Genomic DNA, 72089 nt, shown 5'->3' with positions numbered 1-72089 from the left:
TACATGCTCCAATGTTGTTAAACAGGGTGGTCCGAATTGTATTTAGGAAATGCCGGCCACAGTACATTTTGCAAATAAAAATAAGTAAAAAAGCTTCGTTTCGGAGATACATGGCAGTTAGAAGTTATATTTTTATTTTTAAATAGTGTCGATATTTCGATGAAAATTGATGTGTCTTGGTGTTTTTATATGTGAGAACTGATTTTTAATAACTGTTCCTCCATGTATGTATTTAACTACTACAGTAAAAAATGCATTTCTGCTATTTTTACGGGACTAATTACGACACCAATCTTAATAAAAATATCGACGTTAGTTCAGGAATTATTTGGAAAATATTGAAATGAAATGACACATCAACACCCTATCTCCAAAACGAAGCATTTTAGGACATACATTTATACGAATTTTTTAATTTCCCGAATACAATTCGGACCAACCTCTATATTAAACCGGGTGTCCCAATATTACATGCACATAGAACCACTACGTATTTTTGGAATCAATATAAGTTCATTAGATATAATTTACCTCTATACACAAGTGCTTTGTCTGAAGCGGACAAACGAAGCACATCAATTAAATTTTAAAAAAATAAACACATTTTGTCAGGTATTTTAAAAAGCGTTATTCCTATTGGAATGAGATTTTGGGTGTCAATGTTTTGCTAAGTGCCCTAATATTTGATTTTTTGAAAAATCAGGTCAAAGTACAGGTAGGGTAAAAACTAGCCCCACCCCTACATAAATTTTAGTGTAAATATTTTACGACTACACCGAGGCCACATTTTTTTTTATAAAATGGTACTTTTAGTGATTACTACATTTTTTGTCTCTTGTAAAAAAGGTAAATTTTTTCAAAGCTGACTTATAAAAAATATTTTTTTGTCACATCGATGTATGGAAGCGCATAAAATCTATTATGCTCTAATAATCTAATTGGTAAAAATATGGAATTTTATGTTTGATTGATCCACAAATTATATTTGACAATAAGCTTTATAAAAAGATGAACAAGAAAGAAATAGTGAGGAAATGTATAAAAAAAGAAGGAAAAGATTAAAGGGCTCAGCCGTCAACAACTCGCAACCAAAAATTTTTTAAATTAATTAACGTTCGAGTTTATTTTTGATTGATGCCCTCTAACGGATAAACGTAGCACGTTTGTATAAAGATAAATTATGTGCAATTAACTTATTTTGATTCAAAAAATACGTAGTTGTTCCACGGAATATTAGAAAAATACTTGTATATTTTGTAGCTCTGCTTTGGAAAAATAAATTCTCCCAAAAATTTTTTTCTCAAAAGCTATGCGATGTAGCGTTTTTCTGCAAGAGATAAAAAAGACGTAAAGACGTTTTATTATTAAAAAAAACTAAAAACAAAAAAACTAAAGACGTTTTATTATTATTATTATTATAAAAATATAGTAAATACTAGAATCATCATTTTACGAACAGAAAATCTGTCGTCGGTGGACTGGGAAAATATTTATACTTAAATTTATGCAGGGGTGGGGGTAGTTTTGAACCTTCCCCTACTTTTTCTTAATATTTGTGAAAGGTGAATAAAGCAATTAGCAAAACATAGACACCAAGATCTCATTAAAATCGGAATAACGATTCTTAAAACATCTGAAAAAATGTGTTTATTTTTTTAAAGTTTAATGCCCTCTAGCGGATAAACGAAATACTTTTGTATAGTACTCTTAAATTGTGTCCAATGAACTTATTTTGATTCCAAAAATACGCAGTAGTTCTATGTCCACGGACTAGTCGGACACACTGTATATTCGTTAGTGGACTTATAAATTAATGAACGTAATGAAATTATACGTAAATTTTATAACCTCTTTGAAAGTTAAAGAAGTTAATTTTAGGTATTTTTATATTATATTTTATTATAATGGGTATTTAAATGTAAAATTTAATACATTAAATATTACTAATATATTATAGGCTTCAGTTTAAACTTACCGTTTCAAAACTAGTAATTGTATTATTTGTTACAAAAGCCAAATGTTTCCCTAAATCTCGAAATCGTTCAATGCACTCTTTAGATCCTGGAAGCAAATTATTGGAAAGCCACAAGACACCTATAATAGCTATTTATGTAACTAGTACCTAAAATGATGTTTTTTAGGACGAATCATTACTGTTTGCGGACGAGGCGTTAGCCGAGTCCGAAATAGTAGATGAGTCCTAAAAAACATAATTTAGGTACGTGTTACATACACTATTTTTTGTCATACGCTTTTTACAGTTTTTTAGAACGCATATTTGCAAATTTTCCATATTTGAAATTATAATGTTTGAAAAAGTTGGCTTATAAATTCATATCTTAGTAACGAGTTTGTTTATTTCATCGCATTTTGACATGTCATTCGAAATTTGTCACAAAATCACACAAATTCATCAACAATTTTAAAATGTTCCAAAATCCCGAACATATTGCTAATAAGGCCAAAGAAATCGTGTTGGATTTACTTCCTGTGAAGTCTCGTGCCATTTACCAGAAAGAATATGATGTTTTTAATGAATGGAAAGACAAAAATGGCGTATTCGTTGTAAATGAAGATGTATTGCTAAATTATTTCCACGAAAAAGTAAGTACCTAGGTACCTATTTAAAAGAGGCTTTTAAATTAAAATATTCTTAAATTACAGTCACAAACATTCAAACCATCGTCAATTTGGTCGAAATATTCCATGCTGAGAGCAGTGTTAAGTGTTAAAGAAGATATTTATATTGACAAATTTCCAAAACTTATTGCTTTTTGAAGAGGAATTCGGTTGGTTACGAGCCTAAAAAGTCTAAGGTTTTGTCCATAAAAGAGATCGGTGATTTTTTGGCCACGGCTAGTGATGAAACTTATTTACTTACTAAGGTAAGTTTGCGATAATGATTTTTAAAATATATAGATGGTTTCTTATTCCATTGTATTTGATTTTAGGTAGCTCTTGTCATTGGCCTTTGTGGAGCATGTAGAAGAGAAGAATTGTACTCTCTACGAGTGCAAGACATCATAGAAAAAGACAACAGCTGCCTTTTAGTTACCCTTGCGGATACAAAACTAATATCAAAGAGTGTTTCCGGTGGTGAACGAAGGGAACGTTGTCAATCCAGTTGAGTTGTATAGAAAATATGCTTGTCTTAGGCCAAAAAATGTACCACATGATTATGTCTTGTTTGTGACTGTAATTTAAGAATATTTTAATTTAAAAGCCTCTTTTAAATAGGTACCTAGGTACTTACTTTAAACAAATAACTTAGTATTGTTAGTATTTAATAATTTAATTATAAATATATGTATAATTTTATGTGATTTTGTGACAAATTTCGAATGACAAAATAAAACAACCAAATAACGAATTTAGACATTTTAGTCCATAAAGGTTGCCATGACGACCTTTACGGCCTAGGCCGAAAAAGAAACATTTTACGGACTGAAATGAGTCCGTAAAATAGCTGTTTTTGGGAGCGTATGACAAAAAATAATATATGTATTATACAAAGGGACTCATTTCGATTGAATAAATAATTAAGTACTCGAATTAAAATATCATATAAGAGTAAATAAAATACATTGTGGTTAAATTTTAGTTAGTAATTATATCTTATTTACTTACCATCCATATCAGAGAACACATAATCGAAAGAATTTATAAATTTTCTACCTTCTTCAATATTAAGATCAGCTAAATTTTTTATTTGATCCATTCTTTACTTCTGCTAGCACCAGCTTATACTAACTCGTAGCTACACTAAATAATCTACAGAATTTGTATACATTTCCTTATCGTTTCGGGTCATTTCGGAATTTACTACAAAGGTCAATTTATTGAATGTTATCAATTGCTTATATCGTGACTAATAAATGTCAATTAATGCTACTATATTGGGTAATAATTAAAAAAATTGTAAGTGTTCTATTTATTTCCTCTTTTATTTAGTTTTTATTTAACAATAATTATCAATAAAATTATGTTTTCCATTAATTTAATAACATGGAATAGAACGGGTATAATTTTTTGTCCATCTTACTTTTAAAGATACATTAAGATCGATTTAGCACAAACAAATTTAAACAAATATGGCATTCTGGATTTGTTTGCAAATTAAATTTATATTTTTATATAGAGGGTGTCTCAATATTCCGTGGACAGAGAACTACTACGTATTTTTGGAATCAAAACAAGTTCATTCGACACAATAATTACCTTTTTAAAAAGTGCTTCGTTTGTCCGTTAGAGGGCAATAAAGTTTTAATAAAATAATCACATTTTTTCAAATATTTTAAGAACCGTTATTCCGATTTGAATGAGATTTTGGGTGTCTATATTTTGCTAAGTGTTATAACATTTCACATTCACAAAAATCAAGAAAAAATACGGGAAGGGTGAAAACTGCCACCACCCCTACATAAATTTTAGTAGAAATAAATTCCAACTCAACCGACGACCGATTTTCTTATCGTAAAATGTTAAAAAAATGCCACATCGCATAGTTTTTGAGAAAAAGTTTTTTTTGGGGATTTTTTTTTTCAAAGCTGACTTATAAAATATACAAAGAACTTCAATATTATAAAAATATTTCTTAGAAGTCAGTTTCGGAAAGATATTTTTTTCTAAAAAGAATAGAGGTGGCTTTTTTTACAACAGGCAAAAAGTCCAGTAAATACTAGAAGGACCATTTTACGAGCAAAAATAGGTCGTTGGTTGAGTTGGAAAATATTTATAGTAAAATTTACGTAAGGGTGGGGGTAATTCTCACCTTTTCCGTACTTTTTCTTGATTTTTGTGAAAGTCAAATGTTAAAGCATTTAACAAAACAGACATCCAAAATCTCATTCAAATAATAAAGCGTGCTATGTCAAGGGGATATTGGGACACCCTGTATAACGTGGAAACAAAGAAAGTTCCCTAAAAAATTAAAATTTGGTGAGTGTGGATTGCATAAATCAAACCAAGTTAGAATTTTATTTTGAGTAAGCCGTATACAGAATCTTGAAACAGCCCTTCTTTATACCATTATAATGGTTAAAAAAATACCATGGTAAAAATTTATACTACCCAAAACCTTTTTTATTTTTTCAGATAAAAAAACGACATTCGGTATGTTAGTACAGTTACTACCTGTTTCACCGGAAATGACTACAACTTTTGATTTTTAAATAGGAACCTCGGTATTTTTTTAATTTATTCGATAGAAAATGACACTCTGAATAGAATAACATATCATATAACATTCGAATATGGTTTATTTGAAATTGCAACATGACAACATTTATAACGACAATTTGACTGGAAATACCAAGTGTGTGGTACCAAATTATTCGTAAGAAAATGCTTTTTCCAAATATGCGCCAATCTCCTTCCATTTGGAAAAACTGAGATATGATTAAACATACTATTTGGACATCTTTTAACCGGTCAGGAAAAGACACTAAAAACATTACACTATCAAATTTATTTTTCCAACGTTCGGCGTTCCTTGATTAAAAATTAGTTAGTTAGTTTTTAAGAGAGCCTTGGCACTCTAGATTGAAATTTAAAATTCAATTTTGTTTGCAAAAATGTCAAAAGTTGACATAAGTTTGGATATGCATTAAGAGTAATATCATAATGTAAAAATCATTGTAAAAAAGTTATTTGCAGTAATTTGTTCTTACCGTGCATTTGTGACCTCTAGAATAAAGTACGGACTTATTTTGTGGGGAAATTCTGTTAACGCTCAAAGGATATTAATATTACAAAAAAGATATCTACGGAATATTTTTAATCTGAATCCACGTGATAGCTGCAAAGAAATTTCTAAAACTTATAAAATATTAACACTACCTAGTATGCATATCTTGGATGTTGTCATGTTTGTTCTTGATAACTGGAATATTTTTAATCAACTCATCCGTACACTTCAAGAAATAAAAATAATCTTGTTCAGATTTCCAGATAAGTATAATTTTAGTTATCTGCCTTTGCTGATTACATGGTAATTAAGATATTCAATTTCCTTCCTGAAACGGTTCGACAACTGCCTAGAAATAATGTAAAACATGTTTTAAAAGAGTTCTTGTACCAAAATGCCTTCTATACACTGGATGAGTTTTTTGAATCGGATGTAGATTTAATTTATAATTTTGACGTGATGTAACATTTATATATTTAGTTTTCTAAATTGTTTTTTTTTTGTATATTTTTTTTAGCTTTTAAATATTATTATAAATATTATAGTGTGATTTTATAATTAGAATTTAGTTTTAGATATTTGTATATATCATATCATTAATTTAAGTACTGTTAATACCTTTTGTTTTGCATTGTGTGACAATGTTTTCATGTCCATATGGGGCTTCTTTGTATTTTGGGAAATAAAGATTAATTACTTACTTACTAGGATATGTCATTCTATTCACAGTGTCATTTTCTATCTAATAAATTAAAAAAATACCGAGGGTACCATTAAAAATCAAAAGTTGTAGTTATTTCCGGTGAAACAGGAAGTGGCCGAAAAGAATGAAATACATCAATCAATCCTAATTTGTGCATATACAAACATATACCAAATCTCGTATTTTTATCTGAAAAAATAAAAAAGTTATAGGGGTGAGCCACTTTTGAGACGCACCCGGTATAAACATTTTGGTGGCTACAATTTTTTTTGGACAATAGCAGTAGAATGTCACATTAAATTACAATATTGAGGTTTAGAATAAAAAGTAGGAATGAAAATGAAATGAAAATAAAATGTTGATGTATAAATTCATTCCGATATTCTGATGTACCTCACCGATACCGATCATATCTTAAATGAATTTTAACAAAAAATTACTATCACATACTTTAAGTTTTGTTATTTTTTTCGACAAATTGGGTTATATCAAGGACTTGAAAGTCTCTCTCTCTCTCTCTCTCTCTCACACACACACACACACAGCGATGGCTATGAAATGAAGATCGTTGTCATTTGAGTAAAATTATATGAGAAATGTCATCGATTGTCATTTCATAGCCATCGCTGACGCCGTTTTTATTCGATCATACGGTATAATAGTACCGCAATTCATGTAGAACCATGTAGAAAAAAATACGTTAAACTGTTGAAATTTATTCTCAACGAATAAACAATTTTTTAAATACATTTGTAACTCTATTCTACAGATGTATTTAAAAATATAATATAAAATATTCTTTTATCAATTTATTAGTACCTAAAGAAATTATGTCGTATTTGAATTTAGAAAAATATGATGAAAATAAAGGAACTGAAACCTTTTAAATATCCAGTTGTAATTTAATTTCCAAATTAAAGTTAAAATCTGCAAGCGGCTCACTTCCATCGTATCGGACTAAAGAACACTCGAGAAATTCTTGCCGCTACGGTTACAAAGAATCGAGAGCATTCTCTTTCAAACTCTTGTAATATCTAGGAAATTTAAGTCCGCAGAGGGCAGAAGCGAGAAAACCGGCAATTCTGCGGGAGCGCCTTTTACGAGATATTTACCTTTGTTCTTCAAAATATTCTCCTCCGCTCTTACCGTAGAAGTGCAATATTTGCTAATATAGAAATTTAATTCAAGTTTTTTTCTTCTCTTAAGTAGTAAGTACTTCATCTGCAAGGTATTTTAGATAATAATTAATAATCTAAACCAAAAAATTAGTTACATTTCAGTGGGTATGTAGGTGTCTTCTCCTTGTAGGTATGAGGATCAAAATATAATGAAATATCTACATCTAGATAAATTAAGACGCAAAAATTATAGAATATTTATTAAGTAGTATAATTATTTATTTTGTCAAAGTGTTCTTAGATATCATTCGCTCCTGCATTCAGGATGATCCTTAGGTTTTTGGTTTGTTATTTTTATTACAATTTTTTGCATAAAATGCAAATTAAATTAAACACCCACGTGTATTTCGCACAAAATGCATTCATATATGCGATCTGAATTATTTAGGATTATTTTTTGAGAATTGGCTCCTCTGTTTCTGATAATCTCACAGTTTTGTTTTTGTGAATAAACACCAAAATAATTGATATTTCTATTTGAATGATAGTATTTTTACGGGCTTGGCTTTTTGTCACTTTATCGCCTATTTCGTTATTTTTTTTTCAGAGGTTTACTGTTTTGAGTAAAATCTCAAATTAATTGGATAACCAATAATTCATCAGCTGATCTTTTTAAATGTAGGTCAAACGTTGACTATTAACTTATCTAATAGAGGGCGTTGTGCGCTGATTGGAATAATTCGACAAAAAGCCAAAGAAATATTAAAAAATATTTGATTTATTCTGTTATTCAGTATAATTGGGCTCGTCGGTGGGAGATAATGCGGCTTGGTGGAGTGCCTATCTTGGAATATTTATATCATATGTTAATGTGATTCAAAGTTGTGTAAAGAAAGTTTTTAAAGTATTTATGTAGAATATTGTTTGATGTGTAAATATTAAAATAATATTCTGCTAAAACTTATAATATTATGTGATGTTTAGTTTAACAGATGTCGGTGTGCACGTGTTGTATATGCTGTGATATGCTGGACAAAATACTGTTATATTCTCACCCAAAGAGTAAAAACCATCAAAATATGTTATACCTTAAACATCCGCTACAATATCCCCGAAATATTTCCAGAAATATTTCGTGAAACATTTCGCAAAACATTTCTGGAAATAGTACGATAAATATAAGCCCTTGTTATAAAAATTAATTCCCACGTTTCCTGAAATTGATCGAGACGCGCCGTGATTGGTTGGGTTAAGTATTTTTTGTCGAAATTTAAAAATGTCAACTTATTATTTACAGAATGTGGACAACGTCGGAAGTGGCAACATTGCATTCTCTCGAAGCACTGTAAACAAATTTCCCGAAACTGAACAAGCGACACTCAAAGGTTTTTCAATATTTTCCGAAAGATGTCAAGAAAAATATAAAATTTTCAACATTTTTTTTCACAAAAAAAAATCATGGGCGTGTTTCTGGGGTCGAACTATACTACCAGTTAAAATATTTGCATTTATTTTTGGGACACCCAGTATAAAACTTTTTCGAATACACAAAAATTATACGAACATGCGTATCCTTTATTGTGAAAAAAACATCTCATATTGAGGGTTAGGACATACAATAAAATATCAGTTATCTACTGGTCAACAAGCAACTCTAATTATTATATACACTATAATAGTTCTTCACATGTTTGCAGTAGATATTATTAACCTCAATATCCATAAAATTTTCTTTCCCATTATATTCGTCCGAATAAATTTCAATAAAATTACATTTTCTCTATATACTTTCCTGGCGCTGTAGCATTTGGGCATACAAATTTATAGAGATTTAAAAAATATTTCTCGACATTGACGTGCTCTGAAAAATATTATATGAAGAAAGGAAAAGCTTGTAGCCAAATATTAGATCACAATAGGTAAATAAAAATGTACTATATATGTGAATAAAACTGTATACCTTCGATTTTTGCATGATTTAAACCAGTTTTTGTTGAACATATTTGAATAATAAAAAATAAAACGAAAATTTGAGCTCTTTTATAGAGCATGGCATGTTTAACAAAATATAATGGTGAATATTTTATGGCAAATGTAGTTTATCTTTCTTACTTTTTATTTTTTATACTATATTTTAGGCAAATAATCCTGTTGAATCTCTCTTAAGCGACTTGCTAAGATAGAATCAATGATGGTCAATGAATCCGACTGGTTTCTACAGTAAAGCCATTTAAAATATAATAATTGTATTATAGTTGTGTCGTTTATAGAAAATTGTTACCATGACAAATATTCTATAAGTGTGTAAGTAGTTTTTAATATGTGGTTTATGAAATATTATACTTTTTTTATGTGTATTTCATGTGTATCTTAATGCTGTCAACACAACTATGCAGCTGTGGGAGGTTAAGAATATTTTTTTTTGTTAAATTTTTGCTGCCACCCTTGTTGCATGATGTGTAATATATGTAATGTTATACATCTTTTTTCTTCAACAAAGACGATTATTATTATTATTATTATTAAGTATCAATTAGAATTTAACTTGCTAAACTTCTAAAATTGTCATGGTAACGAAAGTTTTGAAATGAGACTATAATCATAAAATTATTAATTTTTAAATAGGAAGATATAGTTATAGAAGGTATATCGTTGAAAAAGAATTTATTAGTCTGTGGATTAAAAAAATAATAAATTTAATATTATTTAATTTAGATTAAATTTAAATAATATACACAGGGTTGAATTTAAAATAACAAAGATTTGGGCATTTCTATAACAAACGGAAACATAATTTTTTGGCTCTTTCTGTGTAATATTCAATAGACTTTCGTTAACTTATAACCCACATTTTACTTTTTAAAATGTTCAGTTCATGATTTTACCAATGCTTATTCAAGATAATGTTTTTGTCAATTGTATGTAGATTTATTTTATTTATTATCTCAAGAAATACTAGAGATAGGTATAGGCAAAGAATATTATAGTTAACACAATAGAAAACCCATCCCGTGTAAAATTTTTGGAACCAAAAAGGAGCCCGGCTTTTTGAGCCGGGATCCATCGAGGCGCCGCAACGTTAAAAAGCGATTCCATCCTTGTCTATGTTGCCAAATCGTACTCCAAATGCTACCGGCACACGCGGCGGTCCGACGGCGATCATCAAAGCCTTCCGTATTCCCCCGCACCTCGTTGTGAAGGCTTCGTGGTGTGCTCATTTTTTATATTTTCAATTGTGGATTTTGCCTTATTATTTTGAATTATTATATTTTGATTTAAGTTTGCGTGTTTTAAAAATATGTCGGACAATGTATGTCAATATTACAATTGCAGATTATCAAGGAGGGACAATCCTAATTTAAAAATGTTTAGGTTCCCTTATAAAAATTGAAGTATATGCGAACGTTGGATTTTAAATCCGGGTAGCAGAGGGGTGACTGAATATTATGCTGGATATCTTCTAAAAAAATGCAAGATAAGTTTAATTGTTTAGAGTGCAGTTCAAAATTTCACAACCAAGACCTTATTGCTCATCAACTAAAACCAAAAATTATGAGGTGGATAGACTTTTCCTAATTGTGCCATGTACAGAAATTTCGGACATAGTCCAAAAGATGTTTATTTTGTCGAAAAAATATTTTAATGAATATAAAGAACAAGAATATTTAGTATTGTACATATACTTTTTGGCGTTTGGAATGAAATTTTCAGGGGAAAATTTACTATAAATGCGACATATTTTAAAGACAAAAAGTGTGGACATATTCACCAGGGACGTGCATATGGGTTATCACTGGAATATTTTATTAAAAAATCATGTACGCCACTGACTTTTTTCTCTTGTTAGCGAAATAGTGTATTATAGTGTATAAATATAGTGTATATAGTGTATAATATAGATATTTTGTCGATTTCGGCCTCCTTGATGAGATAAACGCAAAACGATATCCTCATCAAAAAATATGAAAAAAGTTCCTATAAATATGGGTATGGAAATGCATAGTTTTAGAGTTACAGGATGTTAAAATTTTTTAAAATTATGTTTTTGTTGTTATCTTAATAACCAATATTTTTTTTGTTTGAAATTGCTGTATGTTGGATTAGTTTGATGTATTATTACTAGTAGAATAATGACATAGTAATAATATTTAATAATAAATTAGGTAAAGATATAATTTATTAATTTTTTATTTTTATTTTAATTTTATTAATTACTGTGATTAATAAAATTGCGTTTATCTCATTAAGGAGGCCGAATTGGACAAAATATCAGGAGATGCCTTTTAATTGGCATTAAATGGCCTACACAGTTTTGATATCAAAAAAAAGTCAGAGGCGCACATGTTTTTTTGCACGTCCCTGATTGATGAATTTATTGACGCTTTTTTAGCATTAAAATATGTAACACTTATAGTAACTTTTACCCCAAAAATTTAATTCAAATCACTAAAAGTACTTGGAAGAAAATTATAATAAATCGAAAGATTATTAAGACATTGACACCCAGTAGCTACGAAACAAAGCAGAATCGGACCTATGTTGATACGAAAAATAAGTCCTATTTTTATGTGAGGAATCTCCCCACAAGAGATGGCACATGTTTTTTGAAACACCCTGTATAGTACATTTTTATTCTGTTATAAAACTTAAATGTATCACACATGTTCTTTCTTTTAACGACTTTTTTCGAACTTTTATCGAAATTCGAAAAAATTATAAACCAATGTTAATATGTAATTTGTTTCAAGTTCGGTAGTTTCTAAAGGGACACCCTGTATATTTTTTTATTTTATTTGCCTTGTTATGAGCTTTCTACAAATATAGTATACTTATTTTACACAAACAAGGTAAAAGATGCATTTTTTAACTTTTTAACATGAATAAACTTTCTTAAAAGAGTATTATTATTTTATTTTATTTTATTTAATGAGATCATTATGCTTTCCACGGTGTTATCTTAATAAACTGCACTGAAAATGAACTTGTGTAATTTTTACATAACACGGCTGTCAATCAAAGTTACAGAAATTGTTGATGCACTTGTGCAATAATTTTACACACAGAAGCGTGGAATAACCAACATCTAAAATTTGAAGTCGAATAAATTATTCGATTGTGTTGATTACGCAATTCAAACAAGCCGCGTAAAAGTTAAATATAATGCATTTTTTACCTTATTTATAAAAATAAATATAGATTACCTAAATTATATTTTTAGAAATCCCATATGAAGGCAAATCAAACGAAAAAATAATAAAATACTAAATAGTGAAAACCTCATCTTTGTATCTCTACTCATAAATGAGAAACCCTGTAAAGCACAAGAAAATGGGACACTCTGTATATACTATAAATATCAAAATGAAAAATACATAATTTTTTTTTCTCCTCTATAAGTCAGTATATTTCAAACTTCTTTTCATTTAACTAATTTTTAGATTTGACTCGACAAATTTTTATTTTGTTTCTTTGATTGTCAAATGTTGTTATGTAGCTTTTTGTAAAAATGTGTGTTATCTATTAAAATATGTTTAGTTTTAGTTTTTTTTATTTCAAGTTAACTTGTATCAAATTTCCAAAAAAATTCTAAAGATAAATGCTAAATTCAATATAATTTTCTAACTAAATAGATGTCTTCTAAAATACAGTTATTGGCAACGCCGCGTCTCGTTCACGAGGGTTTCCGTACGAAATATTAAAGTTTACGGGTGCATTGATGTCTTTTGGCCGGTTCCAGCCGTCCCATTTACGTGGGTTGTCTATTCGTAGTAGAATTATCTTTGGTATAGGTAAAAAAAATATGCGATATGAAGGTAGCTTTCAAAATTGTAATAATATACCGGGTTTTAATAACTAATAAAATGCTCAAAGTTTTCTCTTCTATTAAAAAAAGGGTAATCCAACTCTGATGTCATTTGTACGTATAAATCTTAGTACTGCTCAAAAAGGCAAAAGAGTACTTAACACTTTTTCAGCTGCCTTTAATTTTTTTTTAAAGTATGTCCATCTGTCCAGTGGGCCAGGGAAGAATATCACCAGACAACATCCCCAAACATTAACAGATAATATATTTTTCCTCGCAATTAAACTGACAGACAACAACTTTCACTGTCATGCATTATGCATTCTCCCTCATTTGACAAACTGTACTTAAATAAATTAATAATTTATTTCTCGACAAAATACGAATTTTCTTCGGATTTCAGTGCTCACTTGTATTAAAGGTTATATTAAGTGAGTGTTGAACTGAGTGTTGAAGGTATATTAAAAAATAGAACTTATTGTGTCATGTTAGTTTTATAAAATCTAATAAATATGATAATCAACCATAAAATACAGCGTGAAAATTCGCTCTGTACCTTAACCATCCCACGGGTAAATACGTGTAAACAATCGAATTAAAATTCCCTGACTAGAATCCAATATTGCGAATTAATTTGTAACACCCCCCGTGTTTAATCGCCGCTGCAGTTTCGCCCCGTCGTCTGTAAACAGTGAAATATTTTAACCCTTACTCTCCCGGTCAACAAAACAATTTTATGCACCCTTTGGCTCTCTAGCGGCAATAACGCCATAGCCCGGAGCAATTAGGGTAACCAACAAATTACTTATTCCAGATTGAGGTTGGCGTTTAAAGTCCGTACAGTTCTATTTGCTTAGATGGATCAGATCTTCAAAGAAGTGCGTGGGAGGGATATTGTTACGAATACGTAGTATGAATCGGTTAAAAGAATATCTCGGTATTAAGGAAGGACATGAATAATACCAATAGATGATAAAAATAGTTTATTAAGAATATTCTTTCGGTTAAAAAATTAGTAAATTTAATTTATCACCTTCGTCGCATAGTCCACTGCTACTGCTGGGCATAGACCTGCTCTAATATCATCGCTCCAGAGCTTTGGAGGTCTACCTACTTCTATTAAATTTATCTTCTCGTGGCCGCGATTCTAGTATACTTTTAGCCCACCTGTCCTTTGATGTTCTCGCCATATGACCTGCTCATTTCAATTTTATTCTGGGTTGTGACGTTGGTTCTTTGTCTGATGTTATTATTTGGTATCCTGTCTTTTTTTGTGATTCCAAGCATTTCTATTGCTCTTTGGCCTCCTCTTAGAATTTTTGCTGACCTTTTTGTTAATGTCAGCGTTCCCGCTCCCTATACCAACACATCGTGCATACACATTTCTCTTCAGACATATAGGTATATAACTTTTAATTGTGTGTCGTAAAGTGCCAAAAGCAGACCAACTCAAACCTATTCTACTCTGTATCTCGTTCTTTTGTCGTTTTTTTCAATTTGTATTTCTTAGCCGAGATATTTGTACTTATGTTTCTCTTAATCTCGGAACCACCTATTCTGATGTTTGTAGAATTTACTAAGGGATACTCGTCTTTAGTTTAGTTACTGGAATAAAAGCAGGGTATCTCGCCATTGAAAAAGAAATTAAAGATTATTTTTTTTGTAAAATAACACTACTGTGGAATCCTGACGGAAACCATCTCGTTAGTGGCATTTTACTTGTAAACAAATTTGTTTAACCAACAAAAAGCTTAACGTTTTAGAATGTAGGTATTTCTCCCACCGGCGACCATCGTCAGAAACAAAAATAAACTATTTAATATTTCTAAAATTAATAATTTTGGAATGCTGGTTTTGAGACTTCTAAATATACCGGGTGCGTTTTAAAAGTGGCTCACCCCTCTAACTTTTTTATTTTTTCAGAAAAAAGAACGAGATTTGGTTTGTTAGTATATAACATAAATTAGGATCGATTGAATCTTTTAACCGGCCAGGAACAGACAGTAAAAACATTAGACGATCAAATCTATTTTTCCAAGGCTCCTTGATTAAAGATTAGTGTTTTTAACATAGCCACTCTAGATTGAAATGTAAAAAACAATTTGTTTTTGAGCGAATATGTCAAAAGTTGACATAGGAAATGTCATTCGATTCAGAATGTCATTTTCTATCGAATAAAGTAAAAATATACCGAGGGTGTCATTTAAAAATTCAATTTCCGGTGAAACAAGAAGTGACCAAAGACAATTGAATACGTCAATCAATACTAGTTTATGTCATATACTAACATACCAAATCTCGTTTTTTATATGAAGAAATTAAAAAAAAGATTTCAGTTAACGTCTCCTTTTTGCTGCCAGGGCTAATCTGGACGGGGCCTACTTTGTTTACGCGGAATCCGAACCGCGGTCCTCGGCCATATCATGGTCAATTGCCTACCGACTTAGGAAGTGTTTAAATCAACTCTTACTCACGAGATATCCGATCTCATCCAGCCTCGAACCGGCGTGAATGAGCAGTGTGTATCAATAGATTTTACACTTTTCCCTTGGACAACTTTTACACTTTTATCTTTATTGGACAACAGCACGATACAGAGTTTCGAAACGGTCACCCGTCCATCCACCAGTATCGCCTTACGGCGCTTAACTTCGGTGTTCTAATGGGAACCAATGTTTCAAAGTAGCTAGGCAGTTGCATTAAGAAATAAAAAAATATAGGGGTGAGCCACTTTTGAGACGCCCCCGGTATAAATATTTTCTGTAAATTTTTTTTGGTGTCATTTTTTCACAAAAAATTTTTACAAAAAATTCAAACAATGAACAGATGTTAGAAAACTTACATTTAATGTTTTTATGCACACATACGCTGGTTTCTTGTTTAATATAATGCAGACATTCGATATTCGGATAATCGTAAAAACCCTAATGAAAGTTTTGCCGCCATATCGTTTTTCGAAGAAATGGCCCGAAATTCGGATGCATGAAAACTCCACTAAACATACCTTATAGAACATAATTTGTTCTATAAGATAGTTAGTTAATGATGTAAGAAATTCTTAAAAATGGCTGTATATAAGATATTCTAATTTGTTTTCGAAAGATTTATGTTATGTGGTATGTTATTTTTATAAAATCTAAAAAGTGATACTCAGATTATATTACAGATATATGAGCATTATTTTGGGCACATTTATTTATATTTCGTTTGATTAGAATATCCTTGTTTTTAATTTGGAGGCTATCCATTTAATCAATATATCTGCATTGTTAAATTATAATTTATGGTCGGATGTTCATGATGGTGTCCTATGAATGTTTGGTCTTCGTAATAAATTTTAATGACAAATGTGTACTTACTTTAATCCATGAGCAACAAAATTATATTTTCGGATGTTATCAGATCCAAATCATATTATAGGTTTAGTTTTAGACTAAGTCTATTCAGATATATCGGGTGCGTGGCAAAAGTGGCAACGCCGCAACTTTTTTTCCAGATAAAAAATCGAGATTTTGTACGTTAGTATAAGATATAAATTAGGATTGATTTGTATTCAATGATTGACGTATTCAATTGTTTTCGGTCACTTAATGTTTCACAAAAAATGACTCGCACCCTCGGTATCACTTTCTATCGTATAAAATAAAAAAATACCGAGTGTGCAATTTAAAAATCAAAAGTTGTCATTTCCGATGAATCAGGAAGTGGCCGAAAAAAATTGAATACGTCAATTAATAATATACCTAAATAACCTATCCGCCAATTAACCCTAAAACAGCTAATCTCGTTTTTTTACCTCAAAAAATAAAACAGTTATAGGGGCGAGCCACTTTTGAGACTCACCCGATAGATATAATTCCTGAGCAGATAACAACTTCCTCAAACGTACACCATCTTATATATTGATAGATTAAATTCCGCAATCTGTGAACTGTAACATAAAAGAAAGCATGCGGACCATAGGCATCAGAAAAATAAGGGCTAATTATAAAAATAGTCAAAAACATATATCTAGCCCCATTCTCATCGGGAGAATTTTGACAGATGTGTAGTTAAAAAATGTAGATCGCCATAATAACGGCATTATGTTGGCTAACAATTTTTAACATAAAGAATAATAACGGGTTCAGGAAAGAAAATTTGAAATTATAAACCTAATTTTAGAAGTCTAAAAATCTCATAATTTGATATCTAAATTGTCTTTTATTTAATAGTCGGGCATGAATCAAATTATCCTCCTAATGATGAAAATTTTTCTTTCTCCATGCAAAAAAATACTAAGTCTTAACTTTTATCCGCCTTTAAAAACTCTTACCTCGAGGCTGTTGTCGAAAACTCGTTTTAAATTTCAATGACATTACAAAAATATTTTACTTCTCTTGAGTTTAATGAAGGCAAAATGGAATGTACTGTTATATAGTACATCAAAGCAAAGTCAATTAATTATGATGTTCCTAAGAATTTTTTTTCTTATACAACGAAAAAGAACTGTCATTATCTCCAAGGTAATTTAGGTAGATTATCGAGTAAAGTTAAAATATTGTTTAGTATTAAGTCTTTAACAAAGACCGTTTTAATTTTAGACTAACAAAGTAAAAATATATATGTTTTTACATATGTTTATATTTTCATAAATATAAATATTGTCGTTTATTTAGTTATATGTTTAGAAAACTGTATGGAATATTCAATATGGGGCCCAAAAAATAAAAATAAAAACAGAGTACATTTGTAATATTACTACACTACAGAACACCTCTAACATATTACTACACTCAGAACACCAGACTAATATTTATTATCATTATTGTTTGTTTCCAGTAATTAATATGTAGAGGAAAAAATCGCGGGTTAATAGGCTGAATTTGAAAGAAGATATTACAGTACCTACCCATTAAAATTTTTAATTTATTGTAAGAATTTTAAATTTTTTGGGGACACCCTGTATAATTTTATATATTTTTACAAAATGCTTTTAGTTAATCTACATATGCTGCCAAAATTTTATTTTGATATAAACTACCGTTCTCCTTGGAGCTTCCGCGGCGTATGAGAGGCGCCACCCTGAATGTAGAAAAAAAGTGATATTTCATATTTATTTTATTATATAGAACTTGTAAGAGTAAAATGAGCGGTATTTTCTAAATATACACATCCCAAAAATTAATCATTAACAGTATTTTTGTCCAAAACTGTAACTTGAACAAAAAAAAATTGCGCAATTTTCACACTTTTCCCAATGAGGAACTTACATAAATTTTACTTTATTAGAAATTGTGGTGAACTGAAAAAATTGGACACGTGTTTTTTAATTTTTTCCTAGTTCAATTATTTCGAAAGTTACTAGAGTTTTTACTTTATATATATATAGATATACTGAGCGTGGTGTGACGTCATACAGCACGCTTGAACAATATTTTCAAAACGGTATATTTTCGTCAATATTCAACGTAAAAACAACATCAAATAAAGAACAAATCCTTAGTAGCCCAAACTGGTGTGTTTTAAAACATTTTGGTTTCTTAGTTCAGGCCTAATTACATTTCTCCTTGTTTTTTTTTCTCTTCAGACGTTTACAAACAAAATGCCATTTATCATCTCAGAGGAATTCGATAAAAGCAAGTATTTTCCTCTTGCAAATTACTCTAGGGTATTGTCTCAGAGATTTTTCCTTTATAAATTACATTTAAGATGACTTGCAACTTCTGAAAATTATATTCGCCAGTGATACCAATCTTTGGAAAAACGCTCGCCTCTCTAGCCTCTAGGCAATAACTCAACGACGAATGAAATTTTAAAGAAGTTATATTTGTTAGAGCTGTTGAACAAAGAAGCAATATCAATCGATTAGTTTCTTTTGTATTTGTGATATCGGCTATATTGTAAAATAATAACATTTTTTTTTAAAAATATATTTTCAATTGCTATTTATCTTAATTCTTCTTGCATCTCAATAATCCAAAAGGTACAAAACAATTTAACAATAAGTGAACATAACCAAGTGTAAATGTATATGTTACCCTCAAAGTTTGAAATCCGACATTCTATACAATTCCGGGGGATTATACAGGGTCAGTCTTAAATAAGACCAAATATTTTCAATGTATTATATCGATGAAAAAAACATAATAAAAAAACATAATTTCTCTTTACCGTTTTTTCAAGAAAATCGAGTAATTCAAATTTAAAATTAAAAAAATACCTTATTTTAAAATAGATTTGAATGCCACCGGATTTTTTCTCTATTTTTTAAGTGCGGTAACCATCGAGTAAAGCCGTAACCATGGTAATATCAGAGATTAAGAAATTATACCGTGGGAAAATTTGTGTGTAAGTTCAAAAAATATGCAGGAAAATTTAAAAGTAATTGTACGATTTTCAACATCTTCTTTTGAGAAAAAAAAAACATCATAGACGTGTCCCTGGAGTCGTATATTTCGCCCCTAAAAATATTTGACTTATTTAAGACTCACCCTATATAACATTCCTAAAACTATCTTGTATTATATGAAATAAAATTATATTATATACATCTTCTAAGCTGTTTATAGAATACTGATTTGATAATCGGCAATGCATTGAATATTATGCATAAAATTTGGGCACTACCGGATAAAGTCTGCCGTTTTACTCAGAGTTTTGGAAGTGAAGGAAAGCGCTGGTAATTAACGTACTCCGTCACAGTTCCTCTTCAATACTCATGCACCTTACGTAAAAGCAAAACCGTATCTTTAAAATATACAAAAAATCGGGAAAGAATGGATTGAAACCAAAGCAATCAAAACTCACTTCTGCAACTAAAATAGGGTCACAGTCTCATTGTGGAGCGCTGAAACTGAAAGGCAGAAGTCGAGAACAACAAAATAGTTAGTTGCACGAATGAGTTTTGATTGTCTTAGTTTCAACCTTTTTTATTCGTGTTTCTTTGTTTTTTTTGGAACAACTAGATTTGGTCCTAACGTCTGAGTAGAATGACAGGTTTTACCGTAGATTTGGCAAACAAACTTGTGACGCAACAAACAAAATGTTGATGCTCAAGTGGATGTCACTCAAGATTTTCTTGCAAAAATGTAAAGAAAATCGGTTTCAAGTACATAATTTTTTTTAAATTTCATACGTTACCTGAAATCGTCAGTCAGTATATAGAATACCTAGTTTTTATACAGAATGCCTTAATTTTACACTTTGTCAGTAACATACACAGTTCTTAGTTTTAAAATTTGCTATTCAAAATCCTACTTCTCTGCTTTTACAAACTGTTTGTACTTAATAACGAAGAGTGATGTAGAATGTAGAATGAGTGAGAGGGGGGGTTAATCACTGCGGCCTTAAAGATCTATTGTGCCTCACTTCCTTGAGTCATCACACAGTCTATAACCCATCATACCTCTGTTGTAGAGGGGACAGTCAATCAGCCTTCACTGAACCATCCTCCTCTGACAACAGATGTTCTTCCTCCGAGGGTACACACCCTTCCACGGTTGGAGTTTGGCCCTCCGTGCCCTTTACAGGCTAGGAGCTTGCCTCCGGCTGAGGTACCCGTGAGGTGTGGGCCGAGTGTAGGCTGGAGAATCTGTCTCCATTTTCTCCACCTCTTTAACTTGGTCTCTTCTTAGACCTGATACCGGTGTTGTCCAGTATCTATAATAGAGGATATGTCCCTCTTTCTCTATTGCCTCCTTATATTCGAGGTCAATTCCTATTGTGAGGACCTGACCATGACCCTCCTCCCTCGAGTTGATGAACTCGATGTCCTTATATTGAAGTTCTGACCGTGGATAAGGCTCAGCAGGTAGGTGTTGTCATTCCCTTTGCTCCTCAGCAAAAAACCGTGATGGCCGCCGCTTTAGAGATGCTTTCTTCCTTAACTGCAACCAGTTCCGGCCCTTGCCAATTTTTAAGCTTAGGTGCGATTTCCACTAACCAATTCGCCGATTCTTGAGAGGAGAATATTACACAATCTATGAGGATCATCCCTACCCGTGTATCCCCGCAAAACGCAGCTTTTGTAGATCGTTGTGTTGTGATCCGATCGCCACTACTTCGTCCAGTATAGCCTCTTCTAGAGAAGTTTGCTGGTCGGTGGTCAGAGCAACATCTGGGAAATCCTTCGGCAGCACCGCCATTTTCACTTGTTCAGCAATAGCGGTAAAGCTGGTGATATGTCCCTGCTTGCGTCCCGGTGTTCCATCCTGACTTTTTTCTCTCCCTGCCGGAGAAGAGGTGAGAGGTTCTCGCTCCCTCTCTTGCCCTTTGATGGAGATGAGTCAGGTTGTTTCTTGGTTTCTTTACTCTCCCCTTTTCGGAGGAGTGCTTTCGCTTTTGCTTCCTCTGGAGCAAGCCCTTCGTGGAGCAGTCGGAGGTAACTCCGTGCTTCTGCTCCGCTAAGACATACTCTCAGAGGATCGTCTAGCCCGCCTGGTTGACCCAGGCCGGGTAGACGAAACGGTAGTTTGTGTCGCTTAGATATGAGTGATGTAATTATCCGAATCGTAGTTAAAATTCTGTAAAAATAAATACAATAGAAGATCTAGAGGTTTATAGAAAATAAAACGTTGTCTACTGTTTTTAGACAAATGATATTGTATTATCTATATTTTGTCTGTGTTTTCTGTAAGTCTGTTTTCATGTATCAAAATACATATCATACTCATCAACCGTTATGAATATTTGGTTCGAACTATTTTTTTTTAAATCAGATTAAAACAACAGATTGTCATAAAGTAAGTGGTTTTGGTCAGAATGTAATAAATAAAGACGTAGAAAGATTTATTCGTATAGATATTTGGGAAACCGCAAATAATACCAACAATGTAAACACATTAACAAAATAAGTGTTTAAATCTTCAGGTGAATTAAAGACTGTGCCAGACGAAGAAGTCTTGTTAAGTCATTTACAATAGCCCAAGTCTCCTTAGCAACATTACCGGCTTTGGCTAGCCTCGCATTATAATAAATGTCCTTGGCAGCTTTTATAGTCTTACGATAAACCCTTCTATAAAGTTTCACGTAATTATGAAAGAAGATGCTGTCCGTTAATTTCTTAAGGTGAGATAATGAGCGGATGTTCTTTGCAGATATACGCAAGCCTGTAGTAGACCAGAGTATACCTTGTTTAATTTTGATAGGCCTAAGAGGAAACGCCTTGTACGCCAGATTAGACAAGGTATTTATAAATCTAGAAAATTCGGAATCGACGTCAGCCGAGAGGACAACCCACTCAGTTGTCAGACATAGGTGGTGAAAATTTAGAAAAATTTTATCCGAAAAAATACGGCCCAATTTGCGCGAGGTATTTTTGCATTTGGATTTTGGCAAAAACTTTGTCAATACTGCCTCATGATCAGAGAAACCTGAGTGAAGGACTGTACAGTCAACGAATTCCGGGTCAAAAGACGACACGACTTAGTCTATAGTACTAGAACCAGTTTTAGTTATTCTAGTTGGTGAGTCAATATGCATGAGTATACCAAAAGAATCAAAAATGGACTGGAGAGACTCCCTAGCTGCACACACAAAGTCAATATTTAGAATATTTAGGTCGCCACACAAAATTAATTTAATTTTTATAGGTAGGGATTCAAGCAAGCTTAGCAATTTTTGACTGAAAATATGTACGTCAGCGTCAGGTGTTCTGTAAATACAAATAATATACAGGTCAAAAGCATTATGATAAACGACGGAAAATTCCATTTTTTTCGGATATTAGAGTATCGAACTTAGTTACTGCCGAAAAGTCGTTGTTAGTAGACATTATCCCAGTACCTCCATGAGATGAGTTACTTCTATTGAATCTAGTTAATGTAGTGTAATTTTTGACAAATACAGGCTCATCCATATTTAACCAATGTTCAGTTAAGGCAACAATTTCTGGAAAATTGAGCTCTTCTAACAAAAGATATATTCATCCGTTTTACGTCTTAAGGACTGAATATTAATTAAAAAAACACTAAGCTTGCCATCGTCTAGTTTTTCAGAGGATGCTTGATCCTAAGTGACAGACTCACTGATTAATCACGATCCTGCTCAAACCACTTGTTTTGTTTGTATATGATTGTGCAGTAGACTGTTGATTTTTGTGTGTATGTTGTGGATTGAAAGAAGTTGTAACTTCTATGAAACTTTATTTGCTATGTGTGATTTACAAGAATGTGTGTACATTTCTTTTTTTTGAACATGGCTGCTATATCATTCTCTACGTCACCAATATGGCGCGCTTTAGGCGCTAAATTCAAATTCTCTATTAAGTAACAAACATGGCGCCGGCCTTGAAATACTTAACTATTTCAATATATAAAATAAAATATTAATTTGAATTAACAATATTAACTTATACAATATCAAAAATGGCATATATTACTAACATATCATAACTTATATTAGTATATCTAAGCTTAATAATACATATCTAGTCTCCCTGAGGCAGCGGACAAATTTTATGTATCGCTCTTCTAACAATACCACCACGGACACGCACCAGCACTACCCGAACCTTATCGTCTTTGCCGGGAATCACCTCCATGATTCTACCCAGTTGCCAACTCATGGGGGGAAGATTTTCGTCCTTGAGGAGAACCAGCGAGCCGATGATAATGTTGCTGTTGTCCTCCTTCCATTTGGAACGTTGTTGTAGGGTATGCAGATACTCATTTGACCAGCGGTTCCAAAAACTCTGCACCATTTGTTGTAGTTTCTTGTAGTGGGACAATCGGTTCAATGGTATATCAACTACTGGTTGTTGAGGAACTGAGACCAGAGCATCGCCAATTAAGAAATGTCCTGGGGTTAATGGGTAAAGGTCTAAAGGGTCATTTGAAAGAGGGGATAAAGGTCTGGAGTTTAAAATCGCCTCTATTTGAGTCAAGACCGTAAAATTCCTCAAACGTTAAACTAGCATCTGTACAACTCGTTTTAAATGATGTTTAAACGATTTTACTGCCGCTTCCCACATGCCTCCAAAATGAGGAGATCTTGCAGGTATGAAATGCCATTCGATAATATGATCTTTAAAATAGTTATAATACTTTTCATTATCGTTTAAGTTTTTTAATATCTTATAAACGTCTTGCATGTTGTTATGAGCACCAACAAAGTTAGTACCGTTGTCAGTATAAATATGTCGACATAGACCTCTCCGAGATACGAATCTCTTAAACGCGTTCATAAATGTTTCAGTAGTAAGATCGGAAACTAACTCAACATGTACGGCCTTAGTAGCTAGACAAACGAATATACATAAATAACATTTAACTAAAGTCCGTGTTCTTGATTTTCCGTCTTTTAAATTGTAAAATCCAGTGTAATCAATGCCACAATGATAAAACGCCCTAGAAGGTGTGATTCGCGATTCAGGTAGATCACCCATTTTTTGAACCGCTGTTTTTGGATTGGTTTTAAAGCACGTGAGGCAATTCTTTAATACACTGCGAACAGCATTACGACCATTAATTGGCCAAAATTTAGTACGCAATCGTGCAAGAATTAATTGACTACCGGCGTGTAAACATTTATGATGCTCGTGTTTTATTAAAAGCTTTGTTAATATGTGTTTTCCGGGCAACAAAATAGGATGTTTTTGTTCGAATGTTAGAGATGAATGTTTAAGTCGCCCTCCTACTCTAATAAGACCATCCTTATCTATAAAAGGATCTAATGATAAAATATTACTATTTTTATGAATCGACTTGCTCTGACATAAAAGAGCTAGTTCTACTGGAAACTCCAGTGCCTGAACCATTTTACACAATACCAGAGTAGCTCTTTCCAACTCGTTATGGGAAAGACCCTTATCTAGTTTATCCTTATTTCTAGAATTATGATTAAATCTTAAAATATAAGCTACTACGCGCTGTAGTTTAGAAAAACTAGAATATCAGAAAATATTGAACTGTCAGTAATTGTATGATACGTTAAAATAATCTTTTCCTTGCGCATTTCGGGAATTGTATCTATTTTAATTTCATCTTTTGATGGCCAATGATCTATAGATTGAGTAAGCCACTCAGGGCCATGCCACCACAATTTAGAATGCATTAATTTTGAAGGTCGTAAGCCACGAGATCCGCAGGATTATCTGTGGAAGGTACATGATACCAATCGGAATGTTCACTCATGCACTGAATCTCTGACACTCTGTTGGCTACAAATGTTTTCCATCTGTTAGGTTGATCATTTAACCACGCCAACACGATTTTAGAGTCTGTCCAAAAGTAAAAAGTAACATCAAGTTTCAAGCTTGTCGAACCGTGTTCATTAATTGAGCTAACAATAACGCTGCACATAGTTCTAATCTCGGTAAAGATATGGTTTTAATCGGTGAAACACGTGATTTAGAACATATTAAATTTGATAAACTATGACCACTGTCATCGGTCGACACAATGTAAATGCAAGCACCGTACGCTACTTCTGATCCATCAGAAAATCCATGTAAATATAACCTTGACGGTTTGGTCAGTATAACATGTCTCGGAATCTGTATTTTATTTATGTCTGTCAGGGTATCGATAAAATCTCTCCAAATGTCTTGAAAATCGCCAGGAATTTCTTCATTCCAGTCTATTTTTAATTGCCAGAGCCGTTGTAGGAATAATTTGCCTCTTATAATGCATGGGCATATGAGACCCAGTGGGTCGAAAATAGTGGCTATTGTAGATAGTATAACCTTTTTTGTAATTGGTTTCTTTAAGTCTTTATATGTTATAAGATACTGAAATATATCAGTTTTTGTATCCCAATATATACCTAATGTTTTTCTTTTCATATCTGATGATATCACGTACTGAGATTGGCTTTCATTTTCTGACTCTTTATTTAAACTTGTATTAAGAACTTCTTGTTTATTTGATCGCCATTTCCTCAGCGTTAAGCCTGAATTCGACAAAACTCTTTCCAGTCCTGATTTTAGCTCTATAGCGTCTTCAATGGTGGATGCTCCGCAAATTAAGTCGTCCATATAAAAATTATTTAAAATTGCATCACTAACTATAGGCTCAGTGTTCTTGCAATTAAGCCCAATTTGATGTAGAGTACGTGTGGCTAGAAAGGAAGCGCTAGCTGTTCCATAAGTAATTGTATTCAACTGATAATGTTTAATTTCTTCCGATGGTTCTTTGCGCCATACAATTCTTTGTAGATTGCGCTGCGATTCATGGAGAAATATTTGTCGGTACATTTTTGCAACGTCCGCTGTAATGACTACATTAAATATGCGTAAGTGTACTAAAATATCAAACAAGTTTCTCTGAACAGCAGGACCTATCATCATCACATCATTCAAAGACAACCCTGATGCCGTTTTAGATGATGCATCAAAAACTACTCTTACACGTGTAGTACTACTATCTTCTTTTACTACCGCGTGATGTGGTAAATAATTATGTATTTCATTGGATTTATCCAATTCGATATTAACTCTTGACATATGACCCAAGTCTTCGTATTCTTGCAGTAATTCATGATATTGTTTACGTAAGTCATCATTGCGTGCTAACTTACTTTCCAGGTGCTTTAAACGCTGGATTGCTGTGCTTACTGATTCACCTAATTCAGTATGATTGCTCTTCAACGGAAGTTGTACTGTGTAACGACCGGTAGTGTCCTGTTCAAAATGTTTTCGAAAATGTATTTCACTATCAAGTTCTTCATTTGACAACTTAGTATTATCAGATGACAGATCTTCAATTTGCCAAAAACGCTCTAATTGTTCGTTTAGAAGTTTATCATTTTGCGTAAAAAGACAATTGGAAGCTACATTAGAACAAGAGACTATTTCAGAAGAGTTTGACTCGGGAATTTGTAATGGACCGGCTAATATCCAACCTAATTTAGTTTGTTGTAAGATAAGACCAAATTTATTTAGTTCGATTTTGCCTGATGATAGTAAAGAAAAGAAAACTCCGCTGCCTAACAGCATGTCTATTTTACCTGGTTTATTATACTCTGGATCTGATATTTGAACATTGTCTGGAATGTTCAACTCGGAAGGACTAAAATAATACTGTGGCAACTCACTTGTTATTTTGTTTAAAATTAAAAATGACAGATCTGAACTATACGAGCTATCAGTTGACTTAACTTTGGCAAAAACTTTTTTATTAATTTTAACTTTGTTTGATTAATTCCTGTTACCGGTATTTGAATCGGTAAAGCGTCTAGTTTAAGCACTTTGAATAATTCATGAGTCATAAAATTCGATTGAGAACCTGAATCTAATAATGCTCTACATTTGACAGGCTTATTATTTATATCAAAAACATGTATTTGCACGGTGGATAACAATACTTGCTCTTTACTGATTTGGAATGTAACAAATTTTGTTCTAGAGAAGTCACGTTCACGATGGAATCTTCTGAATTTGACAGAACCTGACGTTCTTGTGATATGTGAACACTGGGATGTGTTGGTTGAACTGTAGATAATTCTGTGCAATTTGATGTAGGTGATTCTGTAACGTTTTTTTCTTTGACAATATAATTATTGAAATGCAGTACAGTGTTATGTCGTTTATGACATTGGTTACAAGCACTACTACTTCGACATGTATTTACTGAATGTCCGAATTTTAAACAATTACAACATATATTTAACTTGTTTAATTCCGTATATCTTGCCTTAGGAGAAAGAGCTAATAATTTATCACATTTGTAAATCATGTGATATCTCTGCAAAACCTACAATCAGTTCTAAATTGATCATTGGCTTTGGTGACTAAATGACTTGATGAACGCATGAATGATTTATCTGACTTAACTCCTACTACCCTATTTGTTTCACGAGTGTCTAATGTTTCGAGCAATTGTGCTTTATTTTTAAGAAAATCTAAAAATATAGTTATATCTGGTAGCTGATCTGACTTTAAAGATGCTTCCCATTCGCGTCTTGTATGATTATCTAATTTATTGCTTAAAATATAAATCAATAATGTATCCCAGGTACTGATTGGTTGTCCTAATGACTTTAAAGCTCTCTGATGTTTAGAAAAACCGTCTATAATTTTTCTTAAGATACCGTGATTTTCTTTGCTCATAACGGGGAGCTCAAATATGCCTTTTATATGATTTTGAACAATTACACGTTTGTTCTCATATCTGTCCTTCAGCAATTGCCATGCTATATCAAAATTGTGATCGCTGATTTCTAGTGACTGAACTACCTGAATCGAGTCATTCTTTAAAGCCGAAAGTAAATAATAAAAGCGTTGAATATTGTTGAGTGACGGATTATCAAGAACAAGTGCTTTAAATCCCTCATAAAAGGGTAACCAGTTCTCGTATGTTCCATTAAAATGCGGCAGGTCGATTTGAGGTAGTTTTATGTTCATTGACGGATTTAAATAATTATTAGGAACTACTTGATTGTTGTTAGAGTGTGTTTTATTAGTGTTAATTAAATATCTGAATCTCTTGAAACTAAATAAAAATATTTGTCTTCAAACTCATTCCTCTCAGCACAAATTTCGTCAGAATTGTCAATTAATTCTATAGAAAGTTGTACAGTTTGGAATTCGTTCCATGTTTCATCTAATCTTTGTAAACGAATATCAATTTCATCGATTTTCTTATGATTCGCTGCATCATTTAAAAATTGTTCAAACCGAAATAATCGATTTTTAAGCATATTGCATTGAACTTTTAATGTTTTGAGTTGTTCGTCCGACATTGTTACGATTTATTATAATTGTTTAAATAAGTATGTAACTGATTTATGTTTAAATAATTATGTTTCTAATTATTTTACCTATTAAATTTAAATTTTGACCCCCATGCAAACGTTAGCGTGAAAAATTGTTCGGAAGTCGTTTTGAAACCGACATGTAAACGAATAATATCCAGAAATAACCGGCTAAATTGAATGCTACGATTTTGCTATGATTTTGTTTAAATAATTCACACTTTGTATATCAAAACTACAGTAAATGCTTGAAATTATGTTAATTATACAACTATCCTACCTGATACTATGCTAGTTTAACGACTATAATGTGTTTTTATGAGATTTATGAGATTAAATTGACTTTTATTGTAAAATCAAATATTAGTTTTGGTTTAAATGATTGTATGAGCTAGGATATAAAGGAATGGACCTACTTGATGAATTGCTGTGTCTTGCTGAATGAATTCTGTTATGATTTGGCTTCTTTTGTTTGTTGTAAAATGTTAGGTTCAACTCCTTTTTCGTGTATTCTTGCTGATTTCTCAACCGCTTGATGCTATTCTGCGTCGAAGGACCAATGTTTTGTTTGAATATGATTGTGCAGTGGACTGTTGATTTTTGTGTGTATGTTGTGGATTGAAAGAAGTTGTAACTTCTATGAAACTTTATTTGCTATGTGTGATTTACAAGAATGTGTGTACATTTCTTTTTTTTGAACATGGCTGCTATATCATTCTCTACGTCACCAATATGGCGCGCTTTAGGCGCTAAATTCAAATTCTCTATTAAGTAACAAACACCACTCAACGTAAGAAGCTCAATTTGATTCTAGGGTGTAGAGGTTTGATAAGAAGGGATTTTTCGAAATTCCAGTTCCAAGGGAATGAAACCACCTCTCAAATATTACAATATTTTTATTTAAAAAACGGTCAAGTTTCCGAAAAAACGCTTAAACACGTATATTTTATTTTTTTATTTTTACATATTTTAAGATTTTATAAAAATGTGTACAGGGTGTTTCAAAAAATCTGGTCATTGATTAATCACGATCCTGCTTAAAGCGCTTGACCTAAAAGCTGATTTTTGGAAAACGGATTGACTTTAGAGTGTAGAGGTTCAATAAGAAGGGATTTCTCGAAACTCGAATTCTAAGGGGGTGAAACCATCCCTCAAATACTAGAATATTTTTTATTTAAAAACCGGTGAGTATTTCGGAAAAACTCTTAAGCACGTATATTTTATTTTGTTGTTTTACATATTTTAAGATTTTTTAAAAATTTATACAGGGTGTTTCATAAAATATGACCATTGAGTAATCACGATTCTGCTTAAACTGATTGACGTTTAAAGCTAATTTTTGGCAAACCGATTGACTGTGGGGTGTAGAAGTTCGATAAGGATAAGGAGGGGTTTCTCGAATCTCAAATTCCAAGAGCCCTCAAAAACGCCCCTCAAATATTACAATATTTGTTATTTAAAAAACGGTTAGTCTTTCGGGAAAAAGTTGGACACGCATAATTTATTTTGTTTTTTTTTACATATTTTGAAAATTTTTAATTAAAACTAATTTAAATTCTTTTTTAAATTTTTAACCACGATTGTGCTTAAACTGCTTGACGTAAAAAGCTTGTTTTTGGCACACGGATTTTTCAAAAGTCAAATTCCAACGAGATGAAACTACCACTCAAATATTACCAAGTTATATAATAATATCGCCATATTGTTTTTTCTCATAAATGTGAGAAAATTTTATCCAGTTTGTATGTTAAAGGAAATTCTTGCTTTGCTTTATCATCACCATTACAAATGATTAATTCGACGCGAACGACGTCGCGGATACACGCTAGTAATAATTATAATATACAAATAATTTATACAGGGTGTTCCAGAAATAAGTGCAAGTATTTTAACTGGTAGTATATTTCGGGCTCAGAAACACGCTTATGAGCTATTTTTTGTGAAAAAAAAAATTAAAATTTGGAATTTTTTGAAAAAAATTTCGGGATTTTTTTTTAGGTTTAATTTAAAAAACATAATTTCTTGATAATATGGCAACATAGGCAGTAGCTTAAATTTACATGAACGAAAATCCAGAAAAGATTCAGTGGTTCTCAAAATTTTAGCAAAAAATCATTTTTTTTTGGGAAATTTTCAAAGTGAAGTAACTCGGTTATTTTATACTTATTTGAAAAACTGTAAAGAGAAAAAAACGTTTATTTTGGCCAGATCTACCACCCCTTAAAATTCTTGCACTTATTTCTGGGATACCCTGTATATACCAACATAATAAACACACTTAATCATTTGAATGTTAAGATATTATTTTATACTAAAATTTGTATTACAATTCTTTCTTTCTTGATATCTTGCTTTTCTTTTCAATTCTAAAGTAAATTCTAGTCTGGTTCTATGTAAGGAAAAACTTTTTCTTTTTACTTAAATTAATTTATCAAGTTGTCTAATGCCTGTTTTCTCAGTGTAGCATTGATGTTATATTGCGCATGGTCGATCTCGCTGATGAAACGAACCAATGTGTCAAAATATTTCTATGTAGTTGTTTCTCTTTCACTCTTTTTATGATATGCATAAGTTTATCCTTTTTTACTTATCAAGAGTAACATATTTTACCTTTTTTGAAACTATGGTGTTCGTTAGTGAACGATCGGCGGTGCTAACAGAAACGCACTTTACTGTAAAGAAAATCTTGAAAATTAATTCGTTTCTTTTGTCTTTTAAGTATTTACAATAAAATAATTAGATCGTTCATGAAGCAGAATTAATTGCTATTGTATTTTAAGATTTTTGACATGCAATTTTCGTGCTTTGACTTTGTACTCACATATACGTTGTATTGTTTTTTATAAAGTTTTTGTAGTTAGTTTTCACGTGTATTTTAAAAGTTGATTTTTACTACTGCATTTGAGAAATGAGGATTCTTTTGATTGTTGAGCAATGTTGTAAACTTTACCATAATCCCACTTTGGTGAGTTGCATTTTAATAGTTTTTTTACAAGAATAGAAATTGTATTTAATTACTATAATTGTAGAAGAGTCCTGAAGAAGAGAACAACTGAATTCTCGAAAGCTTGATAAACAATAAAGGGTTTTCCTTGAACTAACGGCCTTCTTATTAGACTGCATCCCCAAGACACCTGTTTGAATATTTTTCTCAACTAGTCAGTCGCGTAGACTACCCATCTCTTTATATATATATATATATATATATATATATATATATATATATATATATATATATATATATATATATATATATATATATATATATATATATATATATATAATATATATAAATATATTTTTTTTTTTTTTTTTTAAAGCGGGGATTAGGAATCTGCTTATCAGACGAATGTGCTGCTTGCGCGCTCTTGTGTGCCCAGACAGTGTCTGATTGGTACTACCGACCGACTAAACCCTTCACCCTCTGTTCCACAGCAAATCGATTCGGATACCGCTTTCGCATTACTTCGAAAACGATGTGCTGGATGTTTCTCTCAGCTCTTGGCAGAGCGTTCTAGGTTCACATTCTACTTGTAGTTTCTATGTCTGTTCCTTTTTCCTCTCTCATACATGTGATCTATGATCACTTTCTTTTGTCGCCATAATTGTTCTAATTGCCATATATGCGTGGTTCCATCCTTCTTTGGACTCTATTAGGCTCCTCATCATGTTTTCTGCTGTAAATTACATGCCTGTTTTTTGAAGATAGGTTTCTCTTGCTATGGACCAGTTTGGGTATTCGAACATTGTATGCTTTACATCATCTTCTTTCTGGCAATAGTGGCAGTTGCTAGTAGTGGATTTTTTTCGTTCATAAAGATATTTGTTAAAACAACCATGCCCAGACAGCGCTTGAGTCAGCAAGTAGTCCGCGTCGCCGTAGGGTCTTTCTATCCATGCTGCTATGTTTGGGATGAGATGATATGTCCAGCGTCCATATTTACCGTTTTCCCATTCTTCTTGCCATTTCCTCATTAGTTTTGTATTAGCAATAGTTTTTGGGGTGCTCAAATACCGTTCGCGCCGCTCTTCTATTAACAGCTTGATTGGAGGTATTCCCGCAATAACACCAACTCCTTGGGTCGAGATTGTTCTATACCCGCTGCATATTCTTATCGACAGGACTCTTTGAAGATACTTAGTTTGGTCATGAGAATTTTATTTTGGTCGCTTCATGCCAGGCTGGTGCCCCATACAATATTTGTGAGTGTACTACGCTAGATAGAATTCTTCTTTTTGATGTCCGAGGACCTCCTACGTTAGGCATTAGTCTTGAAAGGGCTGTGACTGTTCTCCCTGCCTTTTCAATGGTTTTTGAGATATGCACAGCAAACAATATATATATATATATATATATATATATATATATATATATATATATATATATATATATATATATATATATATATATATATATATATATATATATATATATATATATATATATATATATATATATATATATATATATATATATATATATATATATATATATATATATATATAGTCAAAACAACCCGGAAAGTAATTTTGTAGTCGTATTACAAAATATGAATAAAATACTTTGAAAAAATACGCAGCAGAAATGCTGCAGTTAACCTAGATAATTATTATAAATCTCCATGTAAAAGAGAGGAATTCCAGGTTAACCAAAGAAGACGAAGTTAGGAAGGACGCGACGTAATAAGAAATTCTCAACACTCCCCCACAATTATTCCCGGAGGTTATGCGCTCATACCGGAAAGCAATAATTGTGACTTTTGTGATAAAGAAACCGGCAAATTTCCGGAACGACAATTCAGTACGAAGGCGACGAGATGAAAACCTATTTGACTTTGGCTTTATTCGGAAGTCGATAGGAAGCCGAGAGAAGTATAAAGACATATCAGCTGAACCAATTATGATTTAATGTTCAGTGAATAGTAGAATATTTCCGACAAAAAAGTAAATTATGGTGCATTTTAAACGAGCGGTGAAAAAAATATTCCCAGGTTAGTTCTCAGGGTATAATTAATAATTTTATCTAAAATTAGAAGTTTTATTTAAAAGAAAAAGGTTTTATTTAAAAGTTGTTAAATGCTTACGGTAACCGGCAGTGGTCCCGAACGACGCCGTCGCACAATGCTTTGAAGGATAGGATTTGCGGACAAAAATGAAATAAAGACGGGTTTTTAAAAACATGTTTAATTAAGAAAAAAATCTTGATTGTAAATTAAGGGGGCAACCGCGGTGGCAATATGGTGTACAAATCCGTGGCATTAGTGGCAATAATTGGCAATATTTGGCATTACTTTTACATACTTACGTGTATTTTTGGCATTAGTATTGGCAGTACTATGGCACTTTTGGCATTAGTTTTGGCACTAATTGGTAATATTTGTCATTAGTCCCATATATTCGTGTGTATTTTATGGCATTAATATTGGCATTAGTTTGGCATTAGTTTGGCATTAGTTTGGCATTAGTTTGGCATTAGTTTGGCATTAGTTTGGCATTAGTTTGGCATTAGTTTGGCATTAGTTTGGCATTAGTTGGGCATTAGTTTAGAATTAGTTAAATATATTTGCTGCATTAAAAATCAATTTTCCGATAAGTTCGTTTGTAAAAATAGATTTTAATACATAATTATAATTAATAGATTAAATATACTTGTGTAAGGTGAAAAGTTAGTGAAAAATAAAATTAACTGTGTGCACATGAAACATAATCAAAATAAAGGCAAGAGTAAAGGAAACTTTGGTAAAGGTAAGTCGTTGTAATAATAAGTAGGTGTGTATACAAAGTGTTCCGGCTGAGTGTACATGCATTATAGAAGTTTCTAGAGAACTAGAGACTAACAATATCTTTTTTTTATAGATGGGAAACGCCTTTAGGGCCAGAGTGTGGGGATCTCCCTCATGCGAGAGGGTCTACCCACTAAAAACCCATCTGTGCTCTAAACTCGCCAATCTCGGTACCGCCGAAGGCATTTCATCAAGATTAGAGACTTATCATACTTCTATGTTGGTCTTGTCTGTACCCAGATCTTGTCTTTTTCGTCCTTCGCCTTTTTCTTCATAATTTCCCTTAACATACCGCAAATCGTTTCGGTATTTTCATTCGATGATGTTAGAAGGTTTCCGACGTTTACTCTGTAAATCTTCGTACCATACACTGTTTCTGCGTTTTCCCGTAAATCTTCGTGCGCGTGACACTCAAATAGTGTGTGGTTAGCCGAATCTGACACCTCGCAATACCAGCATTTAGGAGAGTCAGCCTTGCTGATCCTGTGCAGATACTCGCCAAATACTCCATGGCCAGTCATGGCTTGCGTGATGTAGTAGTCCGTGTTTGCTTGGTCGCATTTTATCCAATCTTTAATATTGGGTATGAAAGTCTTTGTCCATCCGCTATATGCTTCCCATCGTGTCTGCCATTGCTCTAGTACCATGTTTCTGGCCTCTTTCCGGAAGGAAGATCCATTTTTATATATTTGATTTCTTTCCTGGATCAGTAGACTGACTGGAGGTATCTTAGCAAGAGACAGTACCGCTACTGTTAGACATGTGCAGTACGCCGATGCAACCCTGAGTTCTAACTTCCTATGTATCCTTTCTAGCATGTTTTCGTAATGCTTGAAGCGCATGGATCTGTCCCAAATCGGCGATGCGTAGAGTATGCTCGAATGAACTATCGAAGCGAGAAGTCTTCTTTTTTCCGCGCGAGGTCCTCCGATATTGGGAGTTATTCTCGTCAGATGCTGGATGATGCCAGTCGTTTTATCCCTGATTTCTGTGACGTGTGAAGTCATTCGCATGCCCGAGTCGAACCAAACTCCCATGTATTTAACCTTCTTTTGAGGTTTTATAACTAAATTATCCAGCTTTATGATTAGATCTTTTGCCTTGCGTTGTCCAACGAGAATGACCAGCTCAGTTTTTTCGGGGGCCAGTTTGACGCCCGTGCTTTCCAACTTATTTTTAATCGCTAGCGCAGCCGTCTGAATCTTTTCTTCGAGGATCGTGTAGGTGAATGCAGTTATTAAGAGGGCTCGTCCGCGTAAGCTAAGATCGTGTTGCCCAGGCTTGTATCGGTTCTAAGTATCTGATCGTAAAATATATTCCAGAGGGTGGGTCCGAGGATCGAACCTTGAGGGACTCCACACGTCATTGTGTGTTTCCCGCCGTACTCTGAGATGACATATCTATGTGACAGGAACGACTGTACCATGCGTACAAGGTATGAGCTAATTCTCTTATGCCCTAATTGAGTTGCAATGCTCAGCCATCGAGCCGAATTGAAAGCGTTCCTTATATCAAGGGTGAGTAATGCCAAAAATCCTCTATGTCGGTAACTCTTGGTTTTAATTCGATCTACTTCGTTAACCACCATGTTTAATGCGTCAATGGTGGACTTCCCTTTCCTAAAGCCGAATTGATTAGGGTGAAGTTTGTTGCCTTGTTCTAGTTCTGATTCCAGTATATCTCTTAATAGGCATTCTAGTAACTTTCCGCTGGAGTTGAGTAAACAGATTGGTCTATATTTTTTGGTATGGTCGTTCTCCCTTTTCGGTTTTTCGATAAGGACCAGCTTTGCAACTTTCCAAGGTTTTGGGAATTGGCCAAGCATAAGGCATTTATTCATGAGATTATAAGAGACTAACAATATCTAGATCGGAGATTTTTTGCACATCATTGTTTCACAACGACATCTATCGATTAAAAATATTTTCAATATGGCGGCACTTCCCGAAATGCCGGAAGTTGGCGGCAACTTTCTTATTTTAAATGGGTGCTCCCCCTTATGCTTATGAATTTTGGTATTAAACTCTATACCTAGCATCTAGCATTAACCGTTTTTGAGAAAAAAAATATTTAAAATTTTTAGACGAAAAAAACTGCCTGTCAAAAATATGTGTATAGCCTAAACGTCAAATTTACTGATTACCACAGCCACTGTCCCATAAAGAGAAGACATGTGGCTATCTATTTCAAAAATAAAATTGTTCGAATGTCATACAATAATGGCCCAGCTGTCATGGAATTGAGCGATTAAAAAATTATCATAAAAAATAAATCGTTTTTTAATTATTTAATATAAATCAATAGATTAGGCCATGTCATAATGAACACTTTGTTAAAAAATCAATATGTTATCGATTATCATTTCCAGGCTAACTTTGCAATGATTTTTTTTTCGATCATACGGTATATTATTAATAATATCAACTATTAGATATCACTAAAGAGCGAAAATACGAGATATATTTTTATAAATACACTTTTTTTCATAGCAACTGTTAAAATTGCCTTATATCTATCAAAAATAGTACTTTAACTGCAAGGGTAGATTAAATGATACTACTTTAACAGCGAGGATAGGTTAAAAACTCTATTTCTTCTAGCACGTTTTTTAATTGCTTCCATTTTTAAAAATTTTTGTATTCCTTTTCATAGGTTATTCGGGATTTAAATGGAAGTAGTTTGGATTTGTCGCCTCAGCTTGAATATCTGTTGGTAATTTACTTTTTTCGTTTTGAGCCATTTCCGGCTCCAATTCAATCAGCTATCGACACGAAAGAGCCTTAAAGAGAATTAAAAAAGAGAATTAAAAAATATTGACTCAAAACTGACAACTAAAGAGACAGCTTTATTTATTTGTCAAATTATATAGAAACCAACGCCAACCCAGCATAATATATTTTCTACTCGTAATAAATTCCTTGAAGTAATAATTTCTGAATATTTTTTAAAACGTAACTCGCCATGGAAAAAAAATATTGTTTTATACACGGCGATAAAATTGCATTATCGTCTCCCGAAATTAATTCACTAGCGATTTCATCATTTGTTTCATCATTTGTTTTTAAAATTTTATATCGGCTATACTTCGTTGAAGTAAAACAATTAAAAACATGATTTGTAGTAGAAAGATGATCTCATTGATTTGTTGCTAGTTTGATATAAGAATAAAGATATGTTTTTTATGGGTGTTCTAATTTCATTTGATATGCCAAATTTTTTGTCATACCACCGACGACCGGCTGACCACGAAGATAGGGTACATTTCGCCATTTCGTTTGTTTTCTATAAGACTGTAATTATGATTTGGATATATTTAGTAAGCTAATAAAAAAGTGCATATTTTCTTTAATTTAAAATGACGTTCTTCAATGACATTCCATATAAAATTTTACATATAAAATGACAGCGATTTTTATTTCACAGCCATCGCTAACATCGTTTTTTTCGATCATATAGTACTTTCTCAGTGGTGGAAGTTATTAGTTCATTTAAACATCAAAATATGCATAGCACCTTATTAAGCAAATATCAATTTTAACTACATACCTATAAAACTAACGAAATGGCGACCACTGTTACATCAGAAATTACACGGTACGGTTTGACATTGTCATAGGAATTAGTGGCATTGTTGGCATTAGTATGGAAATTACTGAAATTAATTGGCAGTAGTTGGCATTATTTGGCAATAGATGGCAATATTTGGCAATAGATGTCAATATTTGGCAATAGATGGCATTATTTGGCAATAGATGGCATTATTTGGCAATAGATGGCATTATTTGACATTAGTTGGCATTATTTGGCATTACTTGGCATTAATTTGGCAATGGTGTACAAAATTTTAGCCGCGGTTGCCCCCTAGTTGTAAATAATAAATCAAATGAACTCAATTGTGAACGAAAACTAAATAAACTGTAAGAAAAATTATCTGTCTCAAAAACCAATCCCAAATCACAAAATTCTTTGCTCTAAAAAAATATAAACAAAAATAATACATTCGGAAACTATAATAAACTTTAACCAAACTTTTCTGTCTCACACACTAACAAAAAAAATTAGAAAACTTTATTGTAAAAAATGTAAATTACAGAACACATTCGTAAACTATAACAAAGTTTAACAATGGCCCCATCAGAATATTGACCGACGTTCAGCAGTGATTGGATTTTCAATGAAATTTTATTTTTTCGGTCACCTTTACCACTTGCAATCCACTCTTCTAATAGGTCAATATTTTTTATGGTGTGGTCAGCATCTACAATAAATGGATCCATGACATCACACCTCCCTAGTATGCTAGCAGAGCGCAATATAATTTGAATCTGTCAAAAACAGGTTTTTGTGAGAACAAAAACTCCTAATTTTTTTTGTTATAACATACTTAAATGGTTGAAAAAAATACGTGTTATTATAATCTAAAAACCGCATATTGATACGATTTTTTGTTCAAAAGTTATATACTTTTTGAAACTTTAACTGTAAAAAAATCCTTAAAGTTTATGAATTTTAACTAAACTTCATTCGGCTTCTTAGAAGCCCCAACAGTATTCTCCTTGAAAATTTTATCACAATACCTCCAGCGGTTTCGGAGCTCTCGTGACACATACATACAGACAGAAAAAATCATACTAGCATAAGTTGCCAGTAGTTGCAAAAAACCTTTACAATTTCAATAGCCCAAGGTCCACATTATTTAATAAAACTAAAAGTACAAGATGTTTGGCATAGAACTCAATAAAAGTTTAATCAAAGTTAATTGCAACGAAAGACTAGATTATTTGCAGTCATTTTTTACTGCCGTATAACTTCGTACCCAAAAATAAAATTGTATATTTCATAAGGTACAAAAATAATACATACCTTGGTTAGCTTCCATAGCAGGTTTAGTTTTTTTTAATGAAAAGGCACTTGTTGGTACGATTTCGTTTTAATCACAGTAAACGATTGATAAGACAATTTTATTTCTTCTACATTTTTATCATTTTTCATAATGTTTTGTAACGATATCGAGTATCCTAACAATAAAAGTAATCTTGTTTGTGGAATTTCGATTATTTATCTCTAATATGGAAGCAAAAAAAAATTAATTTGCACGCAGAATTTTGATTATTGTCTATAGGCGAAGCATTGTGCGCCGGTGGCTGTGTGTCCGCTACTGGCGTCATGTGGTACACAACAGAGTCTTAACCAGTACGGTCGCATGTTAAGAGTTTCGTTAATTTTTTATAGAATAGAATAAAAAAGTACCCCTGTATATTTAAAAATCAAAAGTTCTAGTCATTTCCGGTGAAACAGAAAGTGACCGAAAACAATTGAATATGACAATCAATCCTGATTTATGTCACATACTAATGTACCAAATCTCTTTTTTTATCTGGGGAATTAAAAAAAAGGTACAAGGGTTAGCCACTTTTGAGAAACATTCAGTATATAATATAAAAGTATAAGTAAGCTTTTATATTTTAATAAAATATACAAGATTCTTGCCTTCAACTGCTGATATAGAAATTTAATTCCACACTGTGTTGTCATTTGAAAATAAAAAAATTACGGGCAAGCTGATTTTTTCAGAGTTTGTCAGCGACTGTCTTCTGAGTGTAAAATTAACAAAATCGGAAATTTTCCCCTTGCTGTTTTTGAACAATAGGGGTGTTTTTTTTTAAACTGTACTACAACAAAATAATTAGACGCAAATTGTACAGAAGAACATTCTCTATAAGTTCGCCTAATGAATTGTTTTATAAGTTTATTATTTCCGGACTTAGCGGCCGTTTCATGAGCCCTTTGGGGTGGTTTTCAAAAAGTTTGTTTTACAGCAAATTGACCCGTATGAAAGTTGTTCATAATAAATGGACAAGCAACTTTTCGTCATGATTTTTTTTGTAGCTTCATTATTTTTGGAGATAGCGTCCAGTTCATGAACAAATTGGGGTAGTTTCATAATTTTTGTTTAGTTCTACAAATTTACCAACTTAAAGGTGTTCATATTAAAATTACATGCAAACTTCGCTGTGATATGTATTTATTTTCCCAAAACGAAACATGGAATTCATCAAGTGAATGAATATTATGATTTTTTTTATTTGTATCGTCTTCTTTTGTGTGATGGACCTGGCGTTGGCTCCCCAGATTTATTGTTGATTTCTTTTGTTGCTTCGTATGAAAGCAAAGGTGTACATATACCTCTTATTTTGAATGAGTTTCCTAGGGTGAATTTGCTGAAAAAAGAGTAACATTGAAAACTACCCTAATTTGTTCATGAACTGGACGCTATCTCCAAAAATAATCAAGCTACAAAAAAAAATGCATGAGGAAAAGTTGCTTGTCCATTTATTATGAACAACTTTCATACGGGTCAATTTGCTGTAAAAGAAACTTTTTGAGAACCACCCCAAAGGGCTCATGAAACGGCCGCTAAGTCCGGAAATAATAAACTTATAAAAAAAATCATTAGGCAAACTTATAGAGAATGTTCTTATGTACAATTTGCGTCTAATTATTTTGTTGTAGTACAGTTTTAAAAAACCACCCCTATTGCTCAAAAACCGCAAGGGGAAAATTTCCGATTTTGTTAATTTTACTCTCAAAAGACAGTCGCTGACAAACTCTGAAAAAATCAGTTTGCCCGTAATTTTTTTATTTTCACTCTCTATACGGCGATACAATTTTACTGGATTATGGATCAACCTCCTCTCAGTAGCGGTTTTGGAGCCCTACTCCATCATCAGGTGAGCGTGGGTCGATTCCACAAAATGACAAACACAGCGCAGAATGTCCGTGAATTCCGACTTGTCGGAAAGTAATTAAAATAATAAATAAGTAACGTTTTATTGTACAAAAAGCCAAATTAGCTTCATCGACAAAGCATTTACAAAACAAACAAAAGCACAAAAAATATACAAATAATAAAAAATATCATATAATACAAATCAATTCAAAAAAATTTACGTCATTAAAATTACAAATAAAACATATGTACATGGACATCGCAGAACACAAAAAAAGGCGTATCAATAAAATTTTACGACAGGAAAATTGTACATGGTTATAATCCTGTAAGAGTTATAAAATATTAAATACTAGACCTTTAACCAGTATGTGAGATAATCAAAATTTTAAAATTCAGAACTGTTTATGATTAAACATCAACAAAAAAGTCATTTACCGCATATAAGGCTCTCTGCAGTAAGTATGATTTCAGAGCTTTGCGGAAGGCGGGAAAGAATGAAAGCGACTTGATATTCAAAGGCAGATGATTGTACATTTTTTTGGCATTGTAACTAGTTAAAGGCTCAACGCTGTTGAGCTTTTAACTAGTTCTGAGCTCGGGGTTGGCAAATAGAGATCATGCTCCGCATTCCTTAGTGGATAGTTGTGAGATGGCCTTTCGGGAATAGCAGATATGCGCTTGCGGATTAGGCAAACGGATTCAAAAATGAATAAAGAAGGAAGAGTCAGTATTTTCACATTTTTAAAGAAATTCTAGCACTGAGTTCTACTGTTCAGTCCCAATAAATATCGAACTGTTCTCTTTTGAAGTTTGAAAATTCGATCAAATTTTGTTGCGCAGCAAGGACCCCAGAATGCAAGGGCATAACGAAGATGTGACTCAAAAAGGGCATAATAGGCTATTCTAGAGGTTGATAAGTTAAGTTCCTTAGAAACTGATCTTAGCGCAAAACAGGCAGCTCTTAGTTTTTTTGATAAAGCTTCGATGTGTCTTGTTCATTACACAGAGTCCACGACGTTAATAGTGGTGTTATTAAGTACAAAAGGGTGTATTTATATACTTTTGTATTACAAAACTTTAGTTTTTGATAGGTTGAGGCATAGGAGGTTAGAATCGCACCAAGATTTAATGGCGCGTAAGTCACTGGATATATTATTATATAGTGCCGTAACATCTGGGCCCCTCCAAGTGAAACTAGTATCGTCCGCAAAGAGGCAGATTTTACCGCTAATATCTAGATTTTCAATGTCAAACAAAATAGGGCCAAGTACTGAGCCCTGAACTCATCTAACAGCGCTTTCAGATGGATTGGGCCGTAAATCGTGTTTTTTCAAGATAGCCGTCTGACGAACTCCGTCGGATGGAGCATACGCGCCTATGTGAAAATGTTCATATAAACTCATGGTACTTGCTCGAAGTAGCGGACGCTCCGCTCCATCTCAGAGCGCTGTTATGCTACGGGTGTGAAGAAGAAACTGTGTAAATTTGCTTTAGGGCGATATGAAAGTGAATCATGGGAAGGAGTTATGGTGTTCACTAAATCTTTAGCCACATTAACAAAGTAAGTGTTTAAATCTTCAGGTGAATTAAAGACTGTGCCAGACGAAGAAGTCTTATTCCTTAAGTCGTTTACAATAGCCCAAGTCTCCTTAGCAACATTACCGGATTTGGCTAGCATCCCATTATAAAAAATGGCCTTGCTTCAAGTGGTTTTATAGTCTTACGATAAAAACCCTTCCACGGACGCTGTCCCTTCCACGGACGCTGTCCGTGATTTTTTTAAGGTGAGATAATGAGCGCATGTTCTTTGGAGATATACACAAGCCTGTAGTAGACCAGGGTATACCTTGTTTAATTTTGATAGGCCTAAGAGGAAACGCCTTGTACGCCAGATTAGACAAGGTATTTATAAATCTAGAAAATTCAGAATCGACGTCAGCCGAGAGGACAACCCACTCAGTTGTTAGACATAGGTGGTGGAAATTTAGAAAAATTTTATCCGAAAAAATACGGCCCAATTTGCGCGAGGCATTCTTGCATTTCGATTTTGGCAAAAACTTGCCTCATGATTAGAGAAATCTGAGTGAAGGACTCTACAGCAAGTCAACGAATTCCGGGTCAAAAGACGACACGACATAGTCTATATAGTACTAGAACCAGTTTTAGTTATTCTAGTTGGTGAGTCAATATGCATGAGTTTACCAAAAGAATCAAAAATGGACTGGAGAGTCTCCCTAGCTGCACACACACTGGAAAAGTCAATATTTAGGTCGCGACACAAAATTAATTTACTTTTTATAGGTAGGGATTCAAGCAAGCTTAGCAATTTTTGACTGAAAATATGCAGGTCAGCGTCAGGTGTTCTGTAAATACAAATAATATAGAGGTCAAAAGAATTATGATAAACGACGGAAAATTCAAAAAAATATTCGGATATTAAAGTATCGAACTTAGTTACTGCCGAAAAGTCGTTGTTAGTAGACATTATCATAGTACCTCCATTAGGTGAGTTACTTCTATTGAACCTAAGTTACTGTAGTGTAATTTTTGACAAATACAGGCTCATCCATATTTAACCAATGTTCAGTTATGGCAACAATTTCTGGAAAATTAAGCTTACCAGAATTATATAAGTAGCGGTAAGATACTATAACTATCGATAGTCAAAAGGCTTTTTTCAGGCTAGCCAAAATATAAAATGGAAAACAAATTTCTTGCAGTATAGGTATATAATAAATTATATAAGATTCTTGCCTTGAACTGCTGATATAGAAATTTAATTCCACACTATGTTCGTCATCATGTGCATCAACCTCCTCTCATTCTCGATTTCGGGCGCTACTCCATCATCAGCTTGGGTCGATTCCACATTATGACGGACTATTATTATTATTTTATATTCTAATGTAATATATTTCTATGACTTTTGAGGATTTAATTATTTTTTCTTTTGATTATCATAATTCACTACAAAATGTGGTAGGTTTGAATCCTTATGTTATAGATGAAATGGTGTTCGCTGGTTGAGGGCTAGGAAATAAAGAGCCTTTTATTTAAAAAAATACTGCCGGCGTTTCGAAGTGTATCTTCGTCTTTATGAAGGCTATTTTCTGTTAAAAGGTTCTTTTGTCAGTAATGAAGTAGCTTATCCTGATAGTACCCGACTATCAGGATAAGGGAATCAGGAAATTTTAATATACGTATAAAGATAATTTATTCAACAGTCAAACATTTCGCCTAAACCATATATCTTTTGTTATAGATGATCTAAACAATGAGTAAATCAGGAGGTGGTTCCTGGAACCGCAAAGGAAAGCCTTCCAGCAAAGAACTTGCTGGAATGAGACGTCAGAGAAGTCTGGAATGGCGCAACGAAAGAAACTACAGCTCAAGTGATGAAGAAATTGCCAGACCCGTCGACAGTCAGATATTTGCGTCGTTATTGGCCCAAGCCCAAAAAGAATTCAAAGGTAAGTTACGTATTTTTTTAAGTCTTCTTATCTGCGAAATGGAATCATTCTATCTTTTCACAGAATATTAATCAAATATTAATAAATTAATAATTATAAAATTTTATGGAAACCCTACATACGAGTGAATGTGGATGATAAGGAATAATATAGGATCCGGAAATGGTGCGTCGGGCATCACATCATACAATAAAAACTTGAGAATTTTGTGTAAGTGTAAATCTAAAGTATGTACGAGAATGTATTTCAGGAAAATATTTTAATTCTCCGTCTATTGAAAAAATGATATAGAGGGTGTTAAAAAAAACGAAGAAAAATTATTTTGATTTGAAATCATTATTGACATGGTATTCAGTCCCATGTCAATGGGATATACATTCTAGGAAAAATATTCTAGGATAATATGTTTGAAATTCTAGGAAGATATTAATCCCATAAATCCATGCACAAAGTTCAAAATCGAGAGAAAATTTTTAAATTAGAAGTTAAAGAAGATCTAGATGCCATTTAAAGACAGCAGTTCAAAATTTTAACTCTTACTAAAACATATTATATTATATTTCTATTACCTAAAACATTTGACTAATAACAAATACTCGTATACGAGCCCGTATATTTGTGTATCCTGTAATAAAGGTTAAAGTTACAAATATTTTTTGCATAATAATTATTTCTATTCAATTTGGATATGAAATTAAACATAAACAAAATAAACAATGCAATTTAAACTCTACCTAATTAACTCTATATTAATTATAAACAAAGAACTTTTTTGTTAAAACTTAATTTTAGTTGTTTCGTTTCATCTCTATTCATTAAATTTATAATTAATATTAGTTATAGAAAATATTAAACAGATACATCCAAATAAATAATTTACACAGCCTTAGAACCTACAAGTTCAAACTTGTCAATCTGTACATTTTTATCAAGTTCACTTAAACATAGTATGCGGAAAGTTCATTTGTCATTAAGTATACTTTTAATATTATTATCTATTACAAAGTAAATTTTCCTAATATATATGTATGTTATTTGGATATGCGCATTGGCGTAACTAAAGGGGGGCCCGGGGTAGCCGGGGTGACCCCCAGGCACTGCTGGGCACCCACCAGAGAAATCCTGAATTATGGCTCTTGGCTACGTATTAATTTGTATTTGCTTGTGATGCAGTAAAAATGACATTTTCTAGTTTTGTTTAGTTAATATTATTTTGTTGTGCTCAAAAAATGAGTTAATTTTTATTTTTTTTAGTAAATTTGTAGGTATTTAAGTAATCTACGGGAACACGGTTTGATAACCAAGTCTATGAAATTTATTGATAGAGAAACTCATGTAAATATTTTATTCAAAAAATGTGTTTTTTTAAATTATTTTTCATTTTTAAAAAAATAAAATCCTAGGCCCCCCTGGGCTCAAGCCCAGCACCCCCCGGCCCACCCCGGGAGAAATTGCTAGTTACGCTAATGGTTATGCGAGAATTGTATGTTAGTTTGGGGCCATGTTGTGTTCTTATAACATACTAGCAATACGTATTCCCTTTAGAAGTTCAAATCAAAAGCGAACTAAGTTTTTATTCTCTTATTTTATTCGATATTATCATCTTATTTTAAATATGCATCAAAAGTAAACAGAATAAATAAATCTTAATATTATTATAATGTAAAGATGATGTTTAAAGTAAGTAAAGATAACAAGCAATAAGAAGTGCACGCGATTAAAGTGAAATGTAATTTGTTGTGCTGTCTACACTGCTATACGTACCTACATAGAACCGTTGATTGAAGAAATAAGAAGATGCGCAACCTTATGGGATATTTTGTTGTACAAAACCTGTTCGAGATGTAGCTGGCGTTACCGTCAGCTTGTCCGAGAATTCCGAGATTTAGTTTAGCTCTGCGCCGCTGCGCGTTGATAGTCGTTTACAGCGCAGCGGTTAAAGAATACTGTACCGTAGTTCTGCTTTCAGTCGACAGAGTAAGTGGTTGCCCGAAACAGTGCTGCTAGAAGTACTAATTAATCCGTAGATTTACGGATTTTGGGTACAGTACGTTAATAATACGGATTCTCTATCATTAAAAAATTTAATATAATATTATATGATTAAACAAAGAACGACGTCAAAGTTGGTTTGGAAATAAAGATCTGTGTTATTTCATATGTAAAATATTTTGGTGAATATCAATAATCGTCATTTCCAAGCCAACCAAACGAGTTTTTTTCGATCATACGACATATTCAGTACCTATAAAAGAATTTTTATTTTTGTTGTTCAATTCTATAAAAGAATTTTTATTTTTGTTTTCTATTTTATGTTTAACACGAATACATTTTCAATACATAAACGCGGATTTTTCATCTAAAGATATTTTCGTCAAACGTATTACAGATATTACACATTTTAATATGCCAACACTATCGCTTTCAGATCCACACCATTTTCGATATGCCTTCGCTGGCCGAATTAGAGAGTGTTTTATGCTTTGGCCGCAGAAGGAATGGTGTCTCCACTGTACAGCACTTGAGACGTAAGGGGAAATGAAATATCTGCCTAAATCTTTCAAACAACAATAATACCTACAGTTAGTGTGCCCGATATGCACCTTTCTAATTTAAAACTTATTTGAATTAGGCAGAAGTCTAACGTTTACACAATTTGACATGAGAAAATGCAATTTAACATTGATAAAACCATAGGTTGACAACTTAATGTATGTGGGCATTTTCCTGGGGTTGCATTGTTACTTGTTCAGTTTTTCATAAAACAAATAGATCCAGTTCTTAAATTAGAGAAAATTTGCTTATTCAAATTTGGTAGACCTTTAAAATAGACTTTCTATTTACGACTTCGCTGGGCAATAGAGGAGCTAATATTGTGATAATTCAAAATTTGCGTGTGATTTACTACGACAATGCACCACTCAGTATAAAAAGATAAGTAATTAAAAAAATAAAACAACAGTCGTAAGCGTTAATGTGTAACAAAACCGAGGCCAACACAATTGGGTAATTTTCTATGCACAACCGCATTTCAACGTTTCCTTGTAGTCGAAAGCCTGTTAGAATCTGACAGGTCCCTATACTCGACAAAGCAAACTGAACACACTAACGGACGCCGGAACCCATTATGAATTAATTGTGTTTACCTCCACTTATGCTAAATACCTTCTCTGTTAACTTTGTAGAAACATAGGTAAAATATTTAACTTTAATGGCTCCTGGAAAGTCGCTGTTGTATTTAAGCCAGCTTCGCCTTCCTGGAATATTAATTATGACAAATGCGTGTTTAAATATTTACTTCGGGGCTCTTTCGCTCTCTCCTATACACTATAATTTCATAATATCGAGAAGTGAACTTCGTAACTTTCCGGTAATTTATTACATCTGTTTGTGTTGGAAACTTCAATTCTATATCAATATCTTTTAGCAACACAAAGACATATGAAGTATATGAGTTTCAATTATTAATGTATTCCCGAGTCTTCACAGAAATAATACAAATATACTGTATTATTTCTGTGTATATTAAACTAATAATTATATCTTATATATTTTACGGTTTTCATGAAAAACATTACAAATATTAAAAATGTTTCTAGCCCTCTGCATTTTTAAGCTCTTAGGGAGTTTTTATGCTCTCTAAACCTATTCCGTTATAACTTGCCTATATGTTTTACAGAGCATGCAGATTGATAGTTAAATAAGCTAACTAAGATAAGATACTAAGTTTGTGTATTTTATAGGATCTATTGTAGTCATTTAATGAAAATAAATGTTAGGCAATGCAGTTTTATGAATAAATATACAGTTAGAATTAATCTGTAATTATTTTGTCGTCAGATTGATAACCTTTTTAGTAAAATATTATTAACAGTTTAATCCTCTCAAGCTCATCATAGTTTGATTCTCTCAATCTCAAGAAGTAAAACCGGCATTGAATACCAGCTGTCCATAAACTGGCTTCAACTTGAACTTGGATTAAAACAAAAAGCAGCACAAAAAAAAAGATATAACAATCACCAAACATTAAATAAGACTCAACCACTGACTAAGCATTTCATAATTCATGATAATAAATTATTTGACGCTTTGATTAGATCAAACGTCACTTGTCAAAACGAATAAGTGGTACATGATGTAGTCTAGCTTTAAATTCTTTTTTTTGGAAAGATGACAAGAAAAGCGCAATCCCTTTTTTGACAGGAGTACGTGTAAACAGTATAACGGATAGCGTAAGTAAAAAGTAAGTTACAAAACTTTTCAGAGGTAAAAAATGATTTAGATAACGAATCGAATGAAAGAAAAAAGTTTGTTACTATATAATTTTATGACACGACTAGGTGATTTTTAAAAATATAGGATTTTTTCAATTTAAAAAAAAAATTATGTATTACTTATAACTTTGTTATAACTGGGATATTTTTTTCCTATTGTACAGGGTCAGTCAACGATAGAGTAAAGTCCACTATCTCATTTGTTTCGAGGTTTACACAAAAAATATTAAATATAAAAGTTATAGGGACGGTTAAGATACACATTTTAAAATTGTTATAGAGCATACAGGGTGCTTCAAAAAAGTGTGGGAAATATATGTTTTTTTAAATGCAACACCCTATTTTTTATTTTATTTTTAGATTCTGCGTATAATTCCATAACTTTTTTATGTTATATACCCAAAATTAATAGTTTTTGTAATATTTAAATTTATTTAAACTAATGTAAGATTGCAGTGTAATAAAAAATTGTCAGTGATGATATTGTTTCTGAAATTGGACAACAAAAATTTGGTAGGAGAATTTTATAGAGATATAGAAAAAGACCTATGTAAAGATATTTTAGTTAGATGCTACAGGGTGTTCAAAATATATTTATGAATTTCAACTACGTAAAATTAAGAAATTTCAATTTTTTAAATGGTACACCCTATATATTATCATTTTTTCTTATAGATTTTACAAAACTCTTCAACTTGTATTGAGTATGTCATATACCTATTTTTAATAGTTTGCGATTTACTCCAATTTTTTCTATTTTTACCCATATTTTTAATACGCTATAACATGCTAACGCTATAACGCTATAACATCATAGTAGTTGCCACGACAAAAAGTAATAATTATCAAAATGTCTTGCCTGTTAAGCAAGTTAAGAACAAAATTTGAATTTTAGTTTAATTTGTTGTAATAAGTATAAATGGTAGAGATAATACAGTTACAGATTTTCCCGAAATGAATTAGTCAATGTGACTGATATACACGAACGAGCCAAGAAAAACATATTTTTTGGTTCAGTGCTATATATGGTACTTTGCTAAGGAGTATAAGAATAGACGTAGATTATCTAGAAAACATCTTCAGTGGGTAAATCTTCAGTGTGTTTCACAGCAGTAGTAATATTGGCTTTAGCAAATGACTTATAAACCAGAATTATTATGAGAAAAAAACTTTACTGCATGTCGAAGAAAATTCCTATATTAGTATTCTTCAACAATTAGGTAATCTAGTATTACCTTAATCTGTGGCTATTCGCCCCGACGGAAAATCCAAGTGTTCTCTTTCATAATATAGAAATACACCAAGAAATTCACGACTGCGATTTTAGTTTATTTGAGTAAAGTTAATTAACTTTAACTAATAACAGCAGTTGTAACTAATTATCAAGCTAGTTGTTAAAGATAAATAATAAATAGTTTGTTTTGTCATGGCAACTATGATTTTATAGAAAAATAGAAAAATAGAAAAAATTGAAATAAATCGCGAACTATTAAAAATAGGTATATGACAAACTTAATCAAAGTTGAAGAGTTTTGTAAAATCTATCAGAAAAAATGATAATATATAGGTTGTCCCATTTAAAAAATTGAGATTTTTTTAATTTTAAGTAGTTTAAATTCATAAATGTATTTTGAACACCCTGTACTAAAATATCTTTACATATATGTCTATAAAACTCTCCCACCAAATTCTGGTATTCCAACTTCAGAAACAATGGCACCACTGACAATTTTTTACCACACTGCAATTTAACATTTGTTTAAACAAATTAAAATATTACAAAAACTATTAATTTTAGGTATATAAAAAAAATAGGGTGTTGCCTTTAAAAAAACATATGTTATATCCGCCCCACTTTTTTGAAGCACCTTGTATATTCTCTAACAAATTTAAAATGTGTAGCTTAACCTTCCCTATAACTTTTATATTTAATTTTTTTTTTGTAAGCCTCGAAACAACTGAGATAATGGACTTTACTCTATCGTTGACTCACCCTATAAGTCATCTACCTATTGTACTATTTCTACTAGTCATACGGAAGTTAACTTACAATTATTTAATTCTTATTAATTTTTCATGCTTTTCAATAATTCTTTTATGTGTTTAAGCTGATGTAGAATAAAAATTATAATAACTTGTAACACGAGTTTAAGATAAGTGAATACTATAGTATTTTAAAATAAATTTGTTGCTAAATCTACCAGTCCCTTTTAATCCGCACTAAGACTTCTTGTTTCCTCGAAAATCGATAAATTTAATAAATCTAACCCTTCCGAAACACATCAGCAAATTCAATCACATCAAAGGTCTATACGGAAAATATCGTAAAGAAAACTATAACAAGAAATTTCTAATACGCGTGTGGCAGCGTACGGAATTGATTGATAGACGCACCCCCAAATAAAACCAATCAAGCGCTCTCACATCAGTCTTCAATCACTTGTTGGTCTTTCTGTTTCCTCAAATTTTGCAAGCATTTGTGCTGCCTGTTCTCCCTCTCTCTTTAATTTTCGATACGTCATACTTTGGTTTGATACGATTTACATAAGCCGAAAGGTATTGTAGTTAGACTCGAGAGAATAATGAAATTATTCTTTTTCCAGCTCATGTATCGTAATTTTCTTTTAATAGAATTTTAAAATTAGTAATAATGTCCTAAGAGACTACAAAAATTAACTAGGTACTCTTTTGACAGTTGCACAAGCATTTGGCTTCTGAAATAAGTAAAGTATTGTAATTTAAAAAAGCATTTTTAATACTCAAAAAACTTTCGATGCCTCTGTTTTTTGACTGGTTGTCTTTGCCTTAAAATTCAATATAGATCATTATATTCAATACTAAACAGTTGGTATAGTATATAGAGAAGGTCGATTCTGCATCGGAGGAGGAGAAGGTAGCTCTGGGGAAGGTGGGGCTGGTAAAAAAGATAAAAAAAATTAAATAAGTTTATAAACAAAAAAAACGGGAATAAAATGCTTTTTAGCCCCATCTATGGCAGATGAGGCAAGCTTGAAGATACAACTTGTTAAATAAGATCCGTCGAGGTGCTAAAACAGTGTGAGAGAATACCTATACTATCTTGTTTAGGGATGAGTCTCCTAGGTATCCAAATTAGTAAATCAATGTACTCAACTATCTGTTTTTTAAATAAGTTAAAATTGCCAAAGAATTTTTTTGAATGTTGTAGACCATGATACGAAGAAAACAAGGACGCAGCTGATTTAGCTGATATTGCGCAGGTTGGTCACTACGTCACAGGTGATAAACGGCACCATAGATCGGCAAGCTCCGCCAGCCAATTTCAAATTGTCAAACGGTGAAATGGGTATATGTTGCGTTTGAAGTTCGATGTCCGGTTAATGTCGACATTACCCAGTTAATCTCGAGAATAACAAAAAACAAAACAACCAAAAACATAACCAAACCCAAACATTAACTTAGACTTAACCGTAACATAAATCTTCTGAAGGAATTTGCATAAGTCGCTCAGTTTAGCTCATTGCCTGGAAACTTATATGGTGAAATTTTGATAAAATAATTTAGTACTCACTAAAAACACGGTATGTCGCTAGTGGTAGGAAAAATAATTTTTAGAGGTTACTAGTTTATTTGGTTGCCTGTGATATGCATATACAGGGTGTTTCCTAATTAATCTAAAAAATAAAAAATCGTTAGAAAACGCTTAAGGCGGGCTCTTAATAAGTATATTTATTTTTTTCTCGGCAACCGTTTGATGAACAAGAAAAACTCAAAAGATCAATTTTGTTGAAAAAGGATGGCCAGTCAAGAAAAAAATATATTTTCTTTAAAAAAGCAGTAGTGTACCATTTATGTTAAGCAAAATATCGATTTTTTTAAATTTTTAACACCCTGTAGATCAGAAAGGAAGTACTTTAGACCTAATGGTTATATAAAAATTGTTTTAAGAACACATGAGGAATCACACCACATTTTTTTAGACTAATTAGAAGACACCCTGTATATTGTCAACTTGACAATGATTGTTGATAAATCAAAAAATACCTTTTCTGTGAAAAAAGCCCGATTTTCGCAGGAAATATGTTGGTTTTTATTGAATTTGGGCTTGCGTCTGCAAATACCGGTATGTTTTTTAATATTCTATCTATCTAAATTTTAAATATCATAGCAGAAATAGTTTTATTATTTATTAACTGTAAAAATGGTATAGTTTTATCAAATATTGTGATTTACTTTCTACCTTGTAGTCAAAATTTATATTTAATAAACTGTAAAGTATATATATTCTTATGTTTTATTAAAGTTACTCTGATATACTAATATATCAGTGTAACTTTAAAACTAAATCCTTTGAAATCAAATATAAACATAAAAAATATTTACATCAGAAAAGGCGGAGGCGCTGGGTTAAACGTAGTCTCTACTAAGAACACGGAGGGGCGCTTTGACCCAAAATTTTACTATTAAGTTTCATATCTATCTTAATAGAAGATTATTTTCTTTTATCTATGGGTTAGTTCTGCTCAAGCGTAGCGCGCAAGCCTGGATTTTGAATTATCGATCGGATAACTAGACCAATCAGAGACTAGACGCTAGCACCACCTGTTCATTCGTACAGCTCCGTCCAACTTCGTACGTCTTTTGTTTGCACTCCCGTTCGACAATTGGCTAATCCTCAATGTAAGATCTATCGTTAGCTAATCGATATTCGGAATTTTGGACTTGCGCTGTTGCGCCAGTGTCTGCCTAACAGACAAACTTATATGAAATATACATGGACTGGTTATCTAGTTGTCTCTAACTCAGCTTCAACTCCAACACATTGCAGGGATAGGCGATAATCTCATATATTTGATATGTATATGCACATAATAAATGCGAAAATAAAAATAATTTTTCAAATATGTCAAGCTCAATGATTTGTCATAACTTTTGGGGTTATGTCCTAATTCTTCCCTATTTTAGGTCTTTTTTGTATTAGTGGCAATTGAACAATATGGATATTTTTTTGTATGGCATATGACGTCACCGGTGGTATGACCAAATTGAACGAAATTGGGGCCGCTATTGATCATACCTTCTTTTCTTTGTACCATGGTGGTAGACAATGATTTAATGATGATACTTAAAAATCTTCGGACACCCATTGCCTTTGTTTACTTAAACTTACACAAGGTTTCTGTCAAATATTTAGTATACACTTGAAAACATACATCTGACCGAAACGTGATGTAAGTTCATAATATGAATAGAGAAAATGGAAGTCCGAAATTCTGTTAATATTTTCCTTTAAATTGGGTGAGACACTTAAAATGATTCTGGAACAATTCATTTTTAAATCCACTGTATATCGAAAACGGTAAGAGCAAAGTATACTAAACTATATATTTTTGAAATTAGCTAAAATATGTCTACCGGACCATGCTAAAATATGTGGGGGTTTCCATTTAAAAAAAATCAAGATGGCGGCGTATCTGTCAAAATTGACGTTTTAAAAAATTTTGGTGTAGAGAATCGGCATCCTCGCGAAAAATTACATTAGAAAATCTTTCTACTATCTTTAAATACCAAACAGGAAAATTATAAATCGAGTGAGACACTTAAAATGATGTCCCTGTACGTTAAACCCAATGTAAAAATGTAAAATTATTATTGTATTATATTAGGTATATTCTAAAAATATAGGAAGTTTTTTTAATCAGAACATAAAGTTACTAAAATAAGAAATTCTAGGTTTTAGAAGGAAATACATTAAAGTTGTATTTGTAGTACGAACACTTAACAGAAACTTTCCCATCTGATATTATTAAGTGTCCTCATTATTTTATTGGCGTTTTTATATAACTTTTTCAATGTAAGGTGCCTCTTCCTAAATCCCTTAAACACTAATTTTAGTATAGATATGGTATAGATAAAGAAAAAATAAATATTGTTTCTACTCAATAAGATGTAATAATATTTGAAGTAGGTATGTTGAGAGAATTTAATATAGATAATTCAAAAAATGTATTTCTCGATTTTGTATTTTAGCCTCATCAGAACGCCAAACTTTATAATAAACGCGCCTGTACTACAACAACTAAAATGTTCGCATAATAGTTATATTTAGTTATTTTAAATTGTTCCTCCTAATTTTTTTATGTTTTTTACTTCTACTTTAGTTCTAAAGACGGAGGTGTGCCGACTGCGTGGGTGTTCGGATGCTCCAGCACCCACGAGAGGAAAACGGAAAGTTGGAGGAAAGTTGGTGCTCAGCAGTGGGTGAGCATTAAAACTAATCCATTTAGCAACACTTATCTCACCCACTGTAAGGCAAGACGTCACCCAAAGACTGTAGAAAGTCCTTTTTTACATGCATAACGCGCATCGTACTGTGGTATTTTTAGAAGAAATCAATTTCAATAGTTCTAACCAGTCCATTGTAGTTTCCTTATTCATATCTGATGAGCACCCACGAGGTTTTACAAAAGCCGATGCACCTGAAAGACGGGGATAGCTTTTTTTACGAGTCAAACTGCCAAACTGAAAAAGCCACTGAAAAATTTCCGTTTGGATTCTACACAGTGGAGTTTTACAAAAAATAACTTTTTAGAGGAATATTTTAAGACATAAATGCCCCATAAAGGATGTAGGATGTAGAATGAATGGGAAGAACTGAGACAGTTTTACAGAAGTTCGTTCTCCATCTTCGATATCAGTCGTACTGTCGTACCAAAGTTCATGACACGTATGGTTGTCGTCCCGGTACACTTAGTGGTCTGTTGTTTCCCCATTTTTCACACAGAATCTACATTCGCTGTTTAAAGTTAGATATTAATAAAAAAGGTATCACAAGATATACCTTTTTTATATTTCATCTTTTGGTTTATTAGAATGCTAGTATGACTATAATATCCTATTATCATACATATTCCTCTATTTGACCTTTACATTCATATAATTTTTATAAATAATTATACTCGAAAATCGTTAATTAGAATAAACTAGAACTTTATCAAATCTTCATCACCTTCGCTAAAAAAATATGAGACCACGTCCGACTAATCAACAAGTTTCCATTAGTTTCCACGTAGTAACGCCGTGGGGAGGCAACAAAAATCGATAGCCGGGCGAAAGGGCATAATTCCCAAGAAAGAAAACAACTGTAATAACATCAAACACCGTGTTCTCGAGGGTGTATTTCGATTGGACTCGGTGGTTTTCTCCAACACAAATCGTGAACGTGTCACGTTAAGCACATGGACTTTGTACCGCTGGCAGAGTGTCAGTCCAGTAAGCCCATCCATCACGACCACACTCGGCGCTTAATATTTCAACACACACACATACACACTACCTCGAGTCGTTTTCTCACAAATTATTATTGCGCTCAATCTCAGAGAAAGGACAATTTTGTTGATGATATCGTATTTACCTATTTATATATTATTTAAACAATCATTATAAAACTGAATTTAAAAATGAATATATTATAAAAATTAATATTATATTATTGGTGTGTTGAGGTGATTTAGTGTTTTTATATTGCTGCAAGCTAAAATGCGAATAAGGCAAGCTGAAAGCTGTCTGCTGAGATAACAGAATAATCTGAGGTCTTGTGTAGTATATAGTAACCGGGTTATATCGAAATTTGGCTTATCGTATCAATTGGAAATTCGTACTGATTTAATAAGAAATTTTTGTGTAAAAAATATAAATTATTTTTATTTAAATATTTTTGCCAATTTTATGAGTATTGTGTAAGTTAAAATAATATTAAAATATTAAAAAAAACTACTTAGTGTAGTATATGCAGTCGTTCCTATTTTTTATATAAATTTGTTTCTGTCGCTCAATAAAAAATTGTGAATATTTTTATGTATGCATATGGTATGGTGAATATTTTGCCGGACAGTGACAATTTTATTATAATACTGTATGTACCAGCTACAACACATTAATATCGCAAGAATTATACATAAATACAACAATCATACAACACTCAAAATTATTTATTTAAAGATAGAATTTACTAAAATTTAATAGATTATATAATATCTATTAAAATTTTCATAAATCACACATAAATACTAAGTTATACCATATGAATTCGTAAAAATCGCTTTAGGGGTCTGTCACATTTCCTTTCCTGGTAAATATATTTATATTTTAGATAAATGCAAAAAAAAAATTCAAGCCAAAAAGCATTTTTTATTTTTTTTGCATTTATCTAAAATATAAATATATTTACCAGGAAAGGAAATGTGACAGACCCCTAAAGCGATTTAAAAGGACAATTTTTCCAACAAAGCCTTATTGCTGGTGGATTCGGCTCACGTTTATCAAGATGACGCTCGTTGGTGGACAAGTGGACATCAACTTCATCAGGTTAAGGTAACGAAAGCACCCTTCCTAGATATTATTAGAGTAATCAGGTCTAAAGCTACCATGCGTAGCACTTCCCCACAAAATATTACAACTTAATTCATAAAATAATATTCACAACAATTAAATGGAAAGCAATGTATGGCTCGAGCAAATGTAGATATAGTAAACAATGGCTATCTTTTGTATTAGTTATATGGCTATACAGAGGAGTGTTTTTACACTTCTGATTATGCTAACTTGCCAATATGGTTAACGACGTGTAACTCAAGAATTTAAAATAAGGTATTTTGGTGTGTATTATTTTTGATTTCGGTATATTTCTAACTGAAAACTGTTTCTTTTAAAAGTGAATAGTATAAATTAAACAATTATAGGCTACTACGCATATTAACATTATAAAAAGATATATTTACAGTACCTCGATCCGTTTTGTAGCTACGAAGCATCCATAAGGGGGAAACATAATTCTCTGTTAGTCGGCAATTCATGGGCGTGCCATAAATATTTTAGATAGCACTTACTTATATAAAAGTTTTAAAAAATATCCATTCAGGTTTATTTTTCCAATGTTTTCCACGTAAATGAGACATAATTTTATAAAAATTAAAAAGTCAAGAAGAAAAACAATGCAAAATCAATAAAATCACAGAACTGTTTAACCGATAACGACTGCACTGTTCTCCAAGCTCGGTCTGCTACCGTTTTAATCGATCTGAAGTAGCCAATGTGATGAGTGGGCGGAGTGTTTTTCGCTGTGCCATACTCGTCAAGTCCACGTGGATTCTCTGCCGCTTGCGCATAGGTAGAGATCTAAAAAATATATTTTTGTTTATTTAAATGTGTATTGTAGTAAATTGATCGTATTCCAGTAATGTATCCACTTTCTTGAAATTTCTTTCTTAGACACAGTTCCAGAAGACGTTTTACATCTTACTACATCATTTTTAAAACTTGGTAACTTAAAAATTGTCATGACATAGTAGTTTTCAGACCTTTATGTTTTGCAATAATTTGCATAAAATAGTAGGTCATGCAATGTAAGTTTCCTTGTCAATCACAGAAATTTTTTAAAAATATTTTTCTTGTTAGAGGAATAAATTCCAAAACGTTAATGGAGTTGGAAATATTAGCAAAAATTATTTTAAACTTTAAAATATTTAATATTACTCTATACTCATTAAACTTGCTATTACTACTTAGCTGAAGACACAAGACACTAGCAAAACTTCATAACATTTTAAAATAACTATTATCGTTTTAAAGGTATTGTTGTAGGTTACATAGCTAATTAGTTGTCTAGTAATAAAGTAGTTACACTGGCTGTCCTAAATAAGTTTAAATAATTTTAGGGGTAATATATTTTAACACCAGCAATACGTCTATGATTTTTTCGTAAAAAATGGATTTTTGTATTTTTTTTTTAAATATTGGGCAAATTTTTAAATATTCATTTTTTTCAATAACAAGGGGCCGTCCTCTGCCGGAAACACTGCGACCTGTGAAGCCCATTGGGTTTGTCCCCTTTCTATGTCTCTATTTCTGTCCTTCTATGTCAGATACAAAAATAAATAAATAAAGACGCAAATAAATTGGAATTGTACGAATTATTAATCAAAAACTGTTTAAATTATTGTGCCGAAAGTTTGACGATGAATATCTTTTAAACGGGTAATTTAATCGACTTATCACAAGAAGCAAAATTAAAAACCATTTTTGTAGAGCAGTGAAATTTCTACAAAACCGTGAGTTGCGCGTATCATAATGATTTTTTGTTAACGAGTTATAAAATTCATAAGAATTTTATAACTATATATGATATGCGTTGGTTATAATACATATTCATGAGACGATATATTTCTTTCAAATAGTCGATGCCGAGATATTAATTTTTCTTTTTTTATATTTTTTGTTTTTTTTTCTACTTCTCCTAGGAGATGCAAGACCTTGTCGTTGGTGGGGAAGCTTCTTGGCAGGTGCTACTCTGGTAATTTAGGTCGCTCTAAGAAGCATCTCACTGTCTTGTCCCTGGCTGTAGTAGGGTGGCCACTACAGCCAGGGACAAGTAGAAGTGGACCGAGTATCCCTCTGTAGAAGGGGACCGAGTATCCCTAGCGACTATGAGATCTGAATGAATTGAAAGCACCACTGGTGAAGATGTGGAGAAGCGCCCTAGCGACACTGGGAACATTACCAATGAAAGTTCCAAGTGACCAAATCCAAAGGAAACTACAAGAGGGACGCGAGCGGCTGATACTTGCTTGAGGTAATACAGCTTAAAAATTGGTAAGGGCCAGAACTGGTTGCAGTGAAGGGAGAAAAGATCCCTAAAGGGGCGGCCATCACGGTCTTTCTGCCAAAAAGCAAGGGGAAAGACACCACCTACCTCCTGAGCCTTATCCAGGGTCAGAACTTCGATGTAAGATCATCGAGTTGGCAAGTCATCAACTCGAAGGAGGAGGGTCATGGTCAGGTCCTCACAATGGTAATTGGCCTCAAATCCAAGGAGGCAATAGAAAAAGAGGGATATATTATCCTCTATTATAGATACGGGACAACACCGGTATCAGGTCTAAAGAGAGACCAAGTTAAAGAGCTAGAGAAAATGGAGACAGATCCTTCAGCCTACACCTACGTGTACCTCAGCCGGTGGCAAGCTCCTCGACTGCGAAGGCACGGAGGGCCAAACTCCAACCGTGGAAGGGCGTGTACCATCGGAGGAAGAACATCTGTTATCAGAGGCCGGATGGGAAATACCCTGTTCCCTCTACAACAGGGGTATGATGAGTTATAGACTATATGATGAGTTATAACTCAAGGAAGGGGGGCACAATAGATCTTTAAGGTCGCATTGATTCCCCCCTTTCACTCATTCTACATTCTACATTCTTTTTTTCTAATAATAAAGAAAACATAGAAAACTGAAAGGTACCAAGACATATAATATTAGAATTCCTTCGACCTTTCTATTAAAATCATTCCTTCGGCTTTCAACCTATTATAATTCCTATTATATTCCTTCTACTTTCGACCTTCCTATTAAAATTAAATGCTCATACTTGGAGATAATTTTTTTGAGGTGTCTACCAACGTTTTTTTTATAACGAGTATAAAGTGAAAAAAAATAGTCAATTTTTTTACTCACCCTGGACTCTGCACCCATTTTATCCCTATCCTATCCCTGTACCCGGCACCTACTTATGCAGGTCCTTGATAAGATGGGAGCATAGTTCTTTCGGTTCTAGCCTAGCTTTCCCAAATAAAAAGTGTCGCTTGCGATCCAGAGACTCGCAGTAACATATTACCTATGTGCTCAGCTGTTTCAGGATCTTTGTCGCAGAGTCTGCAGTAAAGACTTCCTTGATACAGGTTGAGCTTGTTCAGTAAAAAAACAATATATTCGTAATACGACAACATAGGCAAAGTAGAATAAATTTAGAGGAAGGTGACAAACAGAAAATATCCAGTAGTCTTCAATAAAATGTTAGCAATTTTTTTTTAATTTTATGGTAAAACAACACGGCTATTTTGTATTTATTGAAAATCAGCAATGAGTAAATATATTTGATTTATCGAAACATTTGCACGTAGTTGCGCGGTCAGGATTTTAACGTGTAAGACAATGATGTAGACGGATTTTGCATCATTCATTTTGCAAATTTCAAAGGAGTAAGGGTTTACGAAAATTGGTTGCATCAGTATACATAAAAGTTTTTAAAATACTTTATATTTTTCTACACACACTCTCCTACAAACGTAAATAACCAGCAACAATGTATGCCGCTTTTGATTTTGTCTCTCTGTCAGCATTTAGCATCGAAGTAAAATACTTGCTGTACCTATGCAGACAAATTAAGCAATGTCTTTTCAAAAATATATTTTTATATGAGGCTTAAGTTATAGGAGTAATGAATATCCACGAAATGATGGTTTTATAATTTTCTAAAAATAAAACTTGTCTTAAGGTTAACTCGAAAGCTAAGTCAAATTAAAATATTAAAAACCTTACTCAGGATCACTACTCACTTTTCTAGATTGGTTTATAGAAAATCTAATATCACAAAAATTAAATTCACTGTCAGTTTCAAAATATAAAAGGATAAACAATATTTCTATCGTTTTATTATAATTTCAGAAATTGATATTCTCCAAAATTCTACAGCTAGTTCGTGCACTTATATTTCTTTCAAAACAGTGTCCAGTGCAATTAGGAAAGTATAAAATACTCCTCTCTTTTAACAAAAGGCGAAATCTCCTGCGCTCCGGAATATCTAATTAGTAGATAACAAGTCGGCCCCGTTATCGAGTTCTTCCTTGGCAACTAAGAAAACCGAATTAAGTAGATTACACGCGACTGCGGAGCATCACCATTTCACGCTGAACAATAATGCATTTTGTAGTCAATGCAATCTCGGATCTCTAATTAGGCCGAATGCAAAATGAGATTGTCGTCGTGCTTTGGCGCCAGAGCAGTCTCTTGCAATTAGGAGGCTCCTGCGACATTATAATTGGCATTTACGGAGAATCGGCGATATCGGAGAACAGCTATTCTATAACAGAAGGTATACGTTTTCGGCTCACGGTCGTATAAACCGAGGTAATCTGGCTTTCTCTAATCAGGCATAAAATAGACATTATAATATTACAATATCTATAGTCTGTCCAACGAGATGAGCCAGGACAGCAACAGTTGTATCAGTCAGTTTAATTTACAGGTAAATTGTATTTTGTAATTTTTTGATTTTTATTGAAATGTCTGTTGAAATCTTTTCTGACTCGTTATGATATTATAGTGGAAACGGCTTGGTATTTTATAACTCAAACTGAAAAACAGAGTTAGGCGTCGACGCATCGACTTTTATTGTTGACTTTGACACCAGGCTCTAGATACTCAGGGTGCATCCACACTATCGTAGAAAAAGCAGAACAGCGGATCGGCGTATCGATATCCAGCAATTCTATCGGATGACATTTTACGAAAATTCTTCTGTCAAAAATTACAGCCAATAGAATTGCTGGGGACCGATACGGCGATCCGCCGTTCTGCTTTTGTCTCGAATGATATAGATGCAACCTCAATTTGGTAATAATAGTAATAATGGTAATTTTATAAAACTACAAATTTACTTTCTTTCGCATCGCCAGACGGCGCAAAAGACAATAAAGTACAGGTTTCTAATTTATATATGAAGATGACATGACAGTCTCTATGTTGCGAATAGACTTTATGGCGAATTTTTAAAACGATGTTGCAGGTCTGCGTTGAGGAAAATTATTGGTACCCTATTCATTTTTTTGCCGTTTCCTTTCAATAATAAAAACCTAATACTGTTAACAAATGACATAATATATTGTTTTATGAGGAGTAAACATTACACTTTTCGAGGTGAGGCTCTACGTAGGGCTCAGGCGAAGCACGAGTAGTAATGTTTACTCTCAGTAGACATGACAATATTACAATATCTATAGTGTGTCCAACGAGATGAGCCAGGACAGCAACAGTTGCGACAGTAGAACATGCTATTTTTTAAACGTCACATGTAATATTTTAAACAATTTCGAACGTTGCAAATTATATAAAAAATTTAAAATTAATACTATGTAAGAAATTATATATCGAGAAACTAAGGTTACGTTAGTTGAATTGGAAACTTTTTGAGGATAATCTACATAATATAATACCAGGAACAGGCACCGAGTCAAGAAAAAGAAGATAATAACGAATTTGATTTAGATATTACTTATCTCTTTAAGAAATAAAACTAACTAATCAAACATGTGTTCAATAAATTAAAATATTTTAAATAGGCTTTGCTATTTAACTTTTATATGGTGGCGCCTCTCATACGCCGCGGAAGCTCCAAGGAGAACGGTAGTTTATATCGAAATGAAAATTTGGCAGCATATGTAGGTTAACGGAAAGCATTTTTTAAAGATACATAGAATTATACAGGGTGTCCCCAAAAAAAGTTACATAATATCAAAGTTGTGTATTTTCTAATGTAACACCCAATATATTAATTAATTTTCGGATTCTAGGAAAAAAATAAATGTGAGTTTTATTAAAGAAGCATATACCTAAAATCTATATAGCCGTATATAGCGTTTAAAACCGTATATAGCGTTTAACGCCTTGGAGGTAGCAAGGTACGGCTTTCCTGCTAGAGCCGTTGGGTATACAAGGAACTTCGCTTCAACAGCCTATTATTACCTCAGGATTGTGAATCCCAAGTACTCATTTAAGGCTGAGTCGACCTAGGTACCAAAACTATTTTTATTTTATTAAAAATAGTCGGCTGATGAACTTCTGGTTGTAGGATTCGAACTCACAACCTTTAGATTGGTAGACGAGAGCTGTACCTCTACGCCCCTTTTTACTTTTAAATTACATTTATTATGTGACAAAACTTTTCACAAATAAATGCATTTAAGCGTTTTTATTGTTATGTCAAGGTATTTCAAGATTTCTTGACAACAAATCTTAGTATTTATGTTCTTGCTCTTGTCTGGTTTTGAAATATAAAATTACCTCTTATCTTGATATCAAGACAAGATCAATACATGTTGATATTTTTAAGAATTTATCGATCTCTACCCCTATCATCTTGCCGCCCTAGGCTATAGAATAAGTTGCTGCATAATTTTCAGTATTATATAGCTTAACATTGAACAATTCCTTCATAAAACTATAAATCCTTCAAGTTTGTATTCTCTTTATGTCCTTTTCTCGACAATGCGTATTTGTTATTTTATCTTGACCAAACACTCAAAGGATGATTTACGACCTCGAAACTAATCAGGTTTCTTTTTTTCCAGAAAGTAATTAACTTTTTCTATCTATTCCTTTACAAGGTAAACTGTTCAAACTCCATTAATTTGGAGTAGCTTTTAGTGTTCGAAGTGCTTTTAGGCAGAGACTCTTTTGAGGAGGCACATTGACAACGAAGGCTTCTTTCTAATCACCTGACCCGTGGAAATATCTAATTAAATGAGTGTCCTAACAAATTTACTCTACCATCTTTGATTCTGTATACTTATTTTTGTGTAAAACTACTATTTTTAGAACTATTAATAAGTTTTATAATATTTATTTCAATTTTAATTTACTGCTATTTTGATAACTTTTGGAAATCAATATTAAATTTAATAAAAAAACCTACATGTCTCATACGGTGCAATTTGTTTAACTTGTTGTATTTATTGCATATTATTTACCATTACAATTAACTAGCGTCTACGTCCCACTGGTTTACTGGTTACTAGTTACTAGATTTTAATCATTTTCACACATTACATTTTTTTCAAAGTGAACGTTAGTCAAATCATTTAGAAATATCTCTCCTATTTTTTTATTCAAATATATTTTGGTTATAAAAGTATAAGATATATTAATAATAATTAATTTTGATAAAGTATTAGATTTACATTATCACTGAATTCTATTCGGAGTGACATTAAACAAATCATCTAAAAATGAAAATCTCAAAGAATGCAAAAATGCTGATGATTTAGTATGTTTGAAAATGCGTTAATACTAACTTATCTAATAAATAATAAAAGTCAATGTATAAACATTATTGTGTAATTTTTTTATAATAATAAGTTAGAACTATTTTGTTTGTTTTTGGTTCAGATGATTTCTGGGGTTTATCAAAGGGTTTATCTAAGTTTTTTTTGTGCATGGAAATAAATATCGATGACATTTGACATTCCCCATATAATTTTACTTATAAAATGACAGCGATCTTTATCATTTCATAGTCATCCCTGACACCATTTTTTCCATCATATTGTATTTTTGTTGCCAGGATCTTTTGGTTCTTTATTAGATTCTATCAAAGGTGGTATATCTATACACTAGAGAGCTTTTATTGTTGGTGCAATAGAAGCTTGTCTTGTTTAGTTTATATCTAGTAGAAGGGCAATAATTGCACATGTCGTTTACGAGAAAAATGAAAAAACATCGCTTTACTAAAGCAAACTAAAACGCTTCGTGTATGGTATGTATATGCGAATGCAGAGTCCAGTTGCTTGAACGGAAACACTACGGGACAGAAACGATACGTATGTGATAACGTGCATCGATTTTTTACACATGCCTCTGCCATACTTCTTGATAATTTTGTCAAATGTTAAATGCACTGTTAAACTGTTTGCCCTAAAATTTTTGATACAGAATTCGCAGGAAAATGTGATATTTTAGATTTGCTAAAGTAAAGTCTAAGCAAAGGTGACCTTATGGTTCCGTATCAAGTTTAGACCGTCATATTCGTCATTTATTAAATACGATTAGATGGTCTAAGAACATTGAAGAAGACGTGTAAGAATTATTAATCCGGTTATTCAAAGGAATGGTTTTTTTGACCACACAGAAAATATTTTAATTGCGATGGTAAGTGATGAATCCAAATCTATAAAAGAGTTAGATAATCGTCGTCTACTGAAAATTTGTCAACAAATACAGGATAAAGACATAAAGTTTTTTGCCATTCCAAATATGAATTTTAACGCAACAACCTTTGTCGAGCTCACTGATTGGCAGTCTTGCAAGCTAGCGAAACCTCCACTATTAACTAATATTTCAAACGAGGATATATTAGCAATGATAGAAAACTCCGATATAATAGAAATTGTTAAATATCCGTGTAATACAGAACGATGTGTCAAACTTGTTACCGAGACTTCTATGGCGGTTTGTGGGGAGAACAACAGGGATGTATTTATTAAATCAAGAATATACTCAAGCCAACAAATGCCGCATTTCAACATCAAATGTGAGTATTCACTAAACACTCCATAATTACAAGATAACTTACGGAAGTGAGAGGATGATGGAGGTTGTGGTGGGGGGAGTTGTTGATGCAACCCGTAAAGCAGACACCTCCGGGTTGTCTTTTATAGTTAAGACTATAAAATTATATACAGTACAAGCGACTGCACGATAAATGGAAAATTCTGGTAGTCTGTATCACCCAAACAAACGGAAATTCGATTCTCTACTACTAAAGTTTCCCTAAATTAATTCTATCTGAAAACAGTTTATTAATATATTTTTAATATCCTTTTGTGTTTGTAAAAAGTTTAATTCTAATTTTTTTGTTCAAAAAGTTTGAATCATATTTTATTAAGTGCTTTGTCTCTTATATTACTATATTCTCTACATTCTCTACATATACATGGAAAAAAGAAAATACTTGGTTTAATCTTATTAATTTTTATTTTGAGCATATGATAGATTTGTATAAACTCAAGATGATATCTTTTTTAACGCAGAAGATAGAGTTCTTGATCAAAATTGTTTAAATTGATGAAATATATTCTAAATATCTATAGTCTCGAAAAGATTGAGAGATACATCTCGAGATCATTTCGTAAAATACAATCGCTTGCTCCAAAATCATATAGTATTGAATTATGCCTTTGGCAAATTTAACTTGAATTTTCACAGCTGAAATTGGATAGAAGTCCATAAAAGTCCACTATATGGTTTGGCTTGGTTTTAATAACTTTGATTTGTTTTATACATTTGTAAGTCCATAAAAGTCTACTGTTAGGGTTTCGATCGACAAATTTATCCATCAAGACTAAAAATTACTCAAAGATAAATAGAATATAAACATACAAAACGAGCTTTCAAATCACATAGCACATTTTATTTTAGCCAGCTAAATAGATTGCCAATGAGCTATCATGGATATGAACAAAGTATTGTTAGAATTGAAGGATGTTGTTTGGAACGCAAACAATTTATTTGGCATTCCTAAAGTGGTTTATAATTCGCTTCCGATTTAGAATAATTATGATTAATATACAGGGTGAGTCTTAAATAAGTACAAATTTCAGGGCTTGTATATTTGGATAAAAGAAACATATTTTCTGTTTATCGTTTTCCTAAAAAGTCAATTTCCTTGCTGCTTTAGCAGTTTGAAAACAGGATTGGTTTAACAACCTAAGAATGAACAAGAAAACTTCCTTAGAACTATTGAAATTCATTTCTTCGAAAACTACCACAGTATAATGCACATGGACCAAATGGCTTTTTTGAGCGTCTAGCCCTGCTGTGGATGGAATGCGAGTGTCTTAAAGTTGCTAAACCGATTAGTTTTGATACTTCAGCTCGTGGGTGCTGACGCACCCGAGCACCCACGAACTCTACTTCTTTGTTCAAAAATGTGCTTGGCCTTTTATGATCGTCGGCAAAATATCATAATATCTAAAACATCGTTCTCTAAATTGTATTTATGAATAATGTGGCCAAAACGCAAAAAATACATTTGACTGAATGCCTCTGATATAATTAGTTTATTATTATTTTTTAAATAGTAATAGTATGCTTCCATTTTGGATGTAACTATACAGGGTGGCGCCTCTCATACGCCGAGGAGGCTCCAAGAAGAACGACAGTTTGTATTGAAATGAAATTTGGTTAGCATATATGTAGGTTAATTCAGAGCACTTTTTAAAAATATAGAGAGTTCTACAGGGTGTGCCCCAAAAAGTTACATATCAAAGTTGTGTTTTTTGTAATGGAATACCCTATATATTAATTAATTTTTGGATTCTGGGAGAAAAATAAAGGTGAGTTTTATAAGAGAAGTATATGAATAAAATGTAAGGTTTTTAACATATTTAACATCTTCTAGAAATAAAGAACAATTTTTATATTGCAATAAAAGCTACCTAAATTGGAATTTACCAGGCATAGCCTAATATGTAGTTAAATTAACTATTGTACTTTAAATCAAATTAAAATTTGATCCAAAAAGTTAACAGGGTGAGACAAAATTAATATTGAACATTGGTCACATTTAAAAGCATGTTACTCTGTTATTTTAAATGGAACACCCAGTATATTAGTCCGATATTCAATGGAGAATTCATGTTTCTTCAAAATACTATTAAGGTGGCCTAACCCTCAAACAAAGATTTTCCTAGATATTTTCATTTACATGATTTGATTCGAGTAGATCTTTATTATTTGATAATCTAGGTGGCTGTGATATGTCTGACGTTACTTCAACATAGCTGTCTAACTAGTCCAACTTTTAACAACTAGTTATCATTTTGTGTCAGTTAAAACAAAAAAATTTCTCAGAAATTTATGGAAAATGCAAACTTATCCTCGAGCTTATCCTACATCAGAGAGTATTGATGATTCTATTAGTTGGTGAATGCAGTGTGTATTCACCAATTAATAGAATACCTAAATGCTCCTGATTTTATCTAGTCTGCGTTTCTTTTATGGGGATATGTTAAATACAGTGTTTACAAAACATATATCTCTTTGAGAGGCACAGGGCGATATCTGGTCTATGCAGCTATGGTAGTGAGGAAGATGATGTCGTACACACTCTGTTTTTCTGCCCGAGATGGCTGGAAAGCCTTTTAACTCTGCCAACATGATGGACGGACTTACTGGAGAATTAAAGCAGTGTACAAAGACCTATAGTACAATTCGGACTAATATTTCTGAGAAAAAAAAAGGATTTTAGAGAGTAAATATGTCAACGACCACTCTGAAGTAATGCGAAAGCGGTTCCAGAGTAGAATCGTGAAGAAAAGGAGGGGTTTTAGTGAGTAGGAATCACACACTATCCACAACTACCACCACTGATGGACGTCTATGCAAGATTTCTCCTTCTACAAAAAAAATCAACTAAAACGTTCATACCTGTAGCTGCCAGAAGTGGTCTTTGTAGCTCTGGATGAGAAACATTGGGATTTGTTCTAGCAATTTGGCACACAAAGCCGTCTTGTTGTTCAGTGTGACTTTTGGTGACTTTGTCTGGGCCTGTTGTGGAGAGTTCTTAGTTCCAAATACCTTGCATATATTTTCGATACAACACCCTGGTTAACACTTTCTATCTCTGCTACGTCTTTTTAGGTCATTCCTTGTTCAACGGGAGCAGTAATTCTTCCCCTCTATACAACTGTTAATCCAACATAAGGCATTTTTTATTTTGGATCGAATGAAAATTTACATTTATTCTTTATTATCATGTTTAATTACAACAAGAAGGTTTATCGTGTAAGTAAAAGTTGTATACCAATATTTTCCTTGCAAAAATTTTATTCAGAAATAAAGAGTGATTCCATATAAGTTTGGTTGTGTGTATATTCAGATAATCTGAACTTTATAATATTTTATAAGTGATGTATAAGTTTACTAAACTAATACAATTTATATTATTTGATCTTCTGTTAGTATATACAAAACAATTTGCAACCTGTTATCAAAAGATTTAATGGTATCCAGTGAGTATACACTTTAAAAATAAACAAAAGTTAGAACTGACAGAACTCTATTTTAAATAAAATCTCGTATTATAATATTATAAGAGTAATTTGATACTCTATATTCCAAGGTACATGCTGATACGGTAATAATATCAAAACGACATTAGAGCAGCGCGTGCTTAGACTACATTTTTCAAAAATGAAAATATTTTCCATGTTGGTGCTAAAAGATATTTTGAATACTCATTATATGCATATTGTGTTTTCATAAAATAAAATGTCTGCATAATATCTAAATACATGTATATGATTAAATTGAATTTTGTTTTAGTTTTAAATGTGTTAATGATTTTATAATTAAAAAAAAGTTATGTGTTATATAATTTATTAATTCAGATATGTGATGAAAATCTTAGCACCTCGATGATGCAAATAACGCACGGTTAATGGATTTTTAATTTAGAAGCAATATTGCACGTCTTTATATAATTGCTCTATTTTCCTTTACTCGTTTATTATTTCCAGAACATTTGCCACTGTAATGCAACTATTAAATGAAAGATTTTCCTGAATTTATTACCGAACCCATATAGCCACAATGTTTCAATTAAAATCGCTGTATTGTTTAGATTACCGTGTTACAGTCCGATTTCCAAGTTTTACTGAAGTGGTTAGATTTAATCTGATCAACAAAATTCCACTATTTGGGTTTAATCGAGTAGTATTGGATTAGATAGTCGTATTAGAGAAGGTAATTGGTGTAATACTTTGCGTGTTCGATACTTGAAATAAACATATACATATACAGGGTGGCGCCTCGCATACGCCGCGGAAGCTCCAAGGAGAACCGTAGTTTATATCGAAATGAAATTTTGGCAGGATATGTAGGTTAACTGAAAGCATTTTATAAAAATATATAGAATTATACAGGGTGTCCCCAAAAAAAGTTACACTTCAAAGTTGTGTTTTTTTCTAATGAAACACCCTATATATTAATTGATTTTCGGATTCTATGGAAAAAGATTTTTATTTAGATATTTTAATTTTTATGATTTTTGACTAGTTGGTCGAGTTTTGTAAACACTGTCTTTAACATATCCCCATAAAAGAAACGCAGACTAGATAAAATTAGGAGCACTTAGGTATTCTATTAATTGGTGAATGCACACTGCATTGCACACTTGCATACTGAGCTACAAAGACCACTTCTGGCAGCTACAGGTATGAACGTTTTAGTTGATTTTTTTTTGTAGAAGGGGAAATCTTGCATAGACGTCCATCAGCGGTAGTGGTTGTGGACAGTGTGTGATTTCTACTCACTAAAACCCCTCATTTTCTTCACGATTCTACTCTTGAACCGCTTTCGCATTACTTCAGAGTGGTCGTTGACATATTTACTCTCTAAGATCCTTTTCTTTCTCAGAAATATTAGTCCGAATTGTACTATAGGTCTTTGTCCACTGCTTTAATTGTCCAGTAAGTCCGTCCATCATGTTGGCAAGGTTAAAAGACTTTCCAATAAAACTCTGCTCTCTCTAGGTCCATCTCGAGCAGAAAAACATAGCTGCACAGACCAGACATCGCCCTGTGCCTCTCAAAAAATAAATATATAAATCAACCTCGCCATGCGGTCTGTGCAACCATTCACCGAAATTAGGAATTAACCTATAAGTCCACCTTTCCTTTTAGTTGAAGTATGGAGTATGAAGTTCAAACATGTACGTTTTTAGGAAGATCTGGATATTTCATTCATAGAGACAGAAACAATACTTTGCTTTCAAAAGGACATGAAGAACGTCTTTATCGTAAACCCAACATTAAAAAACTTTAACTTCTCAACAATAAGAATTTTCATCTAAAGATTTGAATAGAAACTTGTACAAAACTGTTTTTATTTTATTTTTTTCATACAACCAATGTCTATTTTTTTGAAAACTAGTATTATTACTTTCAAATCTATGTCCCCGGATGTTTTTGTAAGAGGAAAATAATTTTATTATGCAGAAAAAAATGCGTTCTTCATAAAAATAATTGCTTGTTCTAAAAAGTTTAATCCCGTTTACACTTTTCCAAATTTCGTTACCGTTGTAACGAAAATAAAAAAAACATGAAAATATGGTTAAAAAGTCCTAAAAATCAAAAGACTTTTGATTTTGATTTGGTAATATAATTTTGATTTCATTCTTTGATGGATGGATATTATTAGTCATATACCTATGTTATATACTTACTAATTTTGATTAATGCCACATTTTTTTCTGTTGTTA

General features: G+C 32.3%; 4 protein-coding genes across 5 annotated transcripts in view; all 4 read right to left on the bottom strand.

The window, feature by feature from the left end:
* Positions 1–3775, bottom strand: part of LOC115878927 (phosphoglycolate phosphatase 2-like) — a 17561-nt gene extending 13786 nt beyond the window's left edge. Inside the window, exons 1-2 of one of the 2 annotated variants that reach the window (XM_030895536.1) lie at positions 3628–3775; positions 1976–2094 (exon numbers count right to left, since the gene is read on the bottom strand). In XM_030895536.1, coding sequence (XP_030751396.1) covers positions 1976–2094; positions 3628–3718 — 210 coding nt within the window. In that variant the 5' untranslated portion in view covers positions 3719–3775. The remainder of the gene's footprint in view (positions 1–1975; positions 2095–3627) is intronic. The other variant, XM_030895537.1, reaches the window with a different exon arrangement.
* Positions 3776–24195: 20420 nt separating this feature from the next.
* LOC115878918 lies at positions 24196–25047 on the bottom strand. The gene has a single exon (XM_030895528.1). The coding sequence runs from the start codon at positions 25045–25047 to the stop codon at positions 24196–24198; it is 852 nt and encodes a 283-aa protein (XP_030751388.1).
* A 492-nt stretch (positions 25048–25539) lies between these two features.
* On the bottom strand, positions 25540–27225 carry LOC115878917. Its single transcript, XM_030895527.1, has one exon. It carries the CDS (start codon positions 27223–27225, stop codon positions 25540–25542), a length of 1686 nt encoding a protein of 561 aa, XP_030751387.1.
* A 735-nt stretch (positions 27226–27960) lies between these two features.
* On the bottom strand, positions 27961–28632 carry LOC115878916. The gene has a single exon (XM_030895526.1). The coding sequence runs from the start codon at positions 28630–28632 to the stop codon at positions 27961–27963; it is 672 nt and encodes a 223-aa protein (XP_030751386.1).
* Positions 28633–72089: the final 43457 nt, after the last annotated feature.

Source organism: Sitophilus oryzae, unplaced genomic scaffold, assembly GCF_002938485.1.
Source record: "Sitophilus oryzae breed Bouriz unplaced genomic scaffold, Soryzae_2.0 scaffold_1536_pilon_pilon, whole genome shotgun sequence".
Taxonomy (NCBI): Eukaryota; Metazoa; Arthropoda; class Insecta; order Coleoptera; family Curculionidae; genus Sitophilus; species Sitophilus oryzae.
This window is presented reverse-complemented; position numbering and strand designations above follow the sequence as displayed.

Excerpts from the sequence above, each read along its gene's own strand:
- LOC115878918 (XM_030895528.1), bottom strand. The coding sequence starts at position 25,047 with ATGGTTCAGGCACTGGAGTTTCCAGTAGAACTAGCTCTTTTATGTCAG.
- LOC115878917 (XM_030895527.1), bottom strand. The coding sequence starts at position 27,225 with ATGCTGTTAGGCAGCGGAGTTTTCTTTTCTTTACTATCATCAGGCAAA.
- LOC115878916 (XM_030895526.1), bottom strand. The coding sequence starts at position 28,632 with ATGAACATAAAACTACCTCAAATCGACCTGCCGCATTTTAATGGAACA.